This window comes from Alligator mississippiensis, chromosome 1 (genome assembly GCF_030867095.1).
Source record: "Alligator mississippiensis isolate rAllMis1 chromosome 1, rAllMis1, whole genome shotgun sequence".
NCBI classification, from domain to species: Eukaryota; Metazoa; Chordata; order Crocodylia; family Alligatoridae; genus Alligator; species Alligator mississippiensis.
This window is the reverse complement of record NC_081824.1, coordinates 452,342,762-452,414,382: the sequence shown is the minus strand read 5'-3', so window position 1 is coordinate 452,414,382 and position 71,621 is coordinate 452,342,762. Positions and strand designations below refer to the sequence as shown.

At 50.9% G+C, this 71,621-nt stretch overlaps 1 protein-coding gene and 2 non-coding genes across 3 annotated transcripts; all 3 read right to left on the bottom strand.

The window, feature by feature from the left end:
• Positions 1-18,410: 18,410 nt before the first annotated feature.
• On the bottom strand, positions 18,411-18,593 carry LOC132247920 (U2 spliceosomal RNA). The gene has a single exon (XR_009459316.1). It is a non-coding gene; the product is annotated as a U2 spliceosomal RNA (small nuclear RNA).
• An 8,271-nt stretch (positions 18,594-26,864) lies between these two features.
• LOC132248497 (uncharacterized) lies at positions 26,865-44,900 on the bottom strand. The gene is made up of 3 exons (XM_059721536.1): positions 43,701-44,900; positions 39,693-39,797; positions 26,865-33,956 (listed from the first exon to the last, which is right to left on the bottom strand). The coding sequence occupies exon 3, from the start codon at positions 31,308-31,310 to the stop codon at positions 30,360-30,362; it is 951 nt and encodes a 316-aa protein (XP_059577519.1). The 5' UTR covers positions 31,311-33,956; positions 39,693-39,797; positions 43,701-44,900; the 3' UTR covers positions 26,865-30,359.
• A 12,315-nt stretch (positions 44,901-57,215) lies between these two features.
• Positions 57,216-57,402, bottom strand: LOC132247943 (U2 spliceosomal RNA). Its single transcript, XR_009459329.1, has one exon. It is a non-coding gene; the product is annotated as a U2 spliceosomal RNA (small nuclear RNA).
• Positions 57,403-71,621: the final 14,219 nt, after the last annotated feature.

The window sequence follows — 71,621 nt, the reverse complement described above, 5'->3', positions numbered from 1 at the left end:
ATCTTTCCGTGGTCAGATAAGGACAACCTTGCACTGAGGCATTTCAGAAACTAGACACTTCCCCATCCGCTAATCACCACCCCTTTCTGCAGGGGGACACGGCCTCTCTTTCCACAGTCTGGGCAACGTGCCATGAGACCGGCACGGCTGGAAGCAAAGCTGTTTATTGGCTCCGTTTGGAGAAGTGTTTATGGCAATGGAGACCTCTGGGGCAGTGCAAGTTGTCAAAGCCTCTGGGCATGCAAGTTGGCTTCTGAATCCTTTACATACATCCCCAAATGACCTGTGTATGGGATTTCTAAAAGAAGTGTTTCCACTGAAGTAAACCAAGTCTCCCAGGACCGACACTGAGACCAATGACTTCAGGGGAAACCAAGAAAGGCCAGCCCTGAAGGCTTTCAAAAAATCCCCTTGGAGAAAGCAGACAGAAAAGGCTAGAGCTGGACAGATGGGGTTAAAATTGCCTCCCACTACTCCCTAGCGAAGCTTCCTGATGTTAACAGTAGTGTAAATGCTGCCATCAACTGTCTGCTGGTGTTTTTTAGTGACACATGTGCTAACCTTGCTTCCAGGCAGTCCAGACAACCCAGGAGTAGCCTGACTTGCTCCCATCAGAGGAACTGTTCCTGGTGTAGATAAGGCCAAGTGATGCACCCAGCCAATGTCACATGAACCAAATACCCAACGATGGGCAGTAGGTGTCAAAAGGAGAACAACGGCCTGTCCTAGACGTGCTCTGAGAAGACAAAAATGTGTGGTCACAGGGACAGAGCTCTACTTGTTGAGAAGAAAGACCACAGATGTGGCACTGAATATTGTTTGGGTGAGACGTCTCAGTGGGAGCATTATGGTACATGAAAGAAAATGTCTACAAAATGTGGACCATCCTTAAAGAGAGTCCCCCTGGCCCCTTCAGACCTACATCACGTCCCAAGACACTTAGACAGCCTGACTGCCTCGAGATCACAAAATGCACATCCTGCACACACAAATGAGGAATGTTTCCAACTCTGGCTGAAAGTTGGTTCACAGTCATGACTACTCCTGTACACACACACACACAAACACACACACACTTTGCAATAAAAACACTGAACACTGTAGCACAATGAAATCAAAAGACACCCACAAGGACTTTTATGCCTGGGTAGTTTTTTCAATGCTCTGGTTGCCCAGAGATCTTGTCCAGGCCCCGTGGGCAAGGTTGAGGCTCAAAACTAGGTATCACCTACATAACCTTAACCCCCTACTGCTTCATTTCCTTTCAACTGAAGACCAGATTCAAAATCAATTCAACAATCTCACACGGCTTCTCTGAGGTAGGCATTTTTATACCCATTTCACAAAAAACATCAATTAATTTACCCAGCTTTTGTATCCAAGGGCCATGATATCCTAGAACCATAATATCCAGTCCCCTTCTCCACCAACTGGGTCAGCATGGAGATGTACTATAAAAATGGCCACATGGCATCCAATTCAAGATCCTCCAGCCAGACACAGTGCACACAAAGCCGGTAGGTGTCACAAGCTGAAAGCACGCTTTACTTGCACCGGGCGCTGGCAGGAATCATCTACAGGTAGCACCTTGCGGAAAGGTTCAGCTCAAATCAACTTCCAAGCCCCTTGCAACGAGATTACATATCCCCATGTTCAGTAAGAATAATCTGCTCCCACAAGGCTCATTACATCTGGAATTGCCTTTTCAGGCCATTCTCCCTGCATTGTTTTCTGCCTGATGTTGCTGAAAGGGAGAAACCGAGGGCCATGAAAATAAAGGTTGGCTCCACGGTGCAAGTGCACAATGCCAAGCACCTCAGGCCTTCCTGCACTGTCATTTCACTGCAGTGCATCTCCCAGTGCAAGGGCAGCTCATGGGATTTCCTACCACGACTGGCCTCGGATGAATCCAGGGAAACACAGAGAAGACAACCCCCCTTCACTGAGATGTGCCCAGTGATATAGTGGGGACTGTCTGGGGGTTCCCAGGAGCTTCTGGCTCCTGGTCCGTGGGTCAAGTGTGAAAGGGTTGCGGCATGGGACACAGATGGTTTATCCAGAAACAAATCTCTTCTTGCCTATGGTATGCAGCAAGGATTGCACCCAGGAATGGCTGTGTCCCCAGGGTGATGGAGGGACTTTGATAAAAAAATGTCTTGAGGGAGGAGCAATTCTGTACAGTCTTCAGCTTCTTCTTTACATGACCTAGTGCAGAGCCTCTCGCCAGGAGATTGCACGCTGGTGCTGAACATCGCTGGCAATGAGCTCAGGCTGGAGCAGGTCTCTGTCAAAGTGCATTTGCTGGCTAGCTTGCAGCATCCCCCTTGATGCTCTTCGGGAATTGGCTTTTTCTAATCTGACTAAACAAAGGGATTCAAACCCTCTCTTCTTCTCCCAGCCTTCCAGTGAACAAATGTATTCCTGTCCTAAATGGACATTAGCTTAGGCCAAAGTGGGAATACTTCAGTGGGAGCTCCGCTCCTTCCTGAGCGCCCTCCTGTAGCACAGGATGCAGCTCTTCGTTCAAGAGGGCAGTCCTTGCAATGTGCTTTGTTTGATCAAAGTTGTATCTACACAAGCCCCTTTGAAGATGAACCCGTTTGCTGACTGCAAACTTATGTCTCCAGTGTGCGCTCCCAGCAAGCCACAAGCAGGCGTCTCTGATTATAATTCTGATTTGAGCTCTGCTGCATTTGCACTATGCACAGGACTGGACAGGGGAAGCGGGGGAGAACTCCCTTCTGGTCGGCAGCAGTGAAAGCTCTCCAAGCAAACATCCCTCCCATGAGCTCCTGGTCTAGCTGCGCTTGTCGCTCATCATCCCTCAGTGTCAGGAGCTTCCTCTTGAACTGATGCTCCAAGCCCACATCATCTTCAATAATGAGCATCTTCTCCAGCTCTCTCTTCACCACCTGAAATACACATTTTCCAAAAAGGATTGCTGGGGCCCAGGCACTACCAAGAGTCCATCCCTGCACCTCCTGCAGTGTTGTGATGGAGGGAGCAGGACCAAGCCCTGAATTTGGCTGGCTGGATATGGCCCATGGGCCATATTTTCCCCACCCCTGATCTAAGAGCTGACCACAATGTGCCAGATGCTCATAGCCATCTATGGATGAAACACACTGAGAAAAGCTGATGCTACATGTTAAGCAGAAACTTGCTGTTAACACACAGCTCTGTAAAACACTGCTATCTATTTATTGCTGCTATTTATTGCTATTTGTCTTGATGTCTGAAATTAGGAAACTCTCATCCTATTTCCCACAGCTTTATAAGGCATTCAGATGAGTTATACAGCTATAATACAGAAAGGAGGGTAAAGAAGAGTTCAAAAGATCTGAATGGACTTCTTGAAGAAAGTCTTGTTATAAGGGGCAATTTCTGAGAGGGAGGAAATCATCTCCAATTGCTTCCACCTGCTTCGTGTTTATTCTTCTGATGGCCCCGCTCTTTTCCTTAAATACCTCTTGCACTGGATACCAGAATTTCTGCTAAGATTTGACACAAGTCATTTGACATAAATGGAGGCAAAAAAATTGATTGTACTCATATGTCTGTTCTCAATTGGCAATGTTTTGTGGGCATTGTATTAGAAGAGGGATTTACGGACAGAGAAATGGCTTGGGAGAGTGGTGGGGGGAACATTATTCCAAACATGAAAGACACAGTGCAAAATATGAAAGTCCTGGTGGGAAGGCAAGAAGAGAACAAGTGTGTAGTCAAGCTGGTGCTGATGTTGAAGGAGGCAACCGATGATGCAGTGAGAGAGCAGTCGTGGCAGCGGTGCCCAGAGGAGGAGGAGCTGCAGGGGCCACTAAGTAGCCGGGGCAGGCACAGGGCACCACACTGAGGGAGGAGAGCTTTTTCCTTCTCCCACCCTGGCCAGGTGGCATGGCACTTTTAACAGGATCCTGCAGCACCTGGTTAAGAGACACTGATCTAACCTGGATCTTCCTGCTTCAGGGGCCAGCAACCACTTAGGAGCCGTGTGCTGAAATAATGCAGTTTGGGCTGAGGCTGGCTGCTACCTGTAGCCACTTCCTAATGGCCTTGCTGCTGAATTGCCACTGATGTTCTGGCGCTGGGGTTTGGATTAAATCACTTGGGGGGCAGTTTGGGTTGGTTTTTAGTGTGTGGAAAAGAGGGGTCCTATAGTGGGTGACTAACGGATGCTTCGCTGAAAAGTTCCTATGTGGGGGCACCGAAACCGGAAAGGAGCATGTCCAAAGGGACCAACTGTCCAATATTAGTTTGCATGCAGTATCGGAGCAAAGACGCTTGTTGACCTGCAGTGGAGGATGCAGAGCAGCCTTTTCCATCAAATGGTTACTTGGTGATTATTACTGAGCTCCTCGTTTTCTCTGCTACCCTGAAGTAGGTCTCTTTATTGTGGGCTGTTTTAACTTGCTGTGCATCCAAGTACCACAGTGATGGCCTTATTAAAAAAAAAAACAAACTAAAGCATTGATAATAAAAATAGCATGCCATTCAAATAGCTTCTAAAATCTGATTCATTGCCAAGGGTTTCAAGCTGCATTAAAAAAAAAAAAAATGACAGCCCAAAGACTTATATGCTCCAAGCAAGAGGTCTACATACCCACGCTGCAACTATGCCCCAAAGAACCATGGAATATAGGGTTGGGGGGGAAGGGGGTCATACACACCGATCCCTGGGTGTGCAGGCGTGCAGGTGTATGTGAACGCACACAGACACCTGTTTGTAGATGGCGGGTGAATGGCAAGACCTTGGTTTCTGGGGCCCATGCTGTCATTTGTATCTAGGTGCCTTGACAAAGCTCTGCTGGGAGCGAGGAGCTGGTCAGGGAGCCCAGGGTCAGCTGAGAGGCTGCAGCTGATGCCAGTTACCGTATCACCACGATCAGCACCCTCGTGTGTCAGTGTCCAGAGGTCACAACTGGGAACTTCACGTGTGTGTGTGTGTGGGGGGGGGTGTCTTTTTCTCTGTTCTTCTCCCCATCTAGCACTTGCCTTCTTTCAGTCTCTTCATATCACCGCACCCCCATGGTGCCAGGGTCTTCTTCCAGTGCTCTTTCACCCACTGCTCCACCCTGGTGCATTTCTGCTCCCCACAAAAGCAGCTCCTCCCCACCGTGCATGTCCCTGCCAAGAGGAGGAGAAGAGATGGTGAGAAGTAAGGGGAGCAAGAGCTCTGGCTGCAGGGCTGAGCACCAGGTGGCCGGGCTCACCCCAGTCCTGGCCCCTCGGGAGCAGTGCTGGGATCAGTGGGATCTGAAGCGGTGCCTTCTGGACAATGTCTTGGCACTAAAGGCCCAGATGTGTGCTGACAGGCTTCACCTGTCCCCCAAAGGTAAGCATGTGTTTTCTTCTAGGTTGGCGGATCTCCTCTGGCAGGCTTTAAACTAGGCTTGCCAGGGGGAGGGGAAGATGAGGGCGGGGGAAGCTGTGGGTGCCACATGGTTTGGTGGTCCACAAGGACAGCCCAGCCTGAAGAAAGAACATTGGGAACCTGCAAGCCGTGGGGCAGCCAGCACTACGGCACAGGTAAGCAACGAGAAGGTAAGAAATAAGGGGGCCCCTTGGGACTCGGAGCTGGGGGGCAGCAAAGGCACCTGTCGCAGGGCTACATACTAATGCTAGGACCATGGGAAACAAGCAGGATGAACTAGCGCTCCTGCTTGCACAAAACACCTACAACTTAGTAGGGCAAACGGAAACCTGGTGGGATTCATCCCACGACTGGGCGGTACATATTGAGGGCTTCTTTCCCCCTCCTCCACTAATCCATGTAACGCCCCTTCATACGAAATCCCCTTCACCCACCCTAGCTCCCTCAAAAATTTCCCCACCCTCCCCCACACCTTTTGTGCATAATCACATTCCCAAAATATATGGTGTCCCGACTCCTCCCCTTGACATAACTCCCTCAGACATACCGGTGACCTAACCGATCCCGATCTACATTGTATTTCCCTTACCATTAATATCCTCCTAACAACCTCCACCCTAATTCCCCTATGCCCCGGTTCCCACCTCTCATCTACCACCCCCTTCCACACCCCGCCATACCTGTGCCCAGGAGAGTTCCCCCACATCTGTCAGCCCATCCTTCCCCCTAATCACTTGAAACATCCCCCTTGCATTTTGCAACCCCTCTCTCCCCAACCCACCCAGTTCCCTAACCCTAATGAAACTCCTGCTGTCCCATAATGCAAAGATGGCTTTTCCGCCCATATCCCCCCTTCATCTTTCCCCAAAGAACCCTGAAGCCCTCCAGAACCTCCCCCCCTCAATACCTCCCAAACTTCCCTGCATACTCTTCCCCCCTCAATGCTTCCTTCACCATCCCCGCCATCACGTGCCCATACACAAACCCCCCCATCCACCCATCCTTATATATTTCTTTCCTTGCTACCCCTCTCCACTTTCCCACCCCAAAAGAAAACACAAACTTCCCTCTGCACCTTCCTTGCTTGTATTCACGACCGGGGGGGGGGGGGGGGGGGGGGGGGGGAGGGATAACCTCCCATGAATAACACCACTAGCAATAAAAATCTCTTAATCACTTCCACCTTACCACCCAAGGACAGTCCCCTTGTGCCCCACCACCCTACTACTTTTTTTACCCTCCCCTTTTAATTCTTCCCATGCCCGCTTCCCCTTCCCATCCTTGTCAAAAGTAACCCCCAAAACCTTCAAGTTGTCCCCAATTACCTTCAACCCAAATCCCTCTATATCCTCCCACACCCCTTGTACCCACACAATACTCTTCCCCTTATTCAACCTTGCCTCAGAAAATTTCCCCATACTCCCTCATTTGTGTTAACACCCTCCCTAACAAATACTTGTCTCTTACCACCACCGTAATGTCAAGCAAACCCTTAACCTCCCCCCCAGGAACTTGCACCCCTCTAATACACCTATCCCCCCCTTATCTTTTGTGCTAAAACCTCCATGCCACACACAAACAACCTCGGTGACAGTGGACATCCCTGACAAACCCCCACCCCCACCCTAAAACCCCTTCCCAAACATCCTTTTATTAACATCCTACTCTGTGCCCCTTCATATACCCCTTTCACCCACCCCACAAACCTCCTTGGAAACCCCATCCCCTCTAATACCTCAAACAAAAACCCGTGCTCCACCCAATCATAAGCCTTCTCCAAGTCCAAGCTTCCTATCCCCATTTCCCATTTCCTCACCCGTGCATACTCTATAATATCCCTCAAAACCCAATGTGTCTGATAAATCTTCCTTCCCTCCACCGCACACGTCCGTCCTTCCCTCACCACCTGTCCCAACACCCTCTTCAGCCGCCCTGCCAGCACCTTCATGAACTTCTAACCTCCATTTAATAATGTAATTGGCCTCCAGTTTCAGATCCCCCTCTCCCCTTTTTATGTAACAGAATTACCATCCCATCCAAAAACCCCTCACCCACCATACCCAATTCCGTGATTTCCCTAAACAACATAACCATATCTTCTCCCATTAGGTCCCAAAATTTACAGTAAATTCCTTCCCCAACCCATCCAACCCCAGCACCTTCCCTCCCGCCATCTCTTTCAAACACCCTTCCACCTCTCCCACCATTATGTCCCCCTCCAAACCCTCCCTGTCCTCCTCTGCGACCCGTCCCCTCCCTGCTCCCCCCTTTATACAAGTCCTCGTAAAAAAATTTGTCACCTCTTCCAATATATCTTTTGTTCCTTCCAACCGTTTCCCTTCCCCGTTTTCATTTTTCCCAGTTCTGTCCTCCCTTTCCTCACCCTCGATGCCAAGTATTTGTTCCACTTTTCCCCTTCCTCCACCCACGGTGCCCTAGCCAGAAAAACCCTTTCCCTCTCCCCAAACCATTCCTCTACTCTCCATCTTGCCTCCCCTAACTTCACCCGAAACCTCCCTCCCTTCCCCTGCCCTCGACAACAATTCCTGCACAACCCTTTGTCTTTCAATTCCCTTCCCCGCTCTTCTTCTCCCCTCTTCGATGAACCATTCCTTAACCCTCCCTTTAACCATCACCCACCATCCCCATCGTGTTGCAAACAAACCCCAAAGTGTCCCTCCACCCTCTATATAACTCCCTCAGCTCTTCACACCTCCCTTCATCTTCTAATAATTTCAAATTCAAGTTCCATATCCCTCTCCCCCGTTTTCCCCCCTGCACCCTCAACATTCGATGGTCTGAAAAACCCACATCCCCAACCGCTTTCCTCACACCCCTCAGCCCTGGTGAAACAAACATAAAATCTATCTGCAATTGCTTCCTCCCCCCCTGGGTCCACCCTTGTCACCACCCCCTCTCCCTCCCCATCTTTTAAACCCCTCTTCCTTTACCCAATCCCTTAAGTATCTCCCCATACTATCCATATCCCCTTCCCCACTCTCCCCCACTCGATCCCCCCTCTGTATAATACAATTTAAATCCCGCACTACTATCTTATGCCCTCCTCCCCCACAACAAACCGCCAACTTCTTCAAAAACCCATCCTTTCCACCTTCCCTGCAGGTGCATATACTTTATGGAATGTAACTTCCTCCCATCCACCATCATTGTAACACCCTTCACCTGAAAATCCCCCCCCTCCCTCCCCTCATCAACACTCCCACCCCCACTGCCTTATCCTCCACCCCCACCCACCATGATTGCCCCCAACCCCACCTTCTCCACAGGTGCCCGTAATCCCTACCCCACCCAATTTCCACATTATTTGCCTACAAGAACGTCCACCTCGTGCTGTTCTAAACATCCTCTCAACCTTTCCCATTTCTTCCTTCGTAACAAGCTCCTCATTTTCAGCAATATTATCCATAGCATTTTCTTTTAACCCACAGCTTCACTCCCCCCCCCCCCCACCACTTCCTTTTCGGATCTTCTTTCCCTCCCCTCCCCCCATACTCATCCCCTCTGCCCTCATCCCCTCAGCTTTTGCCAGGGCCAAAATGGCCGTTGGGCTTAAGAAACCTTTCTGCCCACCCCCCCGCCCCACCTCTTTCACAACTCTTTGCTTCTTCCTCCCTCCTATGCAGCAACCTTTTCCCTTTCACATCTCCTTCCCCTTCCCACTTCTTACCTCCTTCTTCCCCCCCCCTCACTTGCTTCATCTCCTTTCCCCCACCACTTTCTGCACTTTCCCTCTGTCTCAAGTATCTCCCCACTTTCCCTCCCCGCTTACTTCCATTACCCCCCCTTCTCAAGTTTCTTCAAGCTCTCCCTTTTCCCCACTTTCCCCTTATCTCTCATACCCTCCCCTTCTTGAACCTCTGTTAATTCTTCCATGGAGGCTACCGAGGACACTCTCCTCCTCCATCTTCCTTACCTTCCCCCTCTCCCATTTCCATTCTCAATACTGATTCCAACTCTTCCCCCAACATCACCCTCTACACCCTCCCCTCTAACCACCGCGACACGTCCTCCCGCTCCACCATCTCATTAAACAACCGAATAACCAAAACCCCCTCCCGTTCCTTCTCTCCCGCCTCAAAAGGTACACCCCTTTAGTGCCCCTGCCCTCATCAGCTTATCGTGTTTCACCCGAAAATAGTCATAGGCCCCCCTCTTCAAAAAGTAATAGTTCACGCTCTGTTCTCATGCGCAATTGCTGTGCTCAGGTCCTTTGTGTCCACTCCACAGTCCCCAAATAACACTCTCTCCATAAGTTCAGCTCTTTCGAGTCTCGATTCTCCCATAAACGCCATCTTTTAGCAAAGTCTCTTTAATTCTTTCAGCTTTACCCACCACCGTGGGTCCTTCTCCCCCCACATGGGTCCTGTATCTTCTCTGCCGCATTCTTCCTCTCCCCAACCTTTCCCTCTTGAGCTCTCGTCCCGCTGCTCCCGCCGCTCCTTATCTTCTTTCTTCCCTGCTGCCTCGACTCTCACTGCCTCCTCCGCTTCCTGCTCCTCCTGCTTCCTCTTCCTGCCCACCACCGTCCATACGCCCTCCTCCATTGGCTCACCACTCTGTTGTCGCTGTGCTCCGCTCCACCCCGTCCGTCAGCATACTCCTTGCCACCACTGATCCTTCTGCCACCGAAACCACTCCGCCAGCCGCCATCTCCTCCTCGCTCCCGGTCTCCAGTCAGCCCAACCGGGAAACAGCCAGGCTTCCGCCCGGCCATCCCCAATCTGAGCCTTCAAGAGGCCAAGAAGTGATAATCCGCCCAGGCCTTGAGGGGTAGCGGGCCCCCTAGGGCCGGCGGCCCGGGGGGGCCCAGTGAGCAGGGCAGGGGGCGGCCCCTACAGGGTGGCGGCGGTTGGTCCTGGGGCCTGGCGACTGACCGGCTCTCCTACGGGAAAGCCACTGTGTGGGCGGGCAGGCAGGCGGGGGCTGGCAGGTGTGTCCCTCCTTCCTCGACTCCTCGCTTCAGGTTGCCTGCCCGGGGCTCCGTCTACTGCAGCTTCATTGACTTGACTTGGACTTACTTGCCCCCGCCCGCCTCGACTCGGGCTTGCTTCCTTGCTTGAGTTTGCCTGGGTGGGCCTCTGTCTACTGCCTTCGTTGCACTCGACTCCACTGGGACTTGCCCCCTGCCTCTCCTTGACTCGCCTCCATTTGCCCCGGTCTCTGTCTACTGCTTTCATTGTACTTGACTTGGACTTGCCCACACCTCGCTGCTGCGGCTTTGTTCGTCATTGTTGATGACGCTCGATGAAGGCAGGCTGCAAGGTCTGCCAGTAGTGGGGAGGGCCCTGGCCCTCCGGGTGCCGTCCCCAGAGCCGCAGCAGGCCCCCATGGGCTGGGCGGGCTCCCGGCCCGCACCCCCCACCCGGGCCCAGGCCTCACAGCCCCAGGCAGGGCCCCAGCTTCAAACCACAAAACGTTTACATTCACCCCTGTAACATAACATTCCTTTCCAGGACAACCAAAACACATTCCTCCCCCCTTACACAAACAAATCAACCATTTCAATCTCTCCTCCCACCTTACCTCCCTCAATTCAATCTCCTTTACATTCGCCCGCTTTCAATATCCCACACAAAACATAACATTTACCTTCCTTTACCCCCTCCCCTTCTACTCAAATAACCTCCTCCACTCAATCCCTTCCCCTTCCCTCTACTTCTATAGTGCCCCAATTCTACATACACCAGATAAATGCACTCACGTGCTGTAAAATAAAGCCCCTTTTGCACTAACAGACACCTCATCATACCGCCACCAGTGTACACAGTAACAACACCCAAATTTCCCATTCCCTCTCCTTGTGACTCACTAACCCCATACACCGCCCCCTCAAAATTAACACAATCCCCCCACCCTATTGCTCTACAAAACCTCCCCATCCTCTGCCAAGCCCTTTGTGCAAAACAACACTCCCATAAAACATGAAAAAACATTTCTTCCCTCGTGCACAATTCCCGTGGACACTCCCCTGACCTTAAACTCCATCGCTATTGCTCCACCCTTACCAGTAAACACCCTTCTTACCACCCGCCAAGCAAAACCTTCATGTTCCCCCGTTCCCACCTCTTTCCCACTATTCCCTTCCATACCCTTCCCACCCTGTACCCATGACAACTCCCCTATATCTGTCATTCCATCCCTTCCTCTCATTTCCCTCAACACCCACTTTGCCTCCCTCAACCCCTCACACCCTAACCCCTCCAGCCCCTTTGCCCTCAAGAAATTCCACCCTGCATATACCATTTTGCTGGTCTCTCTGCCCACAACCCCATCCACCTCCCCCCATACAACCCCAACCTTCTTAAATACCTTCCAGCCCAATACCTGCACACTTCCCCCACTTTCCTCCCCTCCACCTTGCTACCCTCACCACCCCTTTCCAAAAATGCACACACACAAAAGCTTCCAACTCAGGCAATCCCCACCCTCCCAGATCCTCCCTCTTATACACCTCCTGCCTTGCCACCCTCTCCGTCTTCCCTCCCCAGAAAAACAAACAAACTTCCCTCTGTACCAACCACACCTGCAACCAGGTGGGCGGGTACACTATCACCACAAACAAAACCATAACAATTTTTGTTGCCTATACTATCCCCACCCTCCCCTCTAAACGATAGCTTCCTGGTGCCCCATATCCCTACCACTGTCTTCACCCTCCCTCAAACCTCCTCCCACGACCATTCCCCCTTCCCCCCTACATCCATGTAAACCCCCAACACTTTCAACCCCTCCCTCTCCACCTGCCACCCCTCCAATCCCCCACCACCCAGCAACTTGCTCTTCCCCCTATTCACCCATGGGGCCCGCCACACCCCCATACTCCCTAATTCCCTCTACCACCCTCCTCAAAGATCCCTCATCCCAAACCATAAATGTAACATCATCCATATAGTGTCACCCTCAACTCCCCCTCCCATTGGCAACCAGTATTCCCCTCACCCTCCCATCCCTTCTCACCCGCTGAGCCAAACGGCTCCATCCCACACACAAACCGTCCTGGAGAGAGGGGGGCACCCCTGGCACACCCCTCTCTCCACCCTAAACTCCCCTCCCAAAAACCCCTTCACCAATATCCTACTATGTGCCCCCTTATACAATGCTCTCACCCACCCCCACAAGTTTCTCCGGAAAACCCATCCGCCCCAAAACTGCAAACAAAAACCCGTGCTCCAAACTGTCATACGCTTTTTCCAGATCCACACTTCCCACCACCCTCCAAACCCACTGTGTATCTACCATTCTCCTATCTTTCACTGCACACTTCTGGTCCTCCCCCACCACCTCCCCCAACACCATCCGCATCGCCAACACTTTGGAAAATAACTTGCAGTCTACGTTCAGTAACATGATCGGCCTCCAGTTTTGCAGCAACTCCCTGTTGCCCTTTTTGTGCAACAGCACCACCACCCCCCACCACAAACCCCTCCCCCACCACCCGACCCCATGATCTCCCAAAACACCCCCACCCACCTCCCAAAACCTCTCATAGAATTCCACTGGTAAACCCATCCACACCCTGTGTCTTCCCCTTTTTCAACCTCCCCAGCACCTCCCTCACCTCCTCCTCCCTTATATCCCTCTCCAGATCTGCTTCCTCCCCCCTCCCCTAACCTCTTCTCCAACTCCCCCAAGAACCTCTCCCCCACCATCCCATCCACCTCCCGCTTCTTATACAACCCCGCATAGAACCTTGTCACCTCCTCCAACACCTCCCCTTGCTTCTCTACCCGCACCCCCTCCCCCACTTCCCTGCTACCCTTCTTCACCCTCTCTGCAAAATACTTCCCCCATTCCTCCCCCCTCCCCCACCCACAGTGCCCATGCTAAAAACATCCTCTCCCTCTCCCAAAACCACTCCTCCACCCCCCGCTTCACCTCCCCCACTCCTGCTTCACTTCCTTCCCCATCACCTCCCAAATCTACCCCTGAACCCTTCCCTGCAACCTCCTCAACTCCCTCCTCTTCTCCCACCCCTTCCGCTTCCCAACCCAAATAAACCACCTCCTAATCTTCTCCTTGTCGGAGATCAGAGCAGCGCCAGTAGCTGCTTGCTGACCCCCCTCACCGCCGGAGCAATAAAACTTCCACCTGACAGGCAGGTAGTGATGGATGGGGCGAAAATTAACCAGGCACAGACACGTGTTGGTTACAGGAGATGGTTTACTTATGTCGCCATGACATGTGACACAGGCTGAGCCTTTGTTCCGTTGCAGTTTCTCCAGTTATAGTGATTATAATCAAGCATATGGTTTCAGGTTACAGCCAACGATACAACGATTACAATCAAGCGTACAGTTTCAGGTTACAGCTAACAATGATGGACGTGGCACCGGGAACGCGTTACCGTGCCTGCAGGGCTTTGATACGTCAATAATTATGCTGACGGGAAGATATTGACAGGTGATCAAGCTGTCAATTTACTCTGATGATGATCTTAGGTTTCTCCTTAGAGATTCCCACAGAGGTCTCCGACTTAGGCGGAAGTTGTTAAACTATTTATAGACAGAGGTGTCTCTCAGAAGTATCCAATGATGAACTGCTAAATTGAATCTTTAATTATCTGGCAAGCAGCAGTTCTTTGTGCTCTCAGGTTGCTAACAGGTTACAAGGTAATGGGTCAGGTTTCCTGTCCCATACACGAGAGGGGTCTGAGCTTGCTTCTTGACCAATTGCAGGGATTTATGGCAGGGCTATCCCCTTTCACCCTGACCAGTCTTAAATTTTGTTTCTCGTTGGTGACGTGGGCATAAATTATATACAGCTCTCCACCAGGATTTTGTTTTAACCCTTAGTTGATCAGATGGTCTGAATGGTATCTCTTGCAAGTGACATGGGCACTGATTCATTTGGGTTGTGACACTCCTCTGTGACCCTCCCCCACTCCCATGAGACTTAAAAAGCACCCTTGTCGTCTTCCACCCCTCATATTCCCTCCCAAACTCCCCACACACCTGTTCATCTTCCAGCACCCTTGTATTTAGTTTCCACACCTTGCTTCCTCCTCCCACTGCCTCCCCCAACCCGTAGTTCTACCCCCCTCAACATCTTGTTATCACTAAACCCCCACTTCCACCACCTCCTTCCCTTCCACCCTCACCCCCTCCAAAACCAACACAAAAATCAGTCCGCGAAACCCTCTTCCCCCCCCCCCCCCCGACTGATCCTCATTCCCACCCACTCCCCCCCTGCAAACATCCATCAGCCCCCCTTCCCAAATCCAGTTCCCCAAACACCTCCCCGTGCTGTCCAAACATCCCCCCCACACCCCCTTCCCTATCCCCTTCCTCAACGATATAGTTAAAATCTCCTACAAGAACCTTCTTCCCTCCCCCTCATACCACCAATCTTCAAAAAAATTCCCTCCACTCCGCCTTCACCACAGATGCATAGACATTAAACACCCCCACCTCCTCCCCCCCACCTCCACCCTCATGTGTTGCAAATGCCCCTCAATTAGCATCTCCACCCAATCACCCTCACCCATGTCTCGTTAACTAAAATTCTCACCCACGCAGCCTTATTCCCACCTGCCCCAGCCCACCAGTATCTTCCCTTATCCCATCTTCTCCGCAACACCCTATAATCCCCCATCCCACACTTTTGTACACAAATAATCTCAGCCCTTAATGCCCTCAAATACCCTCCCACCCTTTCCCCACTTTTTTCCTTGATAACAGACTCCTCACATTTAATGAAACAACACAAAAGGCCCCTTCCATTGAAATCATCATAAACCAAAACTTCCCCCCTCACACCTCTTCCCCACTCCCACTCTCCAATGACTCCATTGAGGACTCTACCCCCATCCTCCATATTCCGGTTGTTTAAAACAACCCCTCCACCGCTCCTGGGCTCAGAAATCCCAATCCCTCCTCCCTCCCTTCTTCCTTTCCTTCTTCCCTCTCACCCTTTCCCTCAGTTTGCAACCCCAACTTCTTCCCCCCTTTCTCCCCCCCCCCCCATTTCTTCCTTTTCTTTAAACCCCACTCCCCTTCCCTTGTTCAGTTGCCTCCATTTGCTCTGCCCACCCCTTCTCTCTCCTTCCCCACTACCGGCAGGCCTTGCCCTGCTCCCAGTTCCTCCACCATACCCCACACTGGTTGTAAAGCCATGTCCCCCCCCCCCCCTCGCCCTCTGCCCCTTTCCCCCCCCCACTTCTCTTCTGTCTCTAACTCCTCCTCCACCAACTCCATCACTGCCTTTCTCTCTTCTTTTCCCTCCTCCCCCACCAGTGTTTCTTTCATGACCATCTCCTCCCATCCCCCCCAGCTGTTTCTCCTCCTCCATTCCTCCCTCTCCACTCCTCTCCATGCCCTGCCATCCACACTTTATTGGCATACATCAAGGGACACATTTGCTGCACATGCCCTTCTTGCCCACAAGCCTTACACACAAGATTGGGCCATGTGTCCCATCCCCCTGCACCAACAACAAATAGTCAAACGGCAAAACGCTGCCAGGTGCCCTGCTTGCCCGCACCCATTACACAATTTGGGGTTGGTCAAAATAGGTCAGGTAACCTCTACAGGAACCAACTTGCACAGCTGAAGCCAAGTGCTTAACAGCCCCCAGCCTCCCCACCACCTCCTCATGCAAAACCACCTTCGCCCTCCATGCCCCCATCCAAATCCCCCACCAGTCACACTCCTTTTCCACAAATACCACCTTCTGCACCCTCTGCTCCAGCCAGGATTCCATGTCCTCTTTATCCAACATATCACTAAACATCTTAGTATAGTGTCCTCTCCCATGCCTTCTGTCCCATATCAAAAACCAACCCCTCCAATTCCCCCCACTCTAATGCCTCCTTATGCGCCTCCCAAAAGGCAGCATAGCATTTCTCCTTCCAGAAGGAGAAATTCCAAACCTTCCTGCTATCAAAGGCCACCACACAGTCCAAGTCCCTTGGGGTTCACTTTCAAAGTCTTAAACAGCACTTCTGCCATAAAGTCTCCACGCCGCAGAGTCTTCTTCCCTTTGTAACCCTCCAAGGTCAGGGTTACCTTTACCCACCATTGTTTGTTCCCCGGCCTCCATTTTCCTTCTTCTAGTTCCTCTGGTCTCGCCGCCCCTGCCGCCTCCTTCTCCTGCCCAGGGGCCTCCAGATGACTCCTTTCTGCTGCCGATGCTCCTCTCTCTTCGGGGGTCTTCTTCCCCCCCCGCTCCCGCCTGGGTCTTCCCTCTCCGCTGTACTCGGGTCCACCCCTCTTCCTCCTCCGCCATCCGCTCACCTCTTCCGTCGATTCTTTCTTTCTCCAATCTCCCGGCTCTCCCTCTGATGTTGCTGCTCCCGACCTCCATTCTCCTCAGCTCCCGCCTCTGCCATCATCTGCATACCAATCTGCATACTAGTCGTCGCCTCTGCCATCTCCTCCATCCTCCCCAGCGCCCTGCCTCTCGAGGCCCGACCAGGCAGCAGCCGGACCTAGGCCCATCCGCCAACCTGATCTGAGCCTTCAAGAGGCCAAGAAGCGATAACCCGCCCAGCCCCAGAGGGGGAGCGGGCGCCGTGGGCCGGTGGCCAGGGGGCCAGGCGAGCAGGGCCGGGGGCAGCCCCAGTGGGGCAGAGGCGGTCAGTCCTGGGGCCTGGCAACTGAGTGACTGGCTGGCACTCCTGCAGGAAAGCCACTGTGTGGGTGGGCGGGGGCTGGCAGGTGTGTGCCGCTCCCGACTCGTAGACATTAGGGCTGGAAGGGACCCTCGGAAGATCGAGTCCAGCCCCCTGCCCAAAGGGCAGGAAGTCAGCTGGGGTCATAGGATCCCAGCAAGGTAAGCATCCAGTTTGCTCTTGAAGGTGTTCAAGGTAGGCGCTTGAACCACCTCCGGGGGCAGGCTGTTCCAGACCTTGGGGGCTCGGACAGGAAAGAAATTCTTCCTTATGTCCAGCCTGGAAACGGCCTTGTAGTAGTTGATGACCATTCGACCTAGTCGTCATTCCTTGGGGCGCTCTGGTGAACAAGCCTTCCCCCAGATACTGGTGGTCACCTCACCCCTGATCAACTTAGGAGGTGGCCATCAGATCACCCCTGAGCGAGCCTGGGGTTTATCCAGGCTAAAGAGCCCCAGGGCTCTCAGCCTGTCATCGTAGGGTCTGCTTCCCTGACCTCTGATCATGCACGTGGCTCTTCTCTGGACTGACTCTCTCCAGCTTCTCCACATCACATCCTTTTTGAATTGTGGAGCCCAAAACTGGATGCAGTACTCCAGCTGTGGCCTCACTGAGGCTGAGTACAAGGGGAGAATGACGTCCCGGGATTTGCTTGAGAAGCATCTATGGATGCAAGCAAGCACTTTGGTTGCTTGACTTGCCGCAGCATCGCATTGCAGGCTCGCTGCAGACTCGACTCCTCACTTCAGGTCACCCGGGGCGTGGCCTACTGCAGCTTCTTTGGACTTGACTTGGACAAGCTTGCCCCCGCCCGCCTCGACTCGGGCTTGCTTCAGTTCACCCTTGGCGGGCCTCCGTCGCACTCAACTCAACACGGGCTTCCTTCCACTTGCCCCGGTCTCCGTCTACTGCTCTCATTTGACTTGACTTGGACTTGCCCACGCCCCACCACTCTGGATTTGGTCGTCGTCAACAACGACACTTGAAGGCAGCAGCATCTGGTCTTAAGCGGCCTTGCAGGCCAAGCCAGAGGGTGAGACGCAGAAAGAGGCTGCAAGGCCTGCCTGCCAGTAGCAGGGAAGGCCCCGGCCTCCTCGACCCACCCTCTGGGCACTGCTTCTGGGCCCGCAGTGGGGCCATGCGGGCTGGGCGGGCTCCCGGCCCGCACCCCCCGCCCGCCCAGGCCTGGGTCCTGCAGCCCTGGGCGGGGTCCCAGCCCCCCCCAGTGGAAGGCTGGGGGGGGGGGGGGGGTAGTGGTGCCGAGCAGGAGGGCGCGCTTGCTCCCCTGCCAGTGTGCTGCCCGCCCAGCAGCAGCCCTTTGCATACGGTCTGCCCCCCTGGGGTCGCGGTCCCGCCTCTGCTGCTGCTTTTGGAACCCAGAGAGGAGGAAGGCAGCGCTCCCCTGGAAGGGGAGCAGGCCCCGGGCCCGGAGGCACTGTAATACCGGGCCAATGCATGGAGGGGCTGGAGCAAGCTCCGAGGCCCACCCCAGGCACCAAAAATGTATTTAATGTGTCAGTCCTCACATCAAGGACGTATCAGCGATTAAACTGATAAAAAAAAAAAAAAATCTGTTCCTAATTAACAAAGTATCAGAACCATAAGCCTTTCAACACAACCAACAAAAACACCAGCTTTTTCGCTTCAAGTCTCAAAACAGTAACATTCACGTCATAACATAAGAATCTTTCCCGAACCACAAAGAAACGCTTCTCCCCCCTTTACATAACCAACTCAAACATTTCGACTCCGTCCCATTGATCAACACATCACACAAATCATAACATTGTTTCTCTCAACCCTTCCCCTCCTTCCTACTCAAACAACTTCCTCCAAATCAATGCCTTCCCACTCCCCTTTCCTCCTATAATACCCCAATTCTGCATATGCTAAATAAACACACTCCCCTGAAGTAAAACAAAGCTCCTTCTGAACCAATAAACACCTCGTCTTCCACTCCCATATACAATCCCAGTACCTTCAAGCCCTCCCTCTCCACACACCACCCCTCCTCCAACCCCCTCCACTCCCCCACTGCCAACAGACTACTCTTCCCCTTATTTACCCGTGGCCCCGCCACCTCCTCATACTCCCAAATTCCCTCCACCACCCTCCTCAAAGACCCCTCATCCCAAACCATAAACATCACATCATCCATGTATAACGTGACCCTCAATTCCCCTCCCCCCGGCACCGGAATTCCCCTCACCCTCCCATCCCTTCTCACCCTTTGCGCCAATGGCTCTATGCCACTCTCTGGGGCTATTCGTGTAAGGGGGCACCCCTGGCGCACCCCCCTCTCCACCCTAAATTCCCCTCCCAAAAACCCCTTCACCAAAATTCTGCTCCGTGCCCCCCTATACAGTGCTCTCACCCACCCCACGAACTTCCCTAAGAACCCCATCCGCCCCAACACCTCAAACAAAAACCCATGCTCCAAACTATCATAAGCTTCCTCTAGGTCCACACTGCCCACCACCACCCTCCACCCCCTCTCTCCCACATACTCCAACATATCCCTCCACACCCACTGTGTATCCACCATCCTCCTACCCTTCACTGCACATGTCTGGTCCTCCCCCACCACCTCCCCATCCATGTTGCCAAAACCCTTGAAAATAGCTTATAATCCACATTTAAAAGTGTGATTGGCCTCCAATTCAGGAGAGCCTCCCTGCTTCCCTTTTTATGTAATAGCACCACCACCCCCCACTGAAAACCCCTCCCCCACTAGCCCCGTCTCCATAATCTCCTGAAACACCTCCACCACATCCCCCCACCCCCACCACCTCCCAAAACCTTTCATAAAACTCCATCAGCAATCCATCCACCCCGGTGTCTTCTCTCTTTTCATCCCCCCTCAAAACCTCCCTGACCACCTCCTTCCTCATATCCCTCTCCAAATTCACTCCCCCCCCCCCCAACCTCTTTTCCAACACCCCCAAAAACCTCTCCCTTGTCTCTCCGTCCACCTCCCGCTTCCTGTACAACCCCGAATAGAAACCCGTTACCTCCTCCAACACCTCCCCTTGCTCCTCTATCCGCACTCCCTCCCCTGTAACCACCGCCCCACCTCCCTCCTCCCTTTCCTTACCCCCTCAGCAAAATATTTTCCCCACTCCTCCCCCTCCCCTACCCACAGTGCCCATGCCAAAAACATCCTCTCCCTCTCCTTCCCCCGAAACCACTCTTGCACTGCCTGCTTCACCTCCCCCAACTCCCCCTTCACTTCCCTCCCCCCCCCATCGCCTCCTGAATCAAATTCTGCTCCCTCCCCAATTCCCTTCTCCTTCCCCACTCGTATCAACCACCTTCTGATCTTTTCTTTTGTTGCTCTCCACCACTCCCATTTCGACTTGAACAGAGCCTTTGCTGTTCTCCACCCTTCGTATTCCCTCCCAAAAGCCCCACACACACACACCCACCCTGGTGTTTAGCCTCCACACTCCCCTCCCCCTCCCCGTAAATCCACCCTCAGCCACTTGTGATCACTAAACCCCACCTCTCCCATTTCCTTCCCCTCCACCCTCACCCCTTCAGACACAAAAACAAAATCAATTTGTAACACCCTCTTTCCACCCCGGATCCATCCTCATTCCCACCCACTCCCCCTTCCACTCATCCTGCAGCCCCTCCTCCTGTACCCAATTTCCCAACCACCTCCCTGTACTGTCCAATTGCCCACCCCAACACCCCCTTCCCTATCCCCTTCTTCTATAAGGCAATTAAAATCCCCCACAAAAACCTTCTTCCCTCCCCCTCCCCCACATATCCCCAGCTTCCAAAAAAATTCCCTCCCCTCAGCCTTCACCACCAGTGCATACACATTAAAGATCCCCACCTCCTCCCCCTCCACCTTCATGTGCTGTAGCCGCCCCTCAATTAATGTCTCCACCCCCCATCACCCTCACCCGTGTCCCATTCAACAAGATACCCACTCCCGCCGCTGTTCCCTTCCACCCCCGCCCACCAAGACTGCCCCTTTCCCCAATGCTTCCTCAAAAACCCATAGCCTTTTTCCCACCCTATCCCACATTCTTGAACGCAAATAACATCTGCTGCAAACGTTTCTAAACACACCCCCACCCTCTCCCACCTTTTCCTTGTTAGTAAGCTCCTTACCTTTAGTGAGGCTATTCTCACCGCCATTTCAAAATTTTTCAAAAACAAACAAACCCACTCTTGTCCCCTCACCCCTCTACCCCACTCCCCAACTCACTTTCTGACCCTTCCCCTGGAGACACCATCCCTTGCCTCCATATTCCTGTTCTTGCAACCAAACCCTCCACCGCTCCAGGACTCAGAAATCCCACCCCCTCTCCTCCCCCCCCATTCCATCTCTTCCCTCCTTCCCCTTCTGTTCCCCTTTCCCAAATCCCCCCCTTCGTTTCCACTCCCACTCTTTTCTTACCCTCTTCCCCCCCACCCTTGCTTTTTCCTTTTAAGCCTCCTTCCTGCCCTTGTTCCAGGGCTTCCATCTCTTCCGCCCAACTCCCCCCTTCAGGTTTTCCCCGCTTCACCATCCCTCTCAGGTGTTCCAGAGCCTCCCCCCTCCTTTCTTCCTCTCCCTCCTTCTACATCTTCCTCTACCAGCTCTAATACCAGGTCTTCAATTTGTTGTCGTTGGCCTCCCTCCCCCTCAGGTGTTTCCTCTATCATCATCATCATCATCTCCTTCCCCTCCACCCACACCTCCAGGTGTTTCCCATCCCCTCGTTCCTCCACTTCTCTCTGCTCCCCACAGTGTTCTTGCACCCATACTTTGTTTGCGTAGGAGAAGGGGCAGTCCCATTGAAAGTGCCCCTCTTGTTTGCACCCGGCACATACCAACTTCTCAACACAAAGTTGTGCTCTGTGCCCCATCCCCCTACACCGAAAGCAAATCATTAACCAACAAAACGCAGCCAGGTGCCCCCCCAACCCATACCTACTGCACAGCTTTGGCTGGTCAGAATACATAATATATCCCCTGTGCGGCCCAATTTGCACCACTGGCAATAAATGCCTCACCCTCCCTGCATTCCCCACCTCTTCTTGCAAAATTACTCGTGCCCTCCAAGCCCCCATCCAAGCCCTCCACCGGTCAAACACCTTTTCCACCATTTTCACTCGTTGCACCCTTGCTTCCAACCAGTCCACCACATCCCCCTCCTCCAAAACATCCGTATACATCTTAATGTCTACCACCTGTTCCCGTGCCTTCCAGCCAACCTCAAAATTCAGCCCCTCCAGCTCCCCCCATTCCGTGGGAAGCCCATAGGGCAGCGAAAATGCATTGTATGCTCTTGCACTCCAAGAGGAAACGTGCCATTCTTTATAATTATCAAATGCCATCACGCACACCAAGTCTGCAGGTTCCACCTTCAGCACCCCCAACAAAACTTGTGTCACAAAGTCCCACCGACTCAAAGTCTTTGCTCCCTTGAAGCCCTCCTTTGCCAAGGTCACCTTAACCTTCCACCAAGCGTCCCTTCTCCAGTCTCCCTCTTCCATCTCTGGTCCTGCCACTTTTGCCGTCCCTGCTGCCTCCTTCTCCTGCCCACGCTCCTTCCTCCATCCGCCCTCCTTCGCCGCCGCCGCCGGTCCGCCCTCTTCGGGCGTCTTCCCATTCCCCCCCCTGCTCCCGGCTGAACCTTCCCACAGTGTCCCACAACACTCCACCGCCGTCTGCTCACCTCCTTCTCCGCTCCACTCCCCTCCCCTGCTGGTTCGACTCCTCTCCCCGCTCTCTCCTGGACCTCCTTGTCTCTGCTCCGCTCTCATCTCGCTCCACGACCTCCATCCGCCTTGCCGCTTCCTTCACCGCTCTCGCTATCTCCACCGCCATCTCCGCTCCCCTCCCGGCCTCTCAAGCACTGACCAGGCAGCGGACGGACCTAGGCCCACCCGCCAACCTGATCTGAGCCTTCAAGAGGCTGAGAAGCGATAACCCGCCCAGGCCCGGAGGAGGAGCCGGCCCCCGGGCACGCACCTGCCTGTGAGCCTTCCAGGCTCCCGGCATGCTGCCCAGCAGCCCTTTCCATAGGGTCCCCACCCCGGGTCACCCTGGGGTCACCAGCTGCACGAGGCCCTTGCTGCTGCTGCTGCTTTTGGAACCGACAGAAGAGAAAGGCGCTTCCCCGGAAGGGGAGTGGGCACTGGGCCTGGAGGTACTGTAATACCAGGCCGATGCATAGAGGGGCTGGAGCAAGCTCCGAGGCCCGCCCCCGGCAAAAGAGCGTTTAATGTGTCAGTCCTCATTAATCGCTGATACGTCCTCGATTTTAACTGATAAAGAACAGTTTTGGTTTTTTAGTAACAAAAGTATCAAAACTATTTCAAAACCTTTCAACTTGAACAACAAACTCAAACGTTCTCCATTCCAGGATTAGAAACTATACGTTTAGCACACTGTCACAAGCGTTCCAGCTTGAACCATTTCTCCCCTCCCCAACAACCAAATAAACACTTCTAATTATACCCTCCACCATTACCACCACTTATCAACCCTCTTTTACATTTTGTTCACTCCTGATTAACAATACATAACACAAGCCATCATATATTATATTTATATATAATATAATGTAAAATCCCTTCCCACATTCTCCCATCTTCCTCATTATCCCTGTCCCGGCCCCTCCATCCTTTTACACAAATAGCCACCACCAGTCAATCCCATCCCACCCCCCTTCCCCTCTATTTTTATAATAGTGTAACTCCACATATGCTAATTGAATACACTCCCATGAAGTGAAATAAAGACGCTTTTGTACCAATAAACACCGCACCTTCCACACCGCCACCCGTGTACAAAGTAACAATACCCTTATCTCCCATTCCCTCTCCTTGTACTTCACTAATCCATACAAAGCCCCCTCAAAATTAACACATGCCCCCGACCCTACCACTCTACAAAAGCTAGCCACCCTCTGCCACACCCTTTGTGCAAAACTTCACTCCCATAACATATGAAAAATTGTCTCTTCTGTGCACAGCTCTCACAGACACCGCCGACCGCAATAGTCCCAACGGTTGTTGCTCCGCCCACACCAGTAAAACCCTCCGCACCACCCGCCAAGCAAAATCTTCATGCTCCCCCTTCCATCCCTTCCCCACTATTCCCTTGCATACCCTCCCCACCTGTGCCCAGGCCAACTCCCCTATGTATGCCATCCCATCCCTTCCCCTAATCTCCCTCAGCACCCTCTTTGCCTCACCCAACCCCTCACACCCTAACCCCTCCAACACCTTTGCCCTCAAAAATTCCACCCCCACGTGTACCACCTTGCCAGTTTATCTACCCACAACCATGTCCACCGCCCCCCATACAAACCCAGTCTCCTCAAGTATCTGTTGATTATTGGGGAGGGAGAACTCCCCCACTTTCCTCCCCTCCAACCTACAAAAAAGACTCCTGTTGCTCTGCCCTCGTCGCAGGTGCATAAGCATTGAAAATTTCCACCTCCACCCCCACCTCCAGGTGTTGCAAACAACCTTCTATCAGAGTTTTCAAGGCAAGCACCCTCACTTGTGCCTTGTTAAGTAAAATTCCCCCCACCCCCTCCACCACCCTATTCCCTTCCGCCTCCGCCCACCATGATTGCCTCTTATCCCATCATTTCCTTAAAAGCCCATAATTTTCCTCCCACCCTACCCCACACACCCATGCCTTGTTGAGTAAAAATCCCACCCCCTCCTTCCCTACCCCTCTTCCATCTTTCTCCCCTTTCCTCTCCTTTCCCCCCCACCTTCAACTCCCCCAGTTCCTCTGCTTCCACTCCCACTTCCTTTTTATTCCCTTTCCCACCCCACTGTTTCTTTCTCTTCTTTAAACCCCTCTCCTGTCCTTGCTCAAGTGTTTCCATTTCTTCTGCCTAGTCTTCCCCCCTGGGCTTCCCCTTGTCCCCCCATTGCTCCACCATGCCCCTCAGCTGCTTCAACGCCAGATCCCCACCTTCCCCCTCTCCCTTCTGCTCTTCCCTTTTCTCCTCCCCCTCAATTTCTTCCTCCGATAAATTTAGCACCACTTCCTCAATACCCTGTTGCCCTTCCTCCCCATCTGGTATTTCCTCTATGACCATTTCTTCCTCCTCTGACCACAGCTCCAGCTGTTCCTCCTCCACCTCCCCGTCCGCTCCTCTGTTCCTCCTGCACCCGTACTCTATTAGCATAAGAGTATGGGCACTCCCACTGCATGCGACCCTCCCGCCTACAATCAGTACACACTTTTTCTTTACAAAACTGGGCTCTGTGCCCCATCCCCCTACACTGGAAACAAACAGTAAGCTGGCAAAAGGCTGCCAAGTGCCCCCCCAGCCCACATCTACTGCACACCTTGGGCTGATCGTAATACATAACGTACCCTCTATGAGGCCCAATCTGTACCACAGGCAGCAAATGCCGCACTCCCCCAGGGCTTCCCACTTCCTCGTGCAGCAACACCCGTGCTCGTGTGCAGCAACACGACCCGGTCCACACCCTCCACCGGTCACATACCCTCTCCACATGTAACACTCTCTGCACCCTCTCCTCCAACCAATGCACCATGTCCTCCTCCTCCTCCAATACATCATTGTACATCTTGACAAACAGCACCCGCTCCCGCGCTTTTTGGCCCACTTCGAAATTTAAACCTTCCAGCTCCCCTCTCCCCACAGCCGCCTTATGCACCTCCCAAAAGGCTGTACAAGCCTTAGCGTGCCAAAAGGACATGTGCCATTGTCTACAATTGTCAAACACAATGACACAACTCAAGTCCACTGGGTCCACGTTGAGCATGGAAAACAACCGACCAGGCAGCAGCCAGACCTAAGCCCAGCCACCCCCCGATCTGAGCCTTCAAGAGGCTGAAAAGCGATAACCCACCCAGGGCTGGAGGGGGAGTGGGACCCCTGGGGGCAGCAGCCGGTCCTGTGGCATGGTGACTGATCTACTGGCTGGCTGGCTCTCCTGTGGGAAAGCCACCGTGTGGGCGGGAGCTGGCAGGTGTGTGCTGCTTCAACTCGACTCCCTGCTTCAGTTCACCCGGGTCTCAGTCTACTGCCTTCATTTCACTTGACTTCACCTGGACGTGCCCCCCGCCTCACCACTGTGGCTTTGGTCATCGTCAAAGACGACGACGCTGGACAAAGGCAGCGTGTGGTCTTAAGCAGCCTTGTGAGCTGAGCTAAGGGACGGGGAAGAGAGAGGCTGCAAGGCCTGCTGGTAGCAGGGAAGGCCCCAGCTCACCGGCATCCCGGGCCTTCTGGGCACCGCAAACTGGTTTTGTCACAGCGCATGGAAAATTCCTCCCTTCCCAAACCTCCTCCATCCTTGTACCCCCCACCCCCAATTACAACCTTCTCAGACTTCTTCCCCGTCTCTTTTTTGCTCCATCAAGTTATCCCACTGAGGTAGTAGATAAAATGCCCGCCTCCCCTAATCGTTCTAACAAAACAAACGAACAAACAAACCAAACAACTGTTCCTCACCTCAAAAGTCTCCCCCACCACCCCACGTTTCTTTTAGTATATGGAAGCCTTTTTTTGGATGTGGGGAGTTTCCTCTATAGCAGGCTGTGACTTGCTCTCACCTTCCTCCATTTCATCCTCCTCCCTATCCCCCTTGGGCCATGCAACATTGGCATCTGGTAAAGGACATTCTCTCCAAGTGCATCCCTCCCTTCCACGAACAATGCATTCAAACTTTCCTCATACAAGTGTTCACCTTGTGCCCCCATTCCACACACTGAAAGCAACTGTATATATGCAAAAAGCAGCAAGATTACCCCCAACCCAACGTTTACTACGTAACTTAGGCTTCCCATAGTAATTCACATACCCCCCCCATGGACCCAATTTAGTAGATGGCAAGGAAGTGACGCACTGCCCCCCCCCCCCCCCAAATTCCCTTCTTCCTCTAAAATAACCCTCACCAACCAAGACCCCATCCACATTTGGCATTTACAAAAAACCTTTCCACCCAACTCTCCAGCAATCTTCCTAGGTCCTCCATTTCCAACACATCAGTAGCCATTCAAAGCAGATGGGGGAGGGGGAAAAACACCCTTTCCGGTGCTCCCTCTCCAACATCAAAAACGTAAGCCCTTCACCTCAGCCCAATCAGCTATTTTCACAGACATCTTTGCCAGAGAGCTTTATATGCCCCTCTTTTCCAGAAAAAAAAGAGAGTCACAATCCACAGCTTGAAATTATCATGGGCTACAACAACACTCGAGTCCCACGGATCCATCTTGCCATCTTCAAACAGTAGATGAACTCTGCTTTGCCCATGGTTGTGGCCCCACAAATCCCTACTTGCACTAGAGTAACTATAACTCGCAGTTTTACCCATCTTCTGGGGTCCTTTAATTAGATGAATTGGAGAAAAGTGTTAGGGGAGGGGATGTTTGAGCTCACTGAGCCCGTTATATGAAATAATCAATAAAGACGCATTTGACACACACACAGGTGAGAAAGTGGCCACACGAGAGGAACTAGGTGGGAGGAAGGTGTTGAGAACAGAGGTTGTCCTGGCATCAAAATGAATTTTGATTGGGAAGAAGATTTGGGATGTTGCTTTTAGTGATCATATCCTGAGAATTCAAGCGTGCTTGGACAAATGTGCAAGCAGTGGGAAAGGCGTATAAAAGTTGCATGGTTAAACACTGCAGGATGAGAAAGCTTGTCAAGAAACATGAAGTTATATGAAGGATGGAAGATGCTGAGGAGAATGCTAGAGTAGTGGAAGACGATTCAGAAGAAAAAAAACCATGAGAATTTTCTGTTTTTTTGGGCCAGGAAAAGATGAAGAGGACTGAAGAATTAGAGGAATTATAGACAAGGAAGCAAGACATTAAGAGGAAGCTGTACAAGGTGCACAAGTAGGAGGTCTGGAAGACAACCATTCTTCTGTCAATTGCATTAAAAGGAAGATATAAAATTACCTTCTTTTATTTTATTTTTTTTTTAGGTAAGGCACCTTGGGTTGAGAAGGAAGAAGGATAGTGCAACTATTTCTTGATGAAACTGAGGGAGAAGGAAAGAATTGAAAGCAGTATGAACTAAAGCTGGAGTGCCACTAGTAGAGAGCAGGAAGTTGTTCATGTAGTCTGAACAGCACACACAATATTCTAGCAAGAGACAGGCTGTCATCAGAATAACCATTACAGCACACCACAGCAAGTGGGGAAGCAGCAGGTTTAACACGAAGGCACAGTAGCCCATTGCTTACCACACCCCACTCCCTCCTCTCAAACTCCCATATGAAATCTTTGCACGCCTTCCAGCCATCATCCCTTCCTCCACAAGCATATTCAGATCACTGCACCCCTTCTTCCTCAAAAGGAGGAAAATGAGCTGGCAAGGTCCACAAGAGGTCCTCTAGTCCAACCCTGGCCTGAAGCAGGATCATGCCTATCCCCACCTTATTTTCTAGAACTACCCCCACATATAAAACCCTAACTTGCCACAAATGAAGCCATGGCAAGTAACCCATGTCCTTTTCCTAAAAGGGTTGTTAGAAGACACAGAACGATGAACAAGCAAGAGGGCTGTGCCCCTGCTACAGGAAGGCACCTATGCCCACAATATGGGTCAATCCCTATGAGGGGCTAATATTCCTTCCTCACTCCAAATGTGGCAAATCAGTATGACCATGAGCAAGGGGCCAAGATGCTTTAGCCATGGACTTCTGCTTTTCACTTGAGGCAGGAGCATTGGCACAATCTCCAGCCTTGGTGGTAGTCAACACCCAGTGCTTCCGAGGAATGAAAATACCTCCCACAACACACATACAAAGGGTAAGAAAACCATTCTTTGCCAGCCGCCTGCTTCTGGGCTTCACTGGTTGCCTAATGGGACAGAGCCAGAGTAGAGCATAGGTATAGTTACTCCTACAGCATTTTTGATCCATGTTTATCTAACCTCTTTTTCCCCACACTCCCATTGATGAAGGCTCCACACCTTCTCTCGGCAGTCTAGTGCACTGCTGCACCCTTTTAATAGCCAAGTCCTTCTGGCTATCCAACAGTAGCAGGATGAGCCCTTCCCCTTCTCTGTCCATGCGACACGAGCAGAAAAAACACGCAACCCTTTTCCACGGCCCTCTTGATGACATCTAGTTCAGTCCCGAATGCCCTACCCCACTCCAGAGGCATTAAGCAGCACTGGAGCACAGATTCACCTCAAGCTCTTCCACCTTGACCTCATCCTCTACCACCCGCTCTCATGACAAACTGCTCAGTTCTTTTCCTTACCGTGTGCCACCATTCCCACATGTTCCTAACACAGATTTTCAGTGCCTGCTACCCTTTACAAGAGCTCTCCACAGCCCCTAAAAGCCACAAATTTATATTTCCATAAGACACATCATCACACACCATTTCCATACCCACCACCCCTTTTAGCATGAAGTGGTCTGTAAAACCCAAAGGTAAAACATCCTGGGCACCACCTAAAGTAGAAAGAGATGCATGACCACTCCTGGGCCCCAACCTCCACCCTCATCTTCATTCTTTCCCCTTCTCGTCAACCCTTTAAAAACACCATCCACAGGGATGAAGCAGGGACCACTAACAACAAGACAAAAGCAAGAACAGGCCTACTGTTTGTCGTTTGGTTTGTCTAAGGCCAGATAGTGACTGTAGGGGGATTAGCTGCCTGCATTGCCTCACTCAGCCCAGTGGGACCAGGCCTCTGCTCTGGGCTTGCTGCAGGTGGCACCTGCTCAGGAGATGAGTAGCTCTGGTCTTCCGACGGAGCCCCCGACTCCAGGGCTCCAGTCTGGTCTCCTTACAGTACATTTCCTAGCACAATGCACGGACAAGGGCTTCTGGGACAGCCTTCTCTGGGTAACTCTGATGGAAAGCTTGGACTAGGTCGGGGACACGTGCATTTCCTGCAAGTTTCTAGAAGCAGTCGGACAGTCTGTAACCTTGCCAGTCAAATACACTACTCAGTGAACAGAAGGTCTTGACAAGGAGATTGGAGCACTTCCATCCAATCCCTCCCCCAGTGCTGCCTATAAGAACTTCTGTGGCCCCAGAAAAATTGACAGGTGCTGTGGTGGGCAATGCAGCGGTATTTCTTCCACAACAAGGCGTCCCTCCTGCCAATGCACGTCTCTGGCTGCTACACAATTAGAAGAACTGAAGCCATTAGCAAGCTAGGAACCAGCCCAGTGTCTCTGGTTCAGGCTTCTTGCAGGTCAGAGATTCCAGGTGGTGCTTATCCATGAGGACCTCTATGGGGTGCGGTCCCCCTCCAGGTGGGGACACCACTGTGAAAAGCCTGCTTTGATGTCAAGGGCCTCCTCATTCCAAATACCATAAACTAGATCATACGGATGCTATTTATCTTCAGTAGCAGGTAGAAGGGTACTAAAGATCTTCAGGCTCCGCTATATTGGGACACCTGTCCCCACAACACTGCCCCCATCACAAATGTAAGAAGTCTGTGCAAGGATGGGACTGCTGAGGAAGGCCTGCTTGAGATGCCCCATCACAAGGCTATCATGCCCCCAGAGGCCCAACTTAGGGCATAGCCTACAGGTTTTCTGGGGGTCATCAGAAAAATCAGTAGCAAGGTTCCATGGTATCAGCAGGTGACCCAGGCCAGGACTCCCCCTTGCAAGCAGGCTCATGATTAGTCCCATCTTGGCCTGGTCTGTGGAACAAATGATGGGGCGCAGGGGGAACAGAAGGCAGCGCCAATTCAGGAATCCCAGAACACTTCCTTGGCTCCTACTCAAGTGCTCAGGGAGTGGGATTTGAGCCTCAGCTAAAGCCCTCCTGCCAGAAGCAAGTGCTGCTACTGCCCATGTGGGTTTGTCTTCTTGCCAGGTCTTGCCCAGCCTTGGCCTGGGCCTCTTCCAGGCAGGCAAACAGGTCCTGTTTTTCCCCTTCAGGGATTCAATCAGGGCCTGGAGCTGCTGAACTGCCTGCTGAAGATGGATCATCATATCTTGGGAGTCAGGGGCTACAAAGGGCTTTTGGGGATGTTCAAGCAGAGTGCAGTTTGCATGTCCATTTTGGGGCCTGCCCCACAGCTCTGAAAGGACTGGTCCTGGTAGACTGTTTGGACCAAGGCATCGGTGGTCTGGATAAGCGATTAGATGCTTGGAGTATGAGGGCAGTCCAAAATGGTTTCCTACAAATTGTGAATAGAGGGGTCTGGCTCTGGAATTGGAAGCTGCAGTTGAGATGGAACAAGCCCAAAAGCTGCAGCCAGAGACATGGTACTCCTTCCGTCTTTCGCCAGGGTACCCACAAATTGGTCCAGGTGGTAGGCATCCTGCCCCATGCCCAGCATGGTGTCCTTCTGCATCCACCATGCTCAATGACTCACGCATGAACTAAGGCCAAGGTAGGCCTAACTAATTGCCACCTCTCTTGTGGGTGCATGCTGGATCGCGATACTGGGAGCCATAACAATTTCTTTCCAAAGGTGACAGTGAAACACATTGGACTGCATGGAAACAAGAGCTCTGCTCAGTCAGCTGCCTCACTGCTTTTGCTCAGCACCTTCAGGAGTTCATCAAGTCATCCTCAGAGACCTGGATATCTACCTTTTTGCCTGGGACCCCTGCACAAAAAGATGGGCCGAGTGTTCTGATGCTGGGATATTAGAGGCAGCCTTGGTTGAAAGTAGTACGGTCAGTCAGGAACAGTGTTTCACACCCATTTGCAGGAAGTGATACTGTAGCTGTTGTAGACCTTATGGACCAGCTAGGGAAGTCTGGCCTGACATCCCAAGCTCCTGGAAGATGATGAAGATGCCTGGGTAAGGGACTGCGCCAGAAGCCTGCACCAACCTGCATGTGGACACCGTGCTCTCTGGGTGCGATTGTGGGTCACCAGCAGCAAAGTTGTGTTCAACAGCCCTCACTGGACATGAAAGCTTCCTGATTCAGACCAGTGACCCTTCCATTCACTGCCAAGTATGTGATCTGGGCCGAGTTGTAGCCCAGCATACTGTTTACACATATGGTAGAGCAAAGGATGATGGGCCTCCAGGGATGTAGAAGATCAGGCTCACTGTTTTTGTGGAGGAGCCAGGTTATTACCTTCTTCCAGGACTTGGGCATGCAGCCAAAACTTGCTTCAGCTAGCCAGATACATCAGCTCAAGGCAGTCTGGGTCCCACTTCCCTGCAGGCTGGACTCTGTGCCATCTTGGTCTGAAGCTGTAGTCCACATCTCACTCTGGCCTCCACCAGGAGCTTAGCCTCAAGCCCCTCTGCTGAGGGGAGTGGCAGAAGGGTTCCCGATGCAGTCATCACCCAGTGCCCTACAGGCCTGCTACCTCTCAGTTGAGGACACCATTGTAGTAGGAAGTCTCTTCTGCAGGTACTGTATACAACATCCTGAGCCCAGTCAGATCTCACTGCATTGGGGCAGAGTGAGGCTCCAGAAGCAGACTAGCAACAGCAGTCTAGCAAGCCAGGGCCGTGGTCAGTAACTGGAGCCACAGAGTTACTGGTGCAGACTGTGGACCTTGCAAGAGCTGGTATTAGGGATACTATGTGCTTATGCTAGTCTAGATCAGCATGGTCTATGCACTAAGAAGCCACAGCCTGGGGAAACAGAAGGAAATCTCTTGGTCAAGGATACCATGAACTGGTCCGGTGGAAAAAGAAAAAAAGTTGTTTCTTGGAAAGCACTAGTAGCAGTACCTTCTTATTTCATCTTTTGAGAAGATATTATTGCAAGCCTTACTTTTGCCACTCTTGGCCATTTTCAAATCCTATGCCACACTACAGACATGTGGCTGAAGCACAAGATGTCTAATAGACTGTTTCTATCAGACCACCAAGCAAGCATTACAGGTGTGACCATCAGTTGATGTACTCATTTCTTCCTTTCCTTTGCTGGCCAACAAAGCCAGAGCAAATGGAGCAAAGGCAACATGACAACATGATCAAGCAGATCATCCCAATGCAGATCATCAGCCCTTTGGCATGGAAAAGTTAGTAGCAGGAACTGATCTAACCAGATGCTTCTATTATAGCCAACATCTCTCTATACATGCGTCAGGTTCCTTGCAACAGTTCCCCTCCCACCACCCAAATTTAAAAAAGCTAAAAACCAAAACACCCCACTAGCAGCTATGTCAGCACAGACCGTAAGCCAAGGTCAAAAGGAAACACGACAGCCACAGGCAGCACCAGCGTTCCATGATGGTATAGAAGAGACAGTTCTGGAAGGGAGGATTTTGCATCTTGCACAGTAAGGGGAAAACCCCACCTAACTGACACCTTTGCAATCCAAACAAGAACTGCTTTGGTTCAGTTGCAAAAAGTTCCAGAGAAACCAAGCAGTGTGAATAAGAAGGGGTCACAGCCTTTGTGATGGTACTGGAACAAGCCACCTCAAAAAACACAGGGCAGACTGAAGGGAAAGTTGGAGAACTTCCCAGATTCTAAGTCAGCTGCTGCCAGTGCGTGCTACCTCCCTCCCAAGCTCCCCCACTGGTTTAAGCGAGGGTCTCTATTGCGCTCTTGTGGGTTGTTGGACACGTGCTGGAGCAAGCACGTGTTCTCTTGCTTCTGGTATGTGACAATAGGGCATCAGGCTGAAGATGCATCACCTGCTGCTTTTCTCAACTGGGCAGTGATAGTTATGGGAACTGTGACTGTACCTTGAGTCTTTGTCCAAGCCTGCAAAAGAAGCCCTGATAGCAGAAGGGCTGTTGTCAGGCTGTGAAGAGATGAGGCAAGTCCCAAGGTTTGGGGAAAACAGGTGGCTGGCCCACTGCTGGGGAGAAGAGCAGTGCCATGGGACTCTGGTCCGCTGTTAAAAGGCACCTGGGCTGGCTGTCCATCTTCCACTGCCTTAGTCGAGCAACAGCTGACAGGTCTTTGGTATATCTGCTCACAGAGGCTTCAAACTTCCTGCAGGCTTCAGACTTCCCACATCTCTTCATCCAGGTCACCAGCTTGGAAAGCCTCTTTTGGGCCTCACACTTCAGAACTTCTGCTTGGTGTCGGGCCTGAGGCTCTGGAGAGAGAGAGACACACACAAGGGTGTAAGTGGCATCGAGACAGTAGTTAAAACCTTACAAATGCAAAAGATGAAGGACCTATATGCCTATAAAGCTGAATGAGCCACAAGTTTTATTGCCCACAATTACTGCGATTCCCTTCACTGGTGATGGATAGAAGCTGTCAAGTCTGTTCTGTACCCAAGACCCAAAGCATCCCAACCAGGAGAACCATGAGCAAGCTTGGCGTACCAGAACAAGACAGATGCAAAAGTTGCCATGTTGATCTGAAGTTCCCCCAAACACAGGGTTTCTGACTTGGGCTCATCCAAGCACCACTATAGGTGTGCACGCACACATACACACTACTGTAAATACCATTATATTCTCTTCCTTCAATGAGCACACACACACACACACACACACACACACACACACACACAGTCATGCCCCTGACCCCACCCCAGCAAAAAGAGAAACTTAGCCTCCTTTGTTTATAAGGAAGGCAATACATGAGTGGACTGGGACGGGGGCTGTTCCAGGACAGTCCTAACCTGCAATACTATACAGCACCAAGCTGTGGAAGTGTGATGCTGGTCTCAAGCTCCTGAACTCATCTGGAGAGCCCTTAGTGCAGTGATTCTCTACCAGGATGCTATAGCATGGCAGAGTGCCTTGAGATCCTCTCACAGCTGCCACAGGGGACCTCACAAGGTTGCACCATTAAGCATGCAAACATGCATCTCAGGAGAGAAATAGGTGCCACAGATTGCAAATAGGACAGCATCAAAAACATCCTGACCTCTTACCATCTTCCCTACTTCTTTTCAAGTAGGGAAAAAACAATGAAGCGGGCTCTCTTGCCAAGAGTATAAAAACAAAAGCAGAAGAAAGAGAGCCGAGACATTTACTGAGAGATGCCTCGTGTCTGACAAGGCCAAGAGCCACTGCTGCCCCCGAGATGCTAGAGCTGCTACAAATTTTGAAGGCCCCAAGGTCTCAATATATGATCCACACAATCTCAGGAGAAGTGGTGAAGCCTGTTGGATCACCATCAAGTCCTTCGACTCCACTGCATTCAAATATTGGCCGCTTCCTACACAGGGAACCAGCAGGCTCGAGTTGCTCCATCCATGCGTCTGCCCCATTCTCCGAGATTGGGGACCAGGGATGAGAACGTGTTGGTTGAAATTTTAACAGGCTGCATACAAACCCTATAATACATGCATACAGGGCCAGTCACCTTCATAGGGTGTGGAGACAGTGTAAAAGAAGAGGAATTCAAGGTAGGTATTTCAGGGCAGCTCATGTCATACACTTGTGATTTGAAGAGAGCAGCTGGGTACTTGGTATCACTGGACTCCATGGGCAGTTACCTTGTCTGGTGCATTGCTCTATCAGCACAATGAATATTTTTTCCCCCACCAGTGATGAAGGAAATAAAAGCCTTACTACTATGCTAGGGGTCTTGAGATACGTTATTCAGTTTGTCATCCTAGCAAAAACAGGAAAAGACATCCAGGGCCTGACTGCTCACTGCTTCTTCCAGTGGTGTGGAGCACATGATGCCCGTCAGGCAGAGATATACTTGCCCAAGCCCACAGCCTGGTCTGCTCCCAGCATTCACACTCATCCACCCCCCATCCCAACCCTCTGCAAGGCCCTGAAGTGCTTCTCCCTGCTCTTCCTATGCTGCCCCTGCCACCTCAGGAGCCCCTTGACCTCCCTCTCCCACCCATCAATCTCCTCACACCCCTCCAAGTCCTACCCTGCCTCCTCCCTACCCTCTCAAGCCACAGTATCCTGCACAGATGCAACCCTTCATGCCCAGCCTGCCTGACTCCTCACTACCCAGCCCCAGCTCTCTGGGCCCTTTCAGGCACCTCCACATATTCAAACCTCACTGCTGCTCCTTGCATACCCTGCTCCCCCCTCGCCCACAAACCTTTTTCCATCTTCTCAGAGCCCAGCTTCCCCCCCAAAACCCAGCTGCCCCCACACCTCCCTGCACTGGCTAGGCTCCAACCCTACTCACCATGCATTCCCCACAAGGCCCGCTGCCCCCTAAGGCCCCTTGCTTACAACTGCCCCCCCCCCCCCCCCCACTTAGATGCTTAAGGCCTCCCAGGTCCCTTCTCCTCAAAGCCCTCCAAATCCATTTCCCCAACCACCTTCACAGACCCTGACCACGAGGCATGTGGATACAGGGCACCAAAAGCTTCACCTTGCCCCACCCAACCCCCACCCCACCTTGCACCATGCCATCTGGCCTCCACCCTCCACAGACCAAGATTAAGACACTGCCAGGGGAGAACTCGCTTCAGCTGCTGGCAGCATCCCGACCCCAGAAGACAGCCCTGCCCATCCACCTCTGCAGGGCTTTCTGCCACCCTGGTTGTGTCACTGCTTCAGGCTCCATCATGTGCTCCAGGAGTAACCCAGGAAAGGGTCACTGCAGGAGCTCCCTTCACCTCACCTTGGCATCTCCCTCCACCTCCCCACTGCTGCACCACTACCCACTTCAGCCTGCTTCTAGCCCTGCCCCTCTCCCTAGTCCCAACTGTTCCCATTCACCACCAGGTGCCGGCTCCTAGAGAGCTGCACACCCTTACTGAACATGCTGGGGGGAGCAAGAAACAGTACCAGGAGTGGATGACAGACAAGGCAATCCCTAGAAGAGAAGCTACCACAAGTAGGTCTAGGTCAAGGGCCATTAACACCTGTGGAGAGGAGGGATTAGGAGGCATCAGGCAGCTACTGAGCCACTAAGTTAAATCAACCCCCTCAGCTCCACCCAGGTGAAAAAGCAGCTCTCCAGGCTGTTTAGGTTGTAGCTATGCTAGTTTAATGACAGGCAGACAAGGTTCTTTGTATCAGATTTACCCATCCTTTATTAGACAAGCCAACAGTTGTAAAAAAATTCTTCTTTGCAAGCTTCAGGGTATAAACATCCTTAGTCAGGCTGAGGGAGCTCTCCCAGCTGGGTAATATGTGCAATGGCATTCTCTTGCAGTAGTTCTGCACAGGCGTCATCACTGCAACCTTTGAGAAGGTTACTATTGAATTTTACCAATTACACAAGACCAGCCTGCCCTAGCTGCACTGCTTGACAGATAGCAAGGGCTTGGGGGAAGAATAAGTTTCAGCACTGAAGACAACAGACCTGACAATCTATCAGAGTAGCACATTGCTTACAAAGAGACCACTTCCTTAGCAGGTTGCCTGTACTGAAGGTGGAGTTGTTGTGAAGACAAAAAAAAAAAAAAAAAACAAAACCCTTCAGCCCTAAGAAATGGCTAAATTGACAGCCACCAAATTGTATTTCCAGGAGTCTGGCTCCCGAGGGGCTCATAGTAGCTAAACTATATCATGCTTTCATACTTGCCTTGAAAACCTGTGTTTACTTTACGAGTTGGCTCACTTCTCAGACGGGCCCCGATTGAGGTTCTGGACATCTCTGCTCAGGGCCATCATTCAAGTAGGACTGACAACCAATGTTCCCAAACCCTTAGAGGCAGGCAAGATGGTTACCATTCCCTTGCGGGAAGCTTAGCTCAAGGAAAGGCCACCACGCTGAAGAACAAGGAAGAACTGGCAAGCATTACCATGAGCTGTAGCTCACACAAAATTGTGAGCCAAGAGACCAATGTTAAAAGCATCACTGCACACAAATGAAGATGGTTTTCTTGGCAAATGTAGCTACGATACCAGGTGCTGGCAGAACTTGTGTCCCAACTACTGTTAATTATGAAGGGAAGACCAACCTGTTTTCAGAGGGTCATAGATACACACATCTTCTCCATTATCCATGAAAACCTGGTTGCTTTTGTAGTACTGACCACTCCAAAACATGGAAAGCAGACAGCTCCCACAAGCATCCTTGAGAGGGGCTTAACGAATCAAGCAATTCCAAAACACCTTTATTTGCCGTCTGGTTTCGAAGCTTCTAAAAGGGGTCCCAGCTATTTTTTTTCTTTTTCATCTGGGTTTACTGCAGAAAAATAGGGTTCTTCCTGGATGTTGTCTCTTCAAACAGAGCTGATACAGTCAGTCACACAGGTCTACAGAAATATGTATCATTAATCCCATGATAAGACTGGGAGGTTCAGCACCATGCTTCCAACATGCCCAATTCGATAAGGAGGATTACAGGCAAGCCAATGTCATTAAGAAAGATCATTTCACTGCCTTACTGAAACACTGGCTTGAAGCCCCATTCCTTGTTAAGAGACGGCATGTTGTTTCAGCAAAGATTTCAAAACAGAGATTGTGTCCTATCCATAATCTAGAGGGACCAGTTTGACCCAAGTGGCATTTGAAAGAATTACTTGAAAGGCTGCCAGAAAGGAGGAGGGAAAAGCACCTTCTCTCTCACTCACTGCAGGGAGAAGGATGTAAGAATCAATGGCTTTAAGTTGCAAAGTAAGTTTAGGGTGGATATCTGGGAGAAAGCCACCGTGAGAAGCCAGCCAGTGGAACAGCCTGCCTAGGGCAGCTGTGGACTCTTCATCCTTGGAGGCATTCAAGAAGAGGTGGGGCAGCCACTGGGCGGGGATAATCTAGGCATACATATGCCCATTTTCTACTCTGGGTATTTTCCATGCTTGTGCTTTACCTGTTGCTCCCATCCCCATCTTCCACACCTCTTTTTTCTGCTGTGTATATCAGGGTGTTTCTAAGCCTCCCCAGAGGCATTGGGGGTTGGCTAAGCCAAGACTGGGGACTTCACCTGGAGTGTGCCAGTTCTCCTGCTAGGAGCAAAGCTGGAGGCTCCTGGATAAAGGCCTTTACCCCTCCACTCAGGGTCAGACACATGGGTCTCTAGGAAAGACTTTTACCCCAGGGTTAGATTGGTGTGGGCTGTGGGGCAGAGGGGTTGCCGCCTTCCTCTGTGTTGCAGGGCACAACCCTCTGGTCAGGATCTCTCCAGCCTGTATTGACAACACCTTCTAGGGGCAAGACATGGGCAGCCATGGCTCCCCTGCTTTACCTGCAGCAGGTCAGTGCATTAGGTCTGTGTTGAGGGTAGTCTCGTGTAGAGATTAGATTATGGCTCAAAGGGATGGTCAGGGTAGGGATGTTCCAGCCACAAGCAGCAGGTTAGACTAGATGATCTCTGGAGTAACCTTCCAGCCCTTCACAAGTCTTCTCTCCAGTCAGACAAGACCAAGGAGGCTATTGGCTTAGGGAAAGAAACTAACATAATCAGCCAGCAACCTTATACCATGGAAGCGTCTCAACATGCCTCTCTCACTTGTCATTAGAAGATGGTTTCACCGTATTTTGATAGTCTTGTCCCTCGGCTGGTTCCTAACAAGACTAATGGAATTTCCAGTAGGGTCAAGAGTACAACCATGGCTGAACAGTTCCTTTTAAATGACCACTACTGGATCTCAAGGCATCTCATCCACGTATAGATCCTTGCACTTGCCTCAAATTGTGTAGGCATAGACTGAAGAGGTACCCATGTTTGCCTATGGTTATAACCTCCTTTGGTAAGCCCTCTTAGCGGGGGACTGTTCCGTTACAAGCACTACACATCTTAGTCGAGTTGGCAGGACAGGTCACTTCCCATGAATTGAGTCATACGTCTGGTATAATGACTTCATCCATCATTACCAAGTGAAGGGGGAGGAAGACTTGCTACCTGGAAGCATGCACCAGCTGATATTATCACCATGGGTGCCCTATAGCAACTTGAACCTTCACCTCAACAACTCACTCCTCCACATCATAACCTAGCTTGGTCTTACCATGCAGCCATACAGAAACAGTCACTGTCCTCCAAGCAGATCCACTGCAAGTTCCTGTTCCTCTTTGGATGCTCCAAGATCTTTCCTCTGTCCATGCCCTGGCAACTAAACACAGGAGAGAGAGGCTCAGAGAATATATAAGTCCTGGCCTTATACTCAAAACCCCCACCCTTGATTTGACCATATTAGAAACCGTCTGGAAGAAAAAAAAAAAAAAAAAAAAATGGCCCAACTGACATGAAAGAAAGGAGGGAAGCAGCAGCACAGGATGAAGGTGAAATGTCCATCCTCTTCTAAGTGGTCACAGTCTGCAGAGAAGAGAGCTATAAAAATCTCCAGGTGTTTGGTGGAGTATCCATCCAGATGCTGATCTCAGGATGGTTGGGTTAGTTCTCTTCTTGCTCAACTGTACCGAGAGCATTCCCTGCCCTGGTTTAAGCTACGGGAACAACATTGACACCGAAGTAACACACACCACCTGAGAAGCTAGAAGAGAAACTGGGTTCGCTCTTGTAAAAGGCATTAATGGTCAGAGGTGTACGATAAGGATGTATTAGCTTTGCCTCACAAGCAGCACCAGGTTTTCTGCTGTCCTTCATCCTCTACAAGCTGATACTACAACTCACCCCCATGTGCAGAAGCTTGGAGCTCTAACCCCCTCCCCACCCCTACCCCAGGATCATATAGACTGGAGGGATGCAATACCTGAGAAAAGGCAGAACCGCCTCTCACATCTATTGGCAACACCCATTTTAAACCCTGCCAAACAGGAAGCTACTTAGTTGACCATCAGGCCATTGCCTTTTGCAGGGAGGTGCCATCTGCACTATGCCAAGCCTTGGTAAGGTGGCACACCTGGGGACACGGGACAAAATTAACCCCCAGTAAAGAGAAGATGCTACCAGAAGACAGTAGCTCACTCTGCAGGAACCCTGCGGATAAGTAGACAGAGGATGCGTCACTGCTGTGTACTTCTGGGCAGCCGAGTTGTGCTCCCCTGGCAGCCAGCCAGGGCTACTCATTCCAAGATCTCCACTAGCTCCACAGCTAGCTCCGCTGGGGAAGAGAAGTCAATTTCAAGGGACTGTTACAACCCAGCCCTGCACAGGCAGACTACCTCCATATACAACCTTTACTCAACTGTTTCTTGCCCATGACAAGTCAACTTGACTTGTTCAACTCACTGCAGGTTGAAGTCTGAAATATCCCTGCCATGCAAAGATGGATGAAGAAGCATTTCTAATGAACTTCTTCCAGACTACGGAGATCACATATATCCCCTCAAGCTTTGCTCTTCCTCTCTCTGCTTGATGCAGAGCTCCTGCCTAGAACATTGCCTCCCCCAACTCCCGGCAGCCTAGTCAGCCACAGCAGCAGACAGCCCAGAGTTCGAAGGGCTGGCAAAGAATGCTCAGGAGAAATCCTGGCAAATACAACCTCACATCTGCAAATCCTTGTAAGGTAAGCCACACCCAATACTTCTTCAGCTACTGCTGAGAAGATAACTATATGCAAGTCTAGGCAGGCTTTGCTGGAGCAGCCAGAAAGACTGTGGAGAGCCTCAGTGTCTTGTCCCAAGTTTGGTTAGGTCAGAATTGGACAGCCAAGCGTGGTGTGCACAGAACTAGGAAGAACAGAGATGACGAAACAGGCCAAGCAACTGGATTTCACAGAGCTTTGCTTTCTTTTCCAAGGCCGACAGATGATCTTGCATCCCAAAATGCATTTTAGCCCTGGCCTTTCAGGCCTCAATCCAGCCTTGCAAGTGTTCCTGACCACTTCTCCAGCACAGGCAAAAGATTCTGTCTCTCACCCTCATCTTCACATTGAACCCACATACCTACTTGTGCTACAATCTCTGGGGTAAGCAGGGTTCTGCAAGGTTGCATGAGCACAAGCAAGGACAACCCCAGGGGCTAACTAGTAGGGTGTTCATCATAGAGAAGAGTCCAGTTGTCCTCTATTGATACGAAACCAGATGCCTTTATGTCCCCTATTTTTCACTTGGAGAGAAATAGAGGATATAAAGGCATCCAGTTTTGTATCAATGGAAGACCGATTAGAGGACATCCTGGTTTTCTGCTAGGATGGCCACCCTACTTGCTACCCAGCTAACTAGCTTTACTCTCCCAGCTTCTACTAGCATAGAGTGCAAGCGAGTTCTGCTCCAAAGAGGGTGCCCCATCCCTTGCCTGGCATAGAGGCAGAGGTCAGCCATGCTGGTAGTTCACTGGTCAACAGTAGCCTGCTTAGCTACTACCAGAGATGGGTGCTACATAGGGCTTAGTACTGGTTAAAAACATTTCCCTCTTATTGTTAAGGAGGCATTTCAAGACTCAAAATGCCTCAGTGGATAGGAGTGGCCCTAACTCCAGGCAAGGGGAAGAGCCCTAACCAAATAAAACCAAAGCCAGAGAGAGCAGAAAACCAACAAGCAGCACCTTCCCTCCCACCCCCAAATATGCAACCCTGGGTCAACTCAGGCTTTCATGCAAGCACCATGCTTAAGCAAATACAGAGGAAGAACTTGATTTATAGCAGTGGCAAACCACTTCATCTCCACACACCACATGACATCTTTTGGAGCCCTAGAAATACCTGCTACAGTAGCAGTACTAAAATGGCTGAGCAACCCCCACACCCATCAGTCCCAATTTTCACATTTTAGCCCCCAGTTGCGCAGCCCTAAACAAGAGGTTTCCAACCTGTAATGTGAAGCATGGCTAGTTACATCTGGGTACCATGCTTCGTATTTCCTAAGTGTGGTGGTTCTAAGGTCTAGGGGCACGGGACAGTAAATAATACTAAAACACAGCTTTGTGGGCCACATCACCCTGCTTTGGTCCATTCTAGCTCACAGGCTCTCCAGTCACAAAGGTGGTCACAGAAGCATCCTAGTGATAGGACCTTATTACTTCACCTTAGGAATACACTCAAGACTGCTTGGCATGACAGGGAGCAAGTGAGCTAGAGCCCTTACAGCATTAACTGCAGGGCAGTCATAGGCAGAAGACTTAGATTTGAGGAGCTGCTTGGACTGGAAGCTTTCGTTCTACCCACTCCCTCAACTGCAGCAGCACCTGGGGAAAGACTACTGTGCCATCACAATCAACCATAAGAACAGGTATTGCTGGCCATGGACACAACAAAAAAGGCAGACAGTTTCCAATGCCATATGAACCACAAGTGTCTAGGTGTACAAGCCCGTTGACAGTGATCTAAACCTCCTGGAATAGTTCAGAAGATCACCAGGATCACGGGCTATTGCTTTGAGCCTGTTCTGCATTTAGGCCTACACCGAGCTTTGGCCCTCCAGACGCTCCACTGTGTGCAGATCCTAAGCCCCCATTTTCCCTTCTTTAAACCTGAATGGCATCTAGCAACTCCAGAAAGGGTTAGTATGCAGAGGAGTCTAGTACACCTTGCAGCCACAGGTCTCAACCCACCTTATAAGCTTAGGAATTAAGCTTCTCAAGATATATGCATATGTAGTAACATGAGGAGCAAATGGAAGTACAGAAAGTCCAAAGCCGACTACACTAAACATACACAGGCTTTCCGAATCAGCTGCACAAAGCATTTAGTTCAGCTCCTAGGGCTTACAAAACCAGAGTTACACTGGAGGAGCGCTCCAACCAGTTCTGAAGCCACCTCCACTAAACCAAGTTGAAAACTGCTCATTGATACCATCTAGACTGGTTTTAGATACCTCCAATTGTCCCAGCCTCTTTCCAAGAAGCAAGTTTCAAGACTCTTGTCAAGTTAATAATCATACAGTTCAACATTAAGCATGCTGTAACTACAGAAGAGCCCAGAAGTACTCCTCCTTTCAAGAGGAGAAGCATCAAGTTGCCACAGCATACTTGGGCAGAACAGTTAGTGACAGTGACTAGAGTGACCAAACACCACATGTACAACTATTAAGAGAACAAGAAACAAGAGGCACTAGCACACGCACATTTTTCTAAACCAAGATAAACAAAATAAATATTTGAGAGCGCTACATACCAGCAGGCAAACACACGGTCCACACAGCTTTGAAGATATAGGAACTACAACTCCTGCAAACTGGGCTTGCCAAAACACAATCACATGTCTTTCCAAGCCCCTTAACACACCACCTATTTTAAGCCTCTCTCAGAAAAGAGGCAAACATAAAAACCCCAGTCCCTCAAATTTAACAAACAGAAACAGTGCCCTTCTAGATGCAAAACAAACAACCACTTCCCCCGTATTAACTATAACAACAACCACAACCTTCCCCTTCATGCGCTCTCAGCTAGGCTCTTTCAACTGCGGGGGAGGGGGCGGGGTCCACCCCGTGGCCTGATCCTTTCCACCTGCACCTCATCAGCAATTAGGGCTGCCCGCACTTCTTAAGCTGCCTGATCCCTTTGGCGAATTGCACTAATACTTCTTGTTCCTTGTTTAAGGACCAAATCTGTGCTTAGTTTATTTTCTTTGTGAAATTTCTGAGCTGCACTTATACATTAGGCATTATTTGCCCCCTTGTTCACTTCTGGCTAATGTCAAACAACTTACAAATTAACTAATGACCTGCTTTAGTCTCATGGCATGATTTAGGTGAGCTGGTAATTGAAACACATTTTCTGACCACACAGTACAAGGGGCTAGGACCATCAGTCCACACTAGCAGGAGGAATAAACAGATTCCCAAGATTTCCCCTATAGAAATAAGAAATTGCATAGGTGCAGCCCATCTGCCCCCCACTCTGCTACTGCTGGAGTGTCTCCCTTAGGCTAGTGCCCCATCACCCCCAAGAACATTAGTTAGCAGTTCCTACAGCGGGCCATTGCAAGGCTGTGGTTATCTACCACAGCTGAACACAATTAACCTCAGGGCTTTCACTGTAAATGTTCTGGACCAAAGCAATCAGCCTCCAAGTCTTTTCTACAAGAGGCTTCCACTCACTGGGGATCTGCCAGTTATGGCAACAAAGGCAATGCCAGGAAGTCTTTTCTTGTGATGCCAGATGTTTGTGCTGTAAGAAAGGAAGTGTTTTTAGATTTCCAGTGAGAACATGGAGGTAGAAAAAGAGGAAAAAAAGGTCTTTAGATTACTGAGACTGTATGCTTGTCTGCTCCTGTGCAGGCAGTGCCAGCAGAAACTGTTTTTAACAACTTTAATCTCATGAAATGGCCCAGCTGAGATGAACCTTCAACAACAGTGATCACTGAAACAGTTTAACCAGGTATCTCACAACACAAACTCTGTAGCATAGAAATTTGCTTGCTTAGTCTGATGGTTCATATAAATGGTTTACAAACACTTAGTTTATCAGCATGTCACAGACAGGAGCAGTATGTGTTCTGGGAATTTATGAGTACATTATTTGAAAGTGTTTTAAATAGTTACAAGTACCACAACTCATTACCTTTTTTGATCTCAAATTGATTCTTTATTAAAACTTCTCTTAATAATTTCCTAATCCTCTGTAATTTAATTGCAGAAATTGTAATAGAAGCATTATGGCCCGAAGTGAATAAATCCAGTGAAGGGGTCATTTTTTCTGTTACCTGTAAAACAGAGGGCAGGAGTGAACAGGTGCTGGCAGAACTTGTGTCCCAGCTACTGTTAACAAAGAAGGGAAGACCAATCTATTTTCAGAGACTTTCCTGAGGTTTTACTTACAACACACTTTCAGCATTGTCCACAGAAACTGATTGTAAAAATGACCTCTTTTTACCTGACTATGTGAGGGTCACTCTACTCATGTTTTCCATGCTTGACTCTGGTTATGTGCTAGAATGGCAACTAAGTGTATTCCTGATCTGCACCCTCATTAGTATGCATGCTTCAGGAGGGGGCTTCTCACACCTTTTCTCACTGTTTGTGGCCTTGGGTTTACTGCTCGAGGTCTAAAACAGGCTACTGTAAAGGGCAGGTGGATCAAGTTGTGTGTCCACTGGCCTTTTCTGCCAAATCAGTGGCACCTGTAGGCACACACCAGTTGGTAACACAGACAAAGGTCACTGATGGGTCAGCCCTTCTCTAAGCAGTGCCAGGTCTGCAATGGGGTGACCCTTTTGTTTTTATAGAAAGCTGCTATGTAAGTAGGAGAAAGAGGAGAGATCCCAGACAGGAGTCACTCATTTCCTGTGTGGTCTTTTTAAGTCAATAAAAATCCCTATAGTGGGTTGAGGACTAAACCTGATAGTTCCTGTTGCTAAATGAGCTGAATGATACTTCCTGTTGCTAAACTTGCAGGTGAGGGTAATCAGCATCTGAAAGGCCTGGGGCTCCACAGAGGTGGAAGAAAGCCAGTAGTGGAGTAGTGACAAGCCCTGGGGGTGGTGATGATGACCCAGTGAGGATGGTCAGAGCAGCATTCCCCCGTAGCCCTCTCCACTGACTAGAGCAGCGCTGCCCTGTGTCAGAGGGACAGCAACTCCGGCATTGGCCTCCCTAACCAGTACTTACTACTGAGCTTGGTGTAGGTGGTGGAGTCCCCAGAGCAGAGTGGCAATACCTGGAAGCAAGGGTGAGTAAAGCATATAGGGTGGCCCTTCCTTGGGACCGAGGAGTGCCAGGAGATGGGATTGATTCGGAGATTTGGCCATAGGGTATAGTGGGGAAATCAATTAAATATCTATAACTTGGTTGTTCTTCAGCTGATTTGGATCAAGCTTCCAGGGGTGGTAGCTGTGGCCAAGGGCATGAAACCCACCAAGTTTCAAGGCAATAGGCACAAGGATTTCTGGGAAACTGCACCTCAAGCTGCTGACAAGCAACACTCATGACACAGGCGACACTGTGTGTGTGTTGAGACACGGGGGTGAAAACTGCAGGCCTGCTAGGTCCTGCTGCAGCTCTCAAGCTATGATGGCTTTTATTTGTTTTTATGTTTATGTGGTGGGAGAAACCTCCCTAAGGTCTGTTGTCTAGCTGTAATTTGATAGACAGACAACGCGGGTAAAGAAAGACAGCTGTTTATTTGCTCGAACAAAGACCATAAAGCCAGCAAAAGGCAAAATGGCCTCCCCTCAAGGGTGAGGCAATCTTTTATACTTCTTACAACAAAGCAAGACTATATGGTTAACAGAAAGCAATACTTGGGGCGGCGCTCTACAAATCTTTGTAACAGCATATTTCTATTAACTTTTAGCTTTTAAAAGTGCTAGTTCAGCTTAAGTAACAGTAACATTATAATATGTTAGCAAAACCTTACACATAGAAGATACTCCTCAAGGACGCAACCAGTAAGCTTAAAACAATGGTTTCTCTGTCTTATCTTACTTCTTGCTGTAGCTGATTTTTTTAGCACACAGACACAGATTCACTTTTTAACTCAGAAAATGCTTGGTGCAGTTAAAATAATTACTTGACACAAGCAAAGGCCTAGCTATCATTCTGCCTTGTGGTCAGCTGCATTGCTAGGCCACAGGTCATGCCTTGTATTCAGCTATAAAGCTAATACTTCTTAATAATCCAAATTATTGTAAACCTAACAGTATGCTTTCAGAAAACTATTCTATTTCAGGGTAATAACAAACCTGCGCACTACATTTATATGTTTATAATGAAAAAACTGAAATAAAAAAAATCTGCCTTAGGATTTTGGGTTGAAAAACCCTTTGTCAGGCTGAGGAAGTGCACACAGTTGGTGTGTCTCCTGGCCCTGGATGGAAGGAATAGTAAAGAAGCCAGAGCCTGGCCTGGCATGCAATGCAGACAAGAAAGCCACTCAGTGGAAATGGAAATGGAGGCGTTGTGGGGGGAGGGACAGGCTGGGTGGGGGCAGGGGTGGAAACGGGATATAGCACCACAGGTAAAAGTGCAGAGGTAGCTGGGGATTTGGATGGATCCAAGACAACAATACCCAACTACCTGTGGGGGCACATTCCTCACCAGAAAAATACTCTACCTCCAGTCTCTCAGACCTGTACCTGAGGGGGAACAGATTACAAACCATTTTTCACAGCCGGGCCTATGAACTGAACTTCATCAGTCTCCTAGGTACAGAAACTCCTGGGCTCAATATAGATTAGACAGGGGAATTCTGGCACGCCGCCTCCTGCCGGACATCCGACTCCCCAGGCACCTCTGCACTTCTACCTGGGCTGCTACATCCCACTTCCCCCTCTCTTTGATGCTGCTGGTGCTATTGGTGTTGAGCCAGTTAAGTTACTTTGACCTGTCGTTATTTACAGTGGTGGACCAGACTGAGGCTGTGGGGGAGGAGGAGACCTCACAGGGGCACACTGCCATGTTGTGCAGAGGCCCTAGCACCAGGAAGGGCACACCTGAACAAACACACACACTGTCCCGCAAGCACCCGTGTCACATGTTTTGCCTGCCTGCGGCCAGAGGTGCAAGGCCCCAGTACCCAGACTCCCCCTGCACCTCTCTCTTTGACAGCTGGCAAGCACCAAGGCCTCAGAAGGCCCTCGCAGGCCTGCAGTTTTCACCCCCCTGTGCCTTAACACACACAGATGACATGAGTTTTGCTTTCAGGACTTTGAGGTGCAGTTTCCCAGAAACCCCTGTGCCTATCACCCTGAAACATGGCAGGCTTCATGCCCTCTGCACCAGCTACCATCCTTCAAGATTCATCTGAATCATCCAAAAGACAACCAAGTTATAGATATTTTATTGATTCCCCATTACACCCTATGGCCGAAATGCCAATTTTTTCTCTGAAGTTCTGAATCAACGCGGCAAGAATAAAGCTTCTAGCAATTCGATTTGGATTCTTAGTTTCGGCCTCTGATTTGTAAAAGCACCAGTAGCAGCTTCCTGAGATGCTTGGCTCAGGTTGAGGCAGCTTGAGCCTGAACCTAAGCCATGACTCCTGGCTGACCCCAGGAGGCAGGCCCTGTGCAAAGGTGGGTTGGCCCCAGCCAGGACCCTCACCCTGCCTATTAGGCACCACAGTAAGCAAGCTTGCCTACTTGCTTGAAGTGCAAGCTAGAGCCCAGAACCCGCCTATGGCAGTCATGCCCACCTGGGGGAGCGAGGCCCAGCTGCAGGCAGGCTGGGTGGGCCCCAGGTAGGCTGGACAGGTGACAGGCAGATGAGTGAGTGGTGCAAGCCACTGGCTAAGTTGTCGCAGCCAGCCAGGGGCCCGGCCCACTGCTGGGAGCAGCAGACCACAGTGGGGCAGATGGCAGGGTAAGGCGAGCCCTGTTTCCAGGCCCTTTGTTCTCCCTCAGCTTAGCAGAGCCTGAGGTAGCATCAGACAGACCCTTGCAAGGAAGGCAGGACAAGATACTACTCTCATCAGGCATTATCATTGCTGCCACCGCTAATGTCAATTGATGGGGAGGGGGTAAATCTCCAAAGAGCAGGATGAAGAAAGCAGCAGCACCAGTTGCTTGCCTGTTGGGAGGCCTCCTGAGCCACTGCCACAGTCTGAAAGCCAGGCAAAGGCAGGCAGCTGGCAATGATGACAACAATTACAGGGCATTGAGGGTCGGTTTCTAGTCTGTCTGCTGCAGAAGAGTCACCACAGGACTTGTCCTTGCCCAACAGTGGTGGCAGCAGCTGGGGAGGTGGGTTGGCCCTCAGAGGCATCCCTTGTTCAAACCTAGCTCCTGCCCACAAACAGTGCTCGGGGGGGCCTCCACGTCCATTGTAGGAGTAAAGAATCGCTCTCTTCCTAATACCTGAAAGCCACCCCTCAACTCTGTCAAACAAGGTCTTGGGTATCTAGGACTCTATGCCATCTCTGCAGTCACCAACATGGTGTCCTTCTGCTTGTAGCTATCTGATGTTCTGCGTGCCCACCCTGTCTTCTACATCTCCCTGGCAAAGCTATGCACAAAGACAACCTATTCCTGGCAGTCCCCAAACCATCCTCTTTGGCTGGGGGCATAAGGAATTTCAACTCAAAAAATCACCATTGACAACCAGAAGTTAGGGAGGAAATGGTATTAATGTGTTTGACTGGCAAGGTTATGGACTGGCAGACTGTTTCTAGCAACCTGCAGAAAATGCATGAGCCCCTGACCTAGTACGAGCCTTCTGTCAGAGCCACCCAAAGAAGGCTAGCCCAAAAGCCCCCACTTCTAGCACAATGCCTGCATATACTGTAAGGAGGCCAGATCAGGGCCCTGGACTTGCAGGTTCTCAATCTGATCTTATCTCCTGAGCAGGTGGCATCTCAGCAAGGTCAGAGCAGAAGCCTGGTCCCACCTGGGCTCAATGAGGCCATCCAGGCAGTCAAGCTCCTGAAGCCACTTCCTAGTCTAACAGAAGCCAGACCAGAAACGGTAGGCCTCTGCTGGCTTTTGTCATACTCTCAGTGGTTCCTGGCCCATCCCTGTGGATGGCATTTTTAAAGGGTTGATTTGAAAGGGAGAGAGTGAAGACAAGGGTGGAGAGTGGCACAGGAGTGGTCATGCTTTTATTTGTATTTTAGATGGTGCCCAAGATGTTTTACCCTTGGGCTTTATTGACCACTTCATGCTAAAAGGGGTGGTGAGTATGGAGAAATGTTGTGTAATGATGGGTCTTCTGGAAATACAAATATGTGGTTGGAGGAGTGTAGGGGCTGTAGAGAGCTCTTGTAAGGGGTGGCGGGCACTGTAAATCTGTGTTAGGAATATGTGGGAATGGTGGCACATAGTGCTGATGTCTCAGCAGTATGTGCATAGTGCTGAAGGAAAGGAACTGAGCAGTTTGTCATGAGAGCGGGTGGTAGAGGATGAGGTCAAGGAGGGAGAGCTTGAGGTGAAGTTGTGCTCCAGTGCCTCTTAATGCCTGTGGAGTGGGGCAGGGCATTCGGGACTGACCTGGATGTCATCAAGAGGGCCACAGGAAAGGCTTGGTTTGTTTTATTCATGTCCCATGAACAGAGGGCTGGTCTTGCTACTGTTGGATAGCCGGAAGGACTTGGCTGTTAAAAGGGTGCAGCAGTACACTAGACTGCTGAGGGAAGTTGTGGAGCCTTCGTCACTGGGGGTGTTGAAAAAGAGGTCGGGTAAACATTGATCAGGAATGATCTAGGAGTAACTGTGCCTATGCTTTACTCTGCTTGTGTCCTATGAGGCAACCAGTGAAGCCCAGAAGCATGAGGCTGGGAAAGACTCTTTTCTTTGTCCTTTGCTGTGTGTTGTGGTAGGCATATTCCTTCCTCAGGAGCGCTGAGCGACTGTCACCAAGGCTGGAGACTGCCAATACTCCTTCCTCAAGTAAAACCTGTAGGTTCCTGGCTAGAGGGACTTGCCCCTTTGCTCAGGGTCAAGCTGGTCACCCAGTTTGAGGTCAGGAAGAAGTTTTACCCCTTGGTCAGATGGGTACAGATTGTGGGGATGAGTGCCTTCTTGTAGCAGAGGCATGGACCTCTTCCTTGTGTGCCATTCAGCATCTTTTAACAACCCTTGCAGAAGGAGGACATGGGTTACTATTGCCACAGGCGAAGCAAAAGGACATCTTGGGGTCGTATGATTTGTGGGTGTGACAATACCATTGGTTTAGTTCTAGTAGTAATATGGTGCTGTGGGTAGAGATGACCCTGCCTTGGGCAGGGGCTGGACTAAAGGACCTCTTGTGGTCCCTGCCAGCTCTGTCTTTCCGTCTTTTGAGGAAGAAGTGGTACCCTGATCAGAATGCCCCTGTGGAGAAGGGGATGATCTGTGGAAGCCATGCAAAGATTTCACCATGGGATGTTGAGAGGAGGGATGTGGGCATGGTAATGCAGCCATCTTAATGGTGATCCCTACTGTGCCTTCAGGTTATTCTTGCTGCCTCACTGTTCGCTGCTCTTTGCCTTAATGCTCTTTCTAATGACATGCCCCGTGACTTGTTTCTTGCTAGAGGATGTTTTGATCTTCATGTAGGCTGTACAGCACGCTTTCTGCCTTCTATTTTTTTATTAAGAAAATATTAAATATTTCTTTATCTCTCCACACCGCCTCCTTTTGTCAATATCTCACAATAAACAATATCATACATGAATCAATAATGCATGACACAATCGTGGGAACTTCCTGTCTCCTTTCTCCATCACAATTTCTTCACAACTGGATCACCAGATCCTCCTCTGACATAATCAGCAATGCAATCCATGACAATACATTTTTGCGCTCTCATACAGGTTCTTGGGACACTTTCAACATTTATAATGCATCCTCATATTTTACACAGTCTTTCCCTGTGGTCTCGTATTTCCCTTTTTATTTGCCTTTACCACATTTTCCACACGTCTTTATTTATAGCATACACAACTCGTTTTTGTTTCAGTATTACTGTTTTCCTCACTTGGTTTTCACCTTCCCTGATTCCCGACGCGTTTCCTTTCCCTACTTCCCGATGCTTTTTCTTTCCCTCCTCTCTATCCCTTCTTTTCTTTCCCTACCCTTACCCTATCCCGGCGGGCTGGAATAATTCCTGCCACCCAACGCCTTGCCATGCCCTACTCCCTTTGCCCTTTTCTCCCTTTCCCTTCATTTAGTCTTTAATCTCATAATACCCCAGCTGTACGCATTCCCTTTGTGTAAAGCATACCCCCTTCCCTATCAACAAGCACCTCACTTTCCATAATGGCACCCTCATCCCCATCAAAATCACCCGCACTTCCCATTGCCTTGTTTCACTGGTCCATACACTGCGGTCTCATAGGACACCCCCTGTGCCCACCCTATCGCCCTTAGAAACTTCCCTACTCTTCCCCATACCCTTCTTGCAAACGCGCACTCCCAAAAACCATTTTCTTCCTTTGTACAGAACTCCCCCGGGCTTTCTGCCGATCTCACCAGCCTCCATCGGTGTAGTACTTCTCAGACTGATAGCACCCGCCTAACTATACACCACGCTATTTCCCTGTGAAACCCTTTCCACCTTGTGTCTTCTATTCCCCTCCACACCTCTCACCTGTTCCCATGCCAAATTCCCCACATCCGTTAATCCATCTTCCTCCCTAATTGCATTGAAAATTACCCTCGCCTTTTGTAATCCTTCCATCCCGTTTTACCAAACCCTTTGCCCTGACAAATGCCGCCAGCCTATCCGTGTGCTGTGATGGTTTCCCTGCCCACACTCCTGTCCACCTTTCTCCGAATATCCCCCATTCCCTCAAAACTCTACCTCCCCAGTACTTTACCCATTTCCCCACTATTCCTTCCCCTCTCTGTGCCTCCCTGTCTAATGCTGCCACCCTGTGCCCATATATGAACGTTTCCACCTCTGGAAAACCCCATCCCCCTAGCTCCCCCGCTTTATAAAGCTCCCTACGTGCTACCCTCTCTCCCTTACTTCCCCAGAAAAACACACACAATTCCCTTTGTATCCTCCTCGCTTGCCTCCACGATGGAGGGTATACCCACCCTACGAACAGCAGGATCGGTAAGATCACAGACTTGATTAGCTTTACCTTCCCTGTCTTAGACAAACCTCTCCCTCCCCATATTCCCAGCACCTTTTTTCCTCATCCTATTCTATGCTTCTGGAGGAATAGCACGTCTTTTACCTTATACTACCCTCTTAATCTCCTCCCATTTACCTCCATCTCGGCAAACTTCTCATGTTCCACAATATTAAATGCATTCCCCTGTCTTACTCCCCAAGTGTCCTCCCCCCTCATACCTCCATTTCTTCTCAACCCCCACCCTCCACATCCCCGTTGCTTAAGCCTAGCTTACAATAGCTGACGGGCTATTAGAAAAGCTGCCCCCACCCTGACTCTCCTCCTGATTTCACTCTTGCACCATTTGTCAGTCTTGCTTCTTCCCCTATATCTTTTCCCTTCTCACTCCTCTTCTCTTGTTCTTCCCGTTTTTGCTTTGGTATCCCCACTTTCACTCTTTGGTTGGTTGCATGATGTTTCCAGCAAAGGCTTTCCCTGCCCAACAGAATTTCCAAATAGTTACTTACACCAATTAACCCCATGCCCCTTGCACTTCCTGTCACTTTTTCTCCTGCCTCCCTCTCCTCTAATATGGCTGTCTATTGCTCTACAACAATTTCTACAGTTGATGTAGCCAGCTTCTCTACTTCCTCAAATAAATTCATCTTTGTCCTGAGCTCTAATACTCTCCCAGCCATCTTCCTTCCCATACTAAATGTTTCCATCCTCTGAAGGGATACCAGGGACTTGCTGTCCCCTTCCATCTTCTCTCCCTCCCGTTCTGACATTTCCTTCCTTATGAGTGGGGGCACTCTTCAAAATTGTGCCCCTCCTCCCAACATGTTTTTGCACATTACTTCAGCCTTGCATACCCCTGCCCTATACCCCACCCCACAGCATCAGCAACTTGTTGTCCATTGACAATATGTTTCAATGGGCCCTGGTCCATTATATTTACTATGTCACCTTGGTTGACCAAAATAATAGATATATTCCCTATGGGGACCCAAACAGAAGCTGGAAGGAAGATGTTTGATTCCACAATGATCTCTTGCCATTCCAGCTCTCCGTGAACCGGTCCATATTTTGTTCTTATTGAAAGCTCTGTCCACCCAAAGGACTCTCTTTTTCCTTTAGCCTCCAGACAATGTTGGATGTCCTCCAGTTCAATTACATCATTGAACGTTCTTAAAACAGCCCTCTTTCATGGGAGTCTGCTCTGGCTTGAAAGCGCAGTTCTGTTAATTGTCTCTTCCATGCTAATTCCTCTGCATGCCTCTCCCAAAAGACACTATATGCCTTCCTTTCCCTAAAACGTTCTGTCCCAGATGCAATAATTTTCATGTGCCACCAGGATGCTTACAGGTTTTCTTTTATTAATAAGGTAACAAATTTAAAATGCCCAACCTCAACCAAACTTTCCACCTTGCAACACAAAACCCAACAAAACCATCTCCAGATTTAGAAGCATCTACAACCCTTTATCATTCAGCCACAGATACCTTGCACAACCTGGTTCCATGTCACCTTACACATTGGTAAATCATATACCCAATATGTTAAAGATTTCTGTTATCTGTAACACATTTAACAAAAGTGTGTATGTATGTATTTACAACTGGCTTATCTTCATCCCCACTGCTTCACCTCTTACACATCCCTTATCATAATCGTCATCCCTCGACACCACACTTGCCGCCCCCCCCCCAATCTTCTTATCCAATCCCCTGTAGGGGCAAACTATTCTTCCCAATTCACATTTTGCCATACTCACTGCTTCAGTTGCCCTTCCTTTCCCATATATCCCCATGCCTAATAATACCCCAGCTGCAAACATTCCTTAACCATAAAAACAACCCCTTACTTGCTAATAAATGCCACCTTTTACCTACTATCCCCTTCCAAACCTCTCACCTATGCCCTTGATCGATCCCCTACATCCATCACCTTGTCACTTCCCCCTGCTTATTACTTTAAATACTGGTTTTGCATTGTCCCACCCTTCTGTGCCTAGCTTCTTTAGTCCCTCTGCCCTTTATAAAAAAAACAAAACAAAACCCCATCCTAGCATAATGTATCATTTCTTTTTCTTTCTTTTTCAGCCTGTAAATCCATCCATCTCATTGCCAACAACTGTAACCCCTAAACAACTGCTCTCCCCAGTCTCAATTTCCCCAATAACCCCTCTCCCTTTTTCACTTCCCTTAGTCACAGCCACCACATGCACTTACAGAAAAAGCTCTATTTTGAGTAACCCCAGCCCCCCAATTAACCAGTTTTACAAATCTCCCCCTTGCCATCCTCTCCCCTCCCCCCACACAAAAAAATGCAAACTTCTCTTTAAAATGTATTGCACTTGCAACCATGAAGGAGGGTGAACCCTCCCCGTAAACAAAATAATAGGCAGCAGCACCTGCTTGCCCAATTCCACCTTCCCCCCACCCCCAAAATAATCCCCTTGTACCCCACAATCCCACCACCTTCTGTATCCATGCCCCCAACCCTTTTTTTAAATGATTCCCCAGCACCTGTAACCCATGTCTCTCAATGCCTCCCTGTCACTCCCTACATGTCCCAAGACTCTCTCTCCACTGACCTTCTACCCCAAACTACTATAGTGACATCATCCATATATAACAAATCTTCACCTCTTCTTCCACCCCCTTCTTCCCCTATCCCTTCTAATGCACTGAGCCACTGGCTTCATTCCACAAATAACCACCCCTGACCCCAATTCAATTATCCTTCCTTCCTCCTTACCCAGCTCCATAGATGTGCGCGTCTCCCATTGATTCTTTCATATCACTTTTCACACTCATTCTCAGATTCCACCTCCTCCCTCCCCTTCCCTGCTTTCCCCATTTTTGCTCTATTTGTGTATGAGGTCTGGCAATCCCAAGGGATATATCCCTCCTCCTTGCACATGATGCATGTTATTTTTGTTAGACAAGTATTAGCCTTTTTCCCCACACCCAAAGCAAACAGTCCTAGAACAAAAAAACCTCAAGTGCCCCCTCGCTTACTACGTAGTTTGGGCTGTCCAAAATAACCCTGGGGTGACCCAAAAGAAATTACTGAAGGAAGGTGATAAATCCCATCCATGTCTCACCTGTGCATGTAAAATTACCTATGCCTTCCATGACCCCATCCAAATCCTATAACTATTGAATACCAGGGTTTGGACTCCATCTTTGCTGGGAGTTCCCATGATGAGCTTGCTGGTCTTGACCTACCCTGGGGTTCCCACCACCTCTTGCTCCCATGGCCTGCTCCCCTCAGGTACCTGACCTTTTCAAAGCACTGCAGTCCTGTGGGTCTCTGCTCCATTGATCACCCTCATGTCTGGCCCGGATCTTGCTCTGCTGTCTTCTCCTGTTCCGTCATCCTCCTGGGTCCCTCTTGGGCAAGCCAGGAAACAGCTGGGTTTCACCCCGGCTGCCCTGATATGAGCCTTCAAGATTAGCTGCCCAGGGCCAGAGGTGGATCAGGGCCAGGGGCCGAGGGGGCCTGATGAGTGAGGTCAGGTCAGAGAGGACTAGGGCTGAGGGTAAGATGGGCCCTGGCCCACCAAGATGAGGCCTGGCCATGGCAGGGCCTGAAGGCTCTCTGGATGGGGCTGTGGTTGGGTGGCAGTCCCACAGTGCCTGGTTCCCCTGCAGGAAAGCCACAGTCAGTCAGTGGCCCTGTGGGTGGCATTGCAGGTATGTGGTGGGGTGGGGCATTGTAGGGCACAGTTGCATTTCTGGGGCGAGGCTTCCTGGCAGGCAGGCAACCAGTGAGGTGCTGCCTGTTCCTTCATTCCTGCCAGTCGCATGCCTACTTGCTCTTGGGGTTGGCTATTTGTGTATTGGCTTGGCTTTCCCCCCGCTTGCTCCTCTTGCTTTGGCTGGTGCTGGTGATTTCTAATGCTCAACGAAGGCAGTGTCTTGTCTTAGGCGGCTTTCCTGGAGAGGCTGGGGGGTAGGGAGGGAGGCCACTGTACTTGTTGGCAACAGGGGCTGCCCCAGCCTGCCATCTGCCAGACTGGCAGAGAGGTGAGTGTGCACCCATGCATTGGCCTAAGCCCCTTCCAGCCTCCCTGTGAACTGGCTGGCCCCAATTTGCATAGGGCCTGACCCACCTCCCCACCCCCAGCGGTCACCCAGGAGTAGTGACTCAGGCCCCAGGCCCAGGCCTGTGCTGCTCTTGGATCTGAGTGGGGAGTTCCCCTAGTAGGGGAGCAGGCATCTGGCTCAGCAGCACTGCAATACTAGGCTGATACCTGGAGTGGTTGAAGCAAACCTGGAGGCCCTCTCCCTGTGCCAAGAATGCTTTTAATGCATCAGTGTTCCCATCAAGGATGTTATCAGCAATTAAACTGATAAGAACAGATTTGAATTTTATTAGTGGATGTTAAGAGTTATGAACCAAAAAGATGACAAAGCCAGTAAGGAAATATAGACCGCCTGAGGGAGGGACTAACAAAAGAGGGATGGGGGATGAGGAGGGGAATTCAACTAGGTTTAAAAAAATATGATGTTATCCAACTAAGCCAGGGGGTGGGGACAGGGGAGGCAGGGGGGTTGCAACACCAAGACAGAGGAGAGATGCACACAAATCTGTACAACGGTCTGTAATGGAGAGAGTAGGCTAAAGACGGTTTCCTCAGTCCATATATAGAGTCTCATTGCAGGGTTCCTCTTCTGGTGGACCGGGGTGGTCCATTTTTGAACCTTCTGCTCAAAGTCTATCAATTGCAGCACCAGGTTCAGGTGGTCCCCTGAGTCCAGTCCAGTGACAGTCGGTCTGGGGGGTCAGAGTACTGGTGATAGCGCGTGATGTGCTCCACGTAGATGTCGTGGGACCAGTGGATCATGTCTGATGCCCTGAGGCAGGGCATCAGTTTGGCATAGGGGTGGGAGATGCAGCAGGCATGCAGGACGATCTCATTGCTGGGATCCCAGGGTCTAAGCGTTGCCACAGTGACCACATGGACTGTGCTGTTATAGCCACGGCCTCTCAAGATGTTGGCCAGCGGGGTGTACTTCTCCCGCTTGTGAGCCCAGACATTGGTGAAGGCTTGGCGCCAGTTCTTGAAGGGGATGGTTACGTCCATGATCGTGCCCTTCTTGGCCTCTTCGCTCCTGCTGATTGTTGGGTCACATCTGGCTCTCAGGCCAGGACAGTGCGGTTCACAGAAATCTCCCCCGCTGTGGCTGGGATGGCCCTCACCAGGTGGTCCTAGACAGCATTGTGGTGGAGCTGCCAGGCTCTGGCATGCAGCTTGCAGCTGCACAGCACGTGGGGGAGGGTCTCCGCTGTGTAGCCGCATCACCGGCATCTCTTGTCCCAGTGGCCGAAGTGGACAGCCCCATTCAGAGGCAGGCAGTTGAGGCGGGCGCGGTAGAGGAAGTGCCAGTCTGCAAAGTGCATGACACTCCCGCTGGGTATCAAGTCATTGCTGGAGTCCCACTTCAAGGTGATGTCAAAGACCTTAGCCTGGTTGGGTTTGGCCTTCAGGTCACCGGCTTACTTGTTTCGGTTGGGGTCCTTCAGGAACCGCTCCAGGAAGGTCCTCATGCAGGGTGTCACTGTGATGCGGTCGGCATGCAGGGCTGGTTCCAGGGAGACACTTGGCACTCCTTGGTTCAGATCCAGGAGCAGCCAATGTGTTTCTGAAGGCAGCATGTGGTGTTGTGGGCTCGGCTCCACGGTGATGCAAAGTCCTTGCTGTCTCTGCTGAACTCGCCCTCCAGCAGGCCACTGAGGAAGGTCGCCAAGCTGCATCCAGTTGGCTGTCTCGGGATCCTCTGTGGGTGATCTCCTCCAGGGTGCTGGCAGCAATGACATTTTACCATGGCATCTGGGCAGGTCAGGAGGCAAATGGCATAGGTGACCACCACCATGTTGCAGAGGTCTCCCATGAGGGGGATGTTGTCACCTCCCTGCCAGTAGGGTATGTGCAGGACCTCATTGCTGGCCTTTTAGTGGCAGGTGCAGTTGCTTCTTGAACAGCCACTGAATCTTGGCATCCGCTTTCTTGAGGAGGGTCTTGGGGACCGCCGAGCCTCTCGGGATGAATACGACGTGGGGAATGAGGAAGGTGTTCCCTGCTGGCCCCCTGGCAGAAGATAAGTGCTGTGATGAGTCCAGCTTGCAGGCATCCTGCACAATCCCATTGATGGCATCTTGTGGTATCTGCTTGGACCAGTGCCTGGTGGGCATCTCCTAGGTGGCAGTAGGTCTTACTATCATGCAGGTGCCTCATCTCTGTCCTGAGCTCTGTCCTGATCCTGGCCCTGGACTGTGAGGCTGGAGTCCAGGATGCGGCTCTTCTGCCTGCTGTCCATGTGCAGGGACGTGCACTTGGTGACGTTGAAGCGCAGGCCCATCCACTTGGCCGCCTTGGATGTCATGTCCAGCATCTGCTGCAGCTGGGTGGCATCAGGGATGAGGAGAACGAGACCATTGGTGTTGGGCAGGACACTCAACTTCTGGCCATACAGGTGGAGCCTGCTGGGGTAGGCTGTGGCTCAAAGGAGCAGTTCCATGGCTAAGCTGGGGCTGAGGGGGCAGTCCTGTCTCACCCCCAACTGGATGAGGATCTCCGTGGTCTCTACGTCAGTGGCACAGAAGGTCGTGGTGCATCCATGGCAGAGCTCTCGCACCACGATGATGCCACCCAGTAGGCCCAGCTCATGGAGGGTGCTGAAGATGTGGCGGTGGGGCATGGAGCCGAAGGCATTGGACATGTCCAGCCACACCACCGCACGCTGCTTCCTGGTCCTCTGGGCATTGTCCACTTCAATGGTTGCAGGATGTGGGGCGGCGGCTTCTGCTGCGGGGTAGAAGACCCTGCTGAAGTAGTTGAACAGAGTCTCCTGGAGGACCTGGCAGAAAGCTGATGGTCCCTCCAGGATCTCTCTCAGTGCCTTGGGATGGTTGGTCCAGTAGAGCTTCTGGAGCTAGGAGGCTGGTGCTGGGTCACAGCACTGTCACCTGGGTTGCCTCTGTGGCTGCAGTCTGTGGTCTTCGGGTGGCTCTGGGATCTTCAGTGGGCCAGCGGCGTCGGGTGGCCCTGGGGGTCCGGGAGGAGGACTTTCTGGTTCGGGCATCACGTCTGGTCGGGGATCCCTGGGCTTAGACCTGTGTGGTGGCATCTCTGGGGCAGGCCTCTCCATCAGGGGATCCATTGGACCAGACCTTCAGGGGGTTGTTAGCAGGGTGGCTGGTCTTTGCACTGTGGCTTGGGTCTGACGGGCAGTGGCAGCGTGCCAAGTCTTCTCTCGGCTCCGTGGCCTTTGTATTCCTTGTGGTGCTTCTTCAGGAGCTTCAGGGTCTCGTACTCGGTGCCACAGAGGGCGCAATAGAATGCTAGGCAGAGCAGGTGGAAGCGACGTAGGTGGTATTGCATGTCGTTGTGTGACCTGTGTTGTCTTTGTGGGTGGCAGGTCGGGCATGACAGCTTCTCAGGGAGGGGGAAGAGGAGTAATATGAGCACTGCCCTGTCTGCACCTCCCCCTGGGTCATCTGTAGGGGTATCTGGTGTTGGGGGTTCAGGGCTCCTCCACCAGTGGAGGGAGGGAGTCTTGGGGGGGGTCTTACTTGGGACCACCAGGGTCTGCGGGCCATCGCTGCTCAGGGCCCACTGTTAGCACCGAGGGGCTGTGGGAGTTTGGAGGGGTCTGCCGTTTCTCAGGGGGCTCAACCATTGTCTGGGGAGTGTCCTCGGGATCCGGGGTCCTCTGCCGGGAGGTGGGTCTTGTCAGCTGGGGTTCTGGGCTCAGAGTCCTTCTGCCTCTGGGGGTCAATCAATGGCCAGGGGTCAACAGCCGCCTGTCGGCACCCCGACATTGTGGGGGGGTTTGTCACCTGCTCGTGTTTGCTGGTTCACCCTCCTGGGAGGGTCCTCTGTGATGCCTAGTCAGCGGTCCGCCCTAACTGGGGTCTCCGCGCGTGCCTTGCAGGTTCTTGACAGTGGATCGAGACATCCTTGGGACCTGGGGGTGTTTATCCATGTTCTGTCCTCAGAGCACAGGTGTTCCCCTATTCCGACTGAGGGAAGACCCAAGGTCTTCAGCTACTAGCCTGAGCCAGGATTTTCACGTTATTGGGTCAGGCAAACCGTAAGACCCTTCAGCTACTCATCTGAGCGGCGCGGTCGCTTGTACGTCCGGAAGAGCGCCGGTTGCACTAGCAGCACTGCCTTCCCTAGCTCGTCATGACAGACAAGCACCCATGCTGCACTGGAGGAAGGAAAAACAAGCTGCTAGTCAGCTCACTTCTTACTGCTGTTGTTCTGGCAATCCACCAGACTGGGTTGGTGCTGGTCCTGGAGAAAGTGCAATAACAGGCCAGTGACAATTCATTTTCCCATATCTCTTCTTGAATCACTTTAAATCTTCTCCTAACTCTTCATCTTTACAAATAGTCTTTTTTTTTTCCTTTTGTTTCTCATTTCCTTCATATATATAATTCCTTTGTCTCATATTCCCCGTTCTTATTTATATACAATCCATACATTGACTTTTTTTTCCCCCTTTTAATGTCATCTTGCATCTTTCCCCACTTTATTTCCAGTTAACACTTTTTTTCATAATGCATCATTTGTGATGCAGAATTCAATGTTTTGTACTGCTGTCTTCCCAATATTTTTTCCCCACCTTTTCCATTTATCTCTCTTCCCTGATTCCCGACACTTTTCCTCTCCCTATCTTGGCCGGATGACAGAAATTCCTGCCACCAAACGCTTTGCCACACCCTATTCCCTTCACTTCTTGTCCTTCCCCCAATGTAATCCTTGATATCATAATATCCTAGCTGTGTGCATGCCCTTTCCGGGAAATATACCCCCTTCCCTACCAACAAACATTGCTTTCTGTAGTGCCACCCTCATTCCCATCAAGATCACCAGTACTTCCCATTGCCTCTCTCCTCTTTTTAACCAATCCATACACTGCACTTTCATAGGATTGGGCACAAAGGGTATCGTATCTCCCTTTAGAAATTCCCCTACTTTTCCCCACACCTCTTGCAAACGCACACTCCCAGAAGATGTGGTGAACCATTTCTTCCTGTGGGCAGAACTCCCCAGGGCACCCGCCCATCTCACCAGACCCCATCTATGTAGTACTTCCCTTACTGATAATACCCGTCTCACTATACACCATGCTACTTCCCCATGAACCCCTTTCCATCTTTCATCTGCTATTCCCTTCCACACCTCTCACCTGTTCCCATGTCGAATCCCTCATGTTTGTTAATCCATCTTTACCCCTAATTGTTTTGAAGATCACCCTTGCTTTTTGCAGTCCCTCCAGCCCCCATTTTTCCAAACCCTGTGCTCTTACGAATGCCGCCAGTCTATCCACGTGCTGTGATGGTTTCTGTGCCCACGTTCCTGTCCATCTTTCTCCAAATATCCCCCATGCCCTCAGAACTCTGCCTCCTCAATACTTTGCAACCTTCCCTGCTATTTCTTCCCCTTTTCATGCCTCCCTTACTAATGCTGCCACCCCATGCCCATATACAAATGTTTCAACCTCTAGAAAACCCCACCGCCCTAATTCCCTTGCTTTATAAATCTCGCTATGTGCTCCCCTTTTTCCCTTTAGTTCCCCAGAAAAACGCGCACAATTCCTTTTTGTATCTGCCTTGCTTGTCTGCACAATGGAGGGTGTACCCACCCCATGAACAGAAGGGTTGGTAATATGACTTATTTAATTTTAATCTTCCCTGTCTTTTACCAACCCTTTTCTCCCCCTCTTTATATAACAATACTATTACCTCTTCTGCAAACCCTTTCCCCCTTCCATCATTTCTTTAAACACTTCCTTTTATGTCTGTCCCCAACCACCCCCAAAATTTTTTGTAAAACTCCCCTGGTATCCCATCCACCCCTGGCACTTTATTTGTCTTCATTCCTTTCAGACACTCTTCTATTTCTTCTGCTGTTAGCTCTTTCTCCAAATCTTCCCTTTCCTTTTCCTTCATTTGCTGTATTTCTTCCCCTTCTGCCATCTCTTCTTCCTCTTTTTTCCCTTTTACTATGCAGGTCCTTATAGAACCTTGTTACTTCTTTTAAAAGATCTGCTTCTGCTCCTTTACGACCTGCCCCCCTTCCATAACTATTTCCTTCATTTCTTTCTTCCCATTCTGAACCCTCTCTACAAAACATCCACTCCACTCCTCTCCTTTCTGCACCCACGGTGCCAGCGCCAAAAATATTCTTTCCCTTCCTCTCTGTTCAAACCACTCTTCCACCTTCCTCCATGCCATCCCCAGTTCCTCTTTTACATCTTTTCCTGCTTCTGCTTCCTTTACTAATCCTTGTACTCCTTGCTGCTTCTGTATCAAACTGTGCTTTGTCTGCTTTGCTCTTCCCCCCCCTTCCTTCCTAAACCATTCTTTGATCCTTTCCTTCACCATTACCCACCACTCCCACTTTGTTTCAAAATACTTTTTCAATGTTCTCCATCCCTTATATTCTTCCACGAATTCCCTGCATCTCTCTCCATCTTCTAGGTCTTTCAAAATCAATTTCCATACCCCCTTCCCCGCTTCCCCTCGTCCGATCTCCACTCCTAAGATGTTATGATCCGACATTCCCACTTCCCTTATCTCCTTTTGCACCCTCAATCCTTCTGACATAAACACAAAATCTATCCCTGATCTTTTCCTCCTCCCTGGCCCCATCCTTGTACAGACAGCCTCCCCTTTCCAAATATCTTTCAGTCCTTCTTCCTGTGCCCATCTCCCTAGCAATCTCCCTGTCCCATCCAGTTCTCCCTCATGTTCTTCCCCTACCCTGTCCCCTTTTTCTCTGATGCAGTTGAAATCCCCCACCACAACTCTGTCCCCCTCCCCCACAACACACTCCCAGTTTCTTAAACAAGCCCATCCTCTCTCATGTATGCACCGGGGGTGACAGGTTCCAGATGGTGACTGTCTCCCCTTCCCACTTCAGCACCATCTTCTGTACCTGCCCCTACACCAGCACTTGCATGGTTTTAACTCTTAGCAGCACTTGTCCTTCCCCAATCAAAATTCCCACCCCCAGGTTTTGGTTCCCTCCTGCTCCCGCCCACCAGGAAGGTCCCCACTGCCACTGCTTTCTTAACCAGCTCCACTCTCTTCCCCACCCTATCCCACACTCCTGCACACACAGCACTTCTGCTTCTGTTGTTTCTAGTATCTTTTTAATCCTCTCCCATCTCTGCTTCCTCAACCAACTCCTCACCTTCCACAATATTATTCTTCGTGTTTTCCTCATCTCCTTACTCATGGATGACCTTTCCCTTATGCCCCCTTCCCTGCCCTGCCCTGCCCTTCCACCCAGTGACCTCGTCTCCCTCATGCCCGTCATGTGAGCTATGTTAACGATTGCCGCCAGGCTGAAATAACCCTCTGCTCCTTTGCTCCCTTCCCCCTCCCTTCCAGGCTCTGTTCCCCTGCTGCGGGTTCCCCTGGGTGTTTCCTCCCCCCGCCTTGTCTCCCACCCCTTTCCTCTTCATCCTCTTCCCATCCCTGTTTTGTTTTCCCTCTCTTTGGCTTCTCTGTCCCACTCGCTGCCTGCCCCAGCGGGATCCCCTGACTCCCTCTTGAGCAGGACTCGTCACTCTTCGAAGCTGGTTGTCCCTGCCTGCTTTCCTCCTTCTTTCCTGCCCTCAGGCTCCCTCTCGACCACGATTTTCAACCGTGGAGGTGGCCAGTCTCTCTAGCTCTTCCAGCATTTCTAACCCCATTGCCAGCTCCAGCCCCTCCCCTGCCTCTTCCCCCACACACAGATGCTTCCCTGTGCTCTGAGACCTCATTAGCAGATATCCCTGACTCATTGTCTGCCTCCATCTCGCCCTCTTGAGCTTCTCTTTCCTTCTCTCTTGGTTTTTTGCCTTGTTCGCATAAGAATACAGGCACTCTCTCTATGTGTGCCCCTCTTCCCCACATGTGTTACACTTCATCTGTTCCTTGCGCTCGTTTGCCCTGTGTCCCATCTCCCCACATTTGAAACGCCTCGTTTGTGCACAGAAAGCCGCAATGTGCCCTCCTTTCCCACATCTACTGCATAACTGTGGCTGCCCAACATAGTTTGCGTAGCCTGTATGGGGCCCTAGGTAGAAGTTTGATGCTGTGTGTCTTACTCCTCCAAAATTGGGGTCCTCCATTAATATTACTTTTGCTCTCCAGGACCCTGTCCAGATCTTGTGGGTGGAAAGAGTTATGGAAAAATACCTCACCCTTTGCACTTGTGCCTCCAACCATCTTTCTACATCCTCTCTTTCTAATTCATGGTTAAACGTTCTCAGAAACAGTACTCTCTCCTGTTTCAAACCGCAATCCTTTCCATTTCACTTCTTTTGTAAGTTGCCCTTGTCTCTCCCAGAACTCCTCATTGGCTTTTCTTTCCAAAAAGTTAACCCCCAAACATCAGAATTTTCATGAACAATCCCAATGCTTAAATCTCTAGGATTCAGCCCAATATCTTTAAGCAATAACTTCTCCATAAACTCTGTTCTTGTGAGCAGAGTCGCTCCTTCAAAGCCTTCTTTCAGTAAGAATACTTTACTTAATAACAAAGTATCAAAAACGTATAAAACACAAAGCCCAAACAGAAATCACAAACTATCATGCAATCCATTTTACAAACTCGAGCAGTTTTCCCCTTTTACATCTATTCTAAACATTTCACATCTATTACTGTCTCTTTTCCCCTCCCCCACAAAAAAGAAACTGCTATTAGTGCATTCCTGCCCCTTTTTTCCCCCTTACTTCTGCTTTTTTAACATTTACACTCAGTCTCTATTACATCTAAAAATACATAGTTCCAACACCTTTATACTCCGAAATCTCCGCTTCATTCCCATTAAACATTTCTCCATTTGCTTCCCTCTCCTCCCTCTTAGTCAACCTCCTCCAATCGATTCCTTTCCATTTCTTTTTCTCTTTATTTTTGTAATATCGCAACTCTGCGTACATCAACTGACCGCATTCCCTTGATGTAAAATATAAACCCTTCTGCACTAATAAACACCTCCCTTTCCACACCGCACCCGTGTACATGACAACAGAACTCTTCTCCCACTCCTTCTCCCTGTGACTTAGCAACCCAGACATTGCACCTTCAAAAGGAACACACTCTCTTTCCCCCCCCCCAGCTGCTTTACAAAACCTATCTACTTGCTGCCACACCCTCTGTGCAAACTGGCACTCCCACACCACGTGATCTATCACTTCTACTCCTGTGCATATTTTCCTCGGGCACTTAGCCTAGCGAATTAAGCCTCATCTGCTTTGCTCTGGCCTTACTGGTAGTATCTTCCTCAACACCCGCCATGCAAAATCTTCATGCTCTCCTTTCCACACCCTCCCTACCTGTGCCCATGACAACTCCCCAATATCTGTCATCCCATCCTTTCCCCTGCTCTCCCTCAACATCCTCTTTGCCTCCCCCAACCCCTCACAACCTAATCTGGCCAACCCCTTTGCCCTCAAAAAGTTCCACCCCCGTACATACCACCTCACAGGGTTTTTCTGCCCACAAACCCGTCCACTTCCCCACCCCGCCCCCTGTGTAATCCCAACCTCCTCAGATACCTCCCTGCCCATAGCCCTAATCCTCTCTTCACCCTCCCTCTGACCTGCTCCCACTCCTGTTCCCCTTTCCCCTCCACATCCATGTGCACCCCCAAAACTTTTATCCCCCCCCGCTCCACCTTCTGCCCTTTATCCCCCAAACCCCTCCGCTCCTCTACCGCTAACATTTTCCTCTTCCGCTATTTACCTGGGATCCCGCTGCCTCCCCATGCTCGCTAATCCTGTCTAATACCCGCCTCACTGATCCCTCGTCCCAAGCCACAAATGTGACGTCGTCCATATACAATGTCACCCTTAGCTCCCCTCCCCCTGGCACCCCTATCCCCCTCACCCTTTTCTCCCTTCTAACCCACTGTGCCAGCGGCTCCATCCCACAGACAAACAACCCTGGAGACAAGGGGCACCCCTGATGCACCCCTCTCTCCATCCTAAACTCTTTCCCCCAAAAACCCCTTCAACACCCTACTCCGTGTCCTCCCATACAGTGCTCTCGCCCACCCTACAAACTTCCCTGGAAACCCCATTCTTTCCAAAACTCCAAACACAAAATTGTGCGCCACACTGTCATATGCATTCTCCAAATCCGTGCTCCCCATCACCACCCCCTTTCCCCCACACGTATTTTAACATGTCCCGCAACACCCACTCCAGCGAGCTGCTGAGGAAGGTGGCCAAGTCACGTCCAGTGGGCTGCCTCCCGATCCTCTTGTGGGCGGTCTCCTCCAGGGCACTGGCAGCAATGGTACATACCGTGGGGTCTCCCATGCTGGGTATGTTGGCACCTCCCTGCCAGTAGGGGATGTGCAGGACCTCATTGCTGGCCCTTAGTGGCAGGTGCAGCCACCGCTTGAGTAGCGGCCGGATCTTGGCGTCCGCCTTCTTGAGCGGGGTCTTGAGGACCGCTGAGCATCTCAGGATGAACTCGAAGTGGGGGATGTGGAAGGTTTTCACCGCGTCTATCTTCTGCCAGGGGGCCAGCAGGCTCAAGTCCAGCTTGTGGGCATCCTGCATGATCCCTTTGATGGCCTCTTCTGGCATCTGCTTGGCATCTGCCTGGTGGCCGGTGGGCATCCCCAGGTGGCAGTAGGCCTCGCCGTCGCGCAGGTGCCTCATTGCCTGGCCCTGGATCGTGAGGGTGCAGTCCAGGACGCAGCTCTTCTGCTGGCCATCGGTGTGCAGAGAGGAGCATGTGGCAACACTGAAGCGCGGGTCCATCCACCTGGCTGCCTCAGATGTCGTGTCCAGCATCTGCTGCAGCTGGGTGGCATCAGGGGCGAGGAGAACGAGGTCCTCAGTGTAGGCCAGGATGCTTAACTTCTGGCTGTACAGGTGGAGCCTGCTGGGGCTGCCTACCATGGCTCGAAGGAGTAGTTCCATGGCTAAGCTGAAGATGATGGGGCTGAGGGGGCATCCCTGTCTCATCCCCATCCGGGGGGCGGTCTCTACAGTCTCTCCATCAGTGGCGCGGACAGTCATGGTGTATCCATGGTAGAGCTCTCACCCCAGGTGGATGAGGCTGTCTGGTAGGCCCAGCTCATGGAGGGTGCCGAAGTTGTGGTGTTGGGGCATGGAGCCAAAGACGTTGGAGATGTCCAGCCATGCCACCATGCACTGGTTCCTGGTCCTCCAGGCCTTGCCTAAAGCTACCTGGAGGGTGAAGTTATGTTTGTAGCAGCCCTCCATTGACATGAAGCCCTTCTGCCTCCAATTGCTGGCCCCACCAGTCACTGCCCAGTCTGTGAAGCAGGCCACCAGGCAGCTGGCGTACAGCTTGGTGATGGTGGAGCACAGGGCGATGGGTTTCCAGTTGTCCAGGTCAGTCAGGTCTCCCCTATTGTGGATGAGGACCATGATATCCCTGTTCTAGGTGGTGGGTGTGTGCCAGGATTCTCTGCACCTGTTAAAAAGAAAGAAAGAACAAGGCAGCCTGAGTCATGTTTTTTGGGAAGACTATACTTGATACTGTCCCTGCCAGGGGCAGTGTCCTTGGTCCTCTTGAGGTGGGTTTCCACTTCAAGGACACCTTCATGCCACAGGAACCTTTCTGCTGGAGGGCCAGTGGTCAATGCTCCAGCAGTTGCAGGGCATGGGGCAGCGGCTTCTGCTGGGGGGTTGAAGACCCTGCTGAAATAATTAAACAGTTTCCTGGGGGACTGGGCAGAAAGCTGAGGATCCCTCCAGGATTGCTCTCACTGCCTTGGGACAGTTGGCCTGGTACAGCTTCTGGATCTGGAAGGCTGGCACCTGGGTTGCATCTGTGGCTGTGGTCTGTAGTTTTGTTGTTGTTGCCCCCGCAGGGTTGGCCAGGCCAAGCACCCGCTGAGAGCTCCTCTGTGAGGTGGGCCACCAAGGCCTTGAAGGTGGGGGTCTGGGAGAGCTCCACCAGCCAGAGGGTTTACCATGAGGTGGGCATCCTTTGCTGATGGGTGGGCTCTACACCTGGAGATCCTGGCATGCTCAGGAGCTGGGAGGATCCCAGTGGCTTTTCCTCCAGATTGCCCTGGGATCCTCAGCAGATCAGGGGCATTGGGTGGCCCCAGGTGTCGAGGAGGAGGGCTGTGTGGTTGGGGCATTGCGTCCAGTCAGGGATCCCTGGCCATAGAACTGCGTCATGTCATTGTTGGGACAGATCTCTCCACTGGGGTCCCCGGAGTCCTGGTCCAGTGGGGTTGTCAGTGGGGTGGCCAGTCTGGGTCTTCGCACCATGGCCTGGGTCTGACAGGCCGGGGCAATGGACCTCGCCAGCATGCCGGGTCTCCTCTTGGCTCCATGGCCTCTGCATCCTTTCTGGTGGTTCTTCAAGAGCTTCAGTGCCGCAGAGGGCATAATAGAATGCTAGGTGCAGCTGGTGGAAGTGCCATAGGTGCTTGTGCAGGTCACTGTGTGATGGCAGGTTGGGCATAGCAGCTTTGCAGGGAGGGAAAGGGAAGGAACGTGAGCACTGCCACGTCTGCACTTTTGCCTGGGTCATCCATCGGAGAGTCTGGTGGCGGGGGGTCCAGAGCTCCCCCACCATGGTGGGGAGGCCCTCGGTGGGGGGGGTGGTGTTTAGGACCACAGTGGTCTAGGGGCCATTGCCACTTAGGGCCTGCTGTCATCGCTGAGGGGCTGTGGTGGTCCAGAGGGATCTGCCATCACTCGGGGTGCTCCACTGTCATCTGGGGGACTTTGGGATCTGGGGTCCTCTGCCTGGAGGTGGCTCTTGTCATCCAGGATTCCTGGCTCTAAGAGTCTCTCTTCCTCCCGGAGTCTGCCGCTGGCTGGGGGTCCACCACCATCTGTCAGGGTCCCAACATTGCAGGGGGTGCATTGGGGTTCATTGCCAACTCGCGTTCACTGGCTCACCCCCGTGTGAGGGTCCTCCATTCCCCTTAGTCGGTGGTCTGTCCCAGCTGGGGGTCTCCTGATGTGCCTCAAGTGTACTTGTCAGTGGATCAGGGCCTCCTAGGGTCCTGGGGGTGTTTATCCATGTTCTGTCCTCAAAGTACAGGCGTTCACCTACTCTGACCAAGGGGCGATGCCAGGCCTTTGGCTACTAGCCCAAGTCAGGGTTTTCGCATAATCTGTTCTGGTGAGCCGTAAGACCCTTCAGCTACTCAGCTGAGCAGTGCTGTCGCTTGTGCAACCAGCACTCTTTTGGATGTATTGGTGGCACTGCCTTCCCTAGCCCGTCAGCACTGACAAGAACCCACACTGCACCAGAGGAAAGAAAAACAAGCTGCTAGTTGACTCACATTTTTTTTTTTTACGGCTGTTATGGCAGTCTGCTGGACTGGGTTGGTGCTGGTCCTGGAGGAGATGCAATACCAGGCCCAGTGCGGGGAAAGAAGAAGTGGTTCTTGGTCTTTCCAGCAATTTTTAAGCTGGTAAGAATGGATATTTTTCTTTTTTGTGTTAGTAATGCATAAAACACCCCAACAAAACCATAAAATGCAGAAAACACTAACTACATGAGAATCCATTTCTTCTCCACAACTAACTTTTACGCTATCCTCTACCTAGCCATCTCATCGAGCCTTTAACCAGAGAAACGGTAAACTAACTCGAAAGTGATAGCATGAGAAGCCCACTCTTTGTTTTAAAAAAAAACAAAACAAAAAACCCCAATTTAGACACGTTCAGGCTTCTCTTTACATGTCTTTTCCCTCCTATTAAAACACTTCTCCTTCCCCCTGACCCCCCACCATACATTCTTTACCCCACCCCCGTTGGATAAAACAACCCCTTCCAACTCACCATTTCCCAATCCCTGCCCTCCTATGTACCCCTTCATTTCATGGTATGCCAACTGCAAACATTCCTGGACAGTGTAAAATAAACCCCTCAAAACTAATAGCCGCCTCACCTTCCAAATTGCCACCCGAATCTCCATGAAGAACACCCTCTGTTCCCATTCTTTCTCCCCTTTCGCCACCAATCCATACATAACCTTCTTGTATGACACTCCTCTCCCCCAGCTCCTCCCCCACAAAAATGTCCCAACTCTTCCCCACACCTTTTGGGCGCACAAACTTTCCCAGAAAATATGGTGTGCCAACTCCTCTTGATTACATAATTCCCTTGGGCATTTCCCTGACCTCACCAAACCCCACCTATATTGAATTTCCCTCCCTATCAATAACCTCCTCAGAAACTCAAACTCCCTGTGTTCTGCCTTCCATCTTTTATCTATACCCCCTTTCCACACCTCTCATACCTGCTCCCGTGATAAGTCTCCCCCATCTGTTAAACCACCCCTTCCCCCAATTAGCTTAAATATATTCTTTGGCCCTTGTATCCCACCTGCCCCCAAAACTTCCAATCCCTTCTCTTCTAACAAAGGCCTCCAACCGTGCATAATGGAGTGATGACTTTTCAGATCACAACTTCATCCACCAGGTCCCAAAAACCCCTAGCTTCCTCAAGACTCTCCACCCTATGAATATTTACAAAATTTCCCTGCCACTCCCTTTCCTCCTTGCCCCCCTCTCCCCATGGCTGCCACCGTGTGTCCAGAAATGAAAACCTCCACTTTGGGGAAAGTTCCACCCCCATGATTCCTTCGCCTTAT

What these genes read in the sequence shown, in the direction of transcription:
- LOC132248497 (XM_059721536.1), bottom strand. Translation starts at nt 31,310, where the DNA reads ATGCGTGAGTCATTGAGCATGGTGGATGCAGAAGGACACCATGCTGGG.